Source organism: Lonchura striata, chromosome 3 (assembly GCF_050655825.1).
Source record: "Lonchura striata isolate lonStrDom1 chromosome 3, ASM5065582v1, whole genome shotgun sequence".
In the NCBI taxonomy this organism is placed as follows: Eukaryota; Metazoa; Chordata; class Aves; order Passeriformes; family Estrildidae; genus Lonchura; species Lonchura striata.
The window spans coordinates 71,118,484-71,189,847 of record NC_140705.1 but is presented as its reverse complement, the minus strand read 5'-3'; the positions used below and the strand labels follow the sequence as shown (position 1 = coordinate 71,189,847).

Genomic DNA, 71,364 nt, shown 5'->3' with positions numbered 1-71,364 from the left:
ACTGAGACAGGGCCAGCCCCAGTGAAACATCTGCCTGAATACACTGAGAACACTGTCCCTGCCAAAGGGCTGCAGGTACAAATCTGCCCCTGAGAAGTGGGATCTAGGCTCAGGTCCTGCTCCTGAAACCACCACAACAGTGCCACCCCTCAGCAGGAGCTTCCTGGCTGCTGCTGTGGGAGATGCTGCCTCAGACCTCAGCACATCTGTGTAGTGGGCTGGACCACAGACTGGCTTTGCCCCAGGAGGATTCCTGCTAATTACCCACAGTGAAGAACAAAACCTTGGGTGCTTTTATCTTTGAAGACAGAGAGATGCATGGCAGAACCCTGTTTCCAGCACTTCTTTTTGGGTCACTTGATCCCCTGATTCTGTCCCACACCACCAGCCTGTGGTGCCATCCCACGCCTTCTGTCATGGCAATGGAGGGGAAATCAGCACAGGGGATTGGTATGGGCTTAAGAAATCATCTGCTCTTCATCCCATCATCTGTCATTCTTTTAATGCAGCACTTCCATGCCTACTTGAGGTTTAGGCTTGTCATCATCAGCCAGTCTTGTCCCCACAGGTGGAAGCCTTTCTTCTGGCATGCACAATATGGCAAGAGGTACAGCAGAGGTGCCAATTTCCACAGCAGGAAGGAGAGACAGCCCTCACTCATGCCTCAGTTTCTGAAGAACCATTGGTCAAAAAAGAGAGGAAGGAAAACCTTCTTCATTGCTACTGTCAGAGTGAGAGTAAATCAGAATTTGGTGGTGCATATTCTATGAAGTTGGTATTAACCCTGGCAGGAGCATCAAGACAATTAATCCTGGCAGGAGCAACGAGAGACAACGCTCAGGGCCCTGAGCATTTCGTAACTTGTTTCCATTCTTAGGGGGAGTTCTTAGGTGTCAGTCTTCTGTGTCTTTGATGGATCCCTGATTACTGAGTAAAGCCTCAGAAGAGGTTGATTTTCATGGATGCTGTAAGCCTCAGAAAACAGGAGATTGTTCTCTGCCCAGAGCCTCGACTTGACTCAAGAATTCCCCCCTCTCTGGAATTTCTTTCAGTGCCTGACTCCCAACACCTTTTCAAGTGGTGCTGGAGACTTTGTCTGCTGCTTCCATTCCCAGTTTCTGTGGCCTTCTTGTTCTCCTCTCCCAAGTGTGCAAATTCCCCATGGTCACACTATTCCCTTAGAATGGCCCCAGTTTTGGGCACTGAATGGCCACGGTTATTCCTGTTCTTTGCCTGTGAAGAGGCCTTACTCTCTCTTAAGAGTTCTTGGAAGAAACATTTTATGTTCCTTAATGCCAGAAGAAAGTGTGAAATATTACCTATATTGTCTTAATGCCTCAGAGGCTCATTTACAGACCCACTACAACAGCACAGCATTAATCTAAACGTACATGGCATCATGAGTGTCATCATGGGCTATAATGTGCTGAACTTAGTGAACACAACAGTTTTCCTGCTCTCCTTGGTGTATAACCAGCAGCTTCTGTGCAGAGCAAACTCAGAGGTGTGGCTGTACCTGAGAGCAGTGCCTCCATTCTCCTTCAGGTCACGGGAGAGCAGACATGCAATAAAGGGATTTTCCCATTCAGATTCATCTGGCCAGTGCGCCACGTCCTCAGAAATATCCTCCCTCCAGGCTGTAGCAGCCATGTCCCACCTGGTTCCACATCACTTGCATTCAGGATGAATCACCACGCCCTTTGCAGGCATGTTTCCACCCTGCCAGCCAGCCTGGCTCAGGCCCTCCTTAGTGCAGAACATTCCCAGATTCACAAACAACTCTCAGCATGTGACACCACTTCCTCTCTTGGGGAACAAATAACTCAATGCGTGTGTTCAAAGTGGGGCTCTCGTCAGTGTCTCTGCACAGAGCAGGACTGAACCACACACAGGTGGGATGGTGCAGTGGGATTTGTGCTCAGACAATTGCCTTGCTCCACTCTGGAATGTTCCTCTCCCCACTGCAGCTATCTCAAGTGCCCCTGAGGTATGTTCTAGACCCACACCAAAACGTGTATCAGAGTGCAAATGGAACAGGAGCCTCCTTGGAGACGACTGTGGGGGATGCTAAAAGAATAAAATGCATGTCTGGAGGACACTATCCTCACTCACAGATAAGAGAGCTCCTTGAGAACAGAACCAAAGTGAGAGCAAAGTTCCTGTGAAACACTCATGACAACATTTCTAAAATCTATGCTATGCTCTCCAGTTCAGTTTCTTACAATCCCATTTAGAGGCATGAATTGTAAAGTGCCAGTGGATGGCTGTTGGAAAATGGGATTTTTGAATTTCAATGAACTTTCAAAGCAGACTTACTGTTCAAGATAAATGCACACCTTTCCTCCTCTTGAAGTTGTAGGAGAATGAAATCCAGGTGTCAGACAGGCAAGTTGATCTGAAAATGCCCTAAAACCTAGCTTCAAAACTACCCACAAAACTAGCTTTATTTTTCTTTTCATTATTGTTTATCTCACCTATTAAAATTCTGCTGATACCTTCAGCAGCATATGAACTGGCCAAGTCTCTTCGTTTAAATTTCTCTGCAGAAACAGAAGAAATACTCTTGCTCTTGTTAAATGCAGCAGTGCAGGTGCTTCCTGCAGATAAGGTAAAAAAGCAACTTCAAATATTAGTAACAATTTATGAGGGACATAGCTGAATTTTTAGTAGCTGAGTACCAGAAACAAGTTCTGGGATATGAGTACATATTTAATATTTGTCTTTATTTGACCACAAAAATATGTGTTCAGAGACAGGTTAAATGATGGGATTTCTCCATTGTAAGAAAAAAAGTCACCAAGGTTATGTTCAAGTCTATCCGATGTGAGCATCCAGTTTGTTTTGTGTTACAAGATCAAACAATATTAAAAATGTCAATTTTGGAGATAGCAGTTGAATTCCAGCAATGACAAGAAGCCACTAGGGAAACAGACTCATTTCTTAAAAGATTTAAAAATGGTTGCTCTGAATCACTCAGCACCTCACCTGAGGCAATGAGCTACAGCAGGGCACAGTCAAATCAGGCATGGAGGAGCAGCACCAAAACCACCCTGCTCCTCCACCCCACCTCCTCTCCACCAGATAAGACAAACCACAGTATCCTCAACCTCACCATCAGCACTACATCCCATGCTGACAAGGTTTATTCCCCTTCTGATGGAGGGTACTGCCCCCAGCCCCTGATGCCACAGACCCAGCCCTGTGGGTCTCCAGGTACAAAATTGTGCTGTGTCCAAGCACAGAAGATCACACTGGTGGGTCTTATTCCCCCAGTTTGGGACCCAGACAGAGGTAAGGTTTGCAGAAATGATATTGCTGTGGAAACCTGGCCTTCAAACCCCAGGACCCTGTTTTCCAGGTCTGGCAGAGGATAAGGGGCAAATAAGATCACTGGGTGATTTGGGGAGATATGAAAATTCTGTGCAAAGGTGTCTGCTTCAAAATGCAAACCCCAGGGCAAACAGGAAAGTTGTCCCATGAATTACTACAACACTGATTCCTGGTCTCTAAAGGTGACACAGAATTTTTAAAACTAATTAGCTATGACCGAGTGTTTTATATTTTTATCAGCCCCACACATTGAATTATAGTTTCTCAGATCTTTTATGAGTTGCAGTTGAATTTCTTTTTCAGTATCAAAGCCTACATTCTTTTCCTCTGTAATATATTTTTAAGAGTGACAAGAGATCAATAAAAACATGTAATTTAAGGATCCATAAGCCCCACATAATTTAGCTTCATATACCATGCTCTAATAAAACAAGACACACCAGTCAGGTGGTTTGCATGCAGCTATATACATCTATGTCTCTTTGGTTTATGTTAGGCTTTATGCTTACAAGCTCTGACAGGTATTTAACACTTTATTAGGAAAACAAAAATGCATTAAATATTGTAATGCGAGTCTCCCTTCCTTGGGTTCAATTAAAAACAATGGCCTACCCCCACTTTTTGCATGAGGAAGGAAGGGAGGGAGGAAGGGAGAAAGAAAGAGAGAAAGAAAGAAAGAGAGAAAGAAGGAGAGAGACAAAGGAAGAAAGAGAGAAAGAAGGAGAGAGAGAAAAAAAGAGAGAAAGAAAGAAGAAAGAAAGAAAGAAAGGACGGTGTTAATCACCTCCTATCCTTTGCAATTTTTGTGGACATGTGTTGCAGTTAAACAAAAAAAGCAGCATTTTTATGTAGAATTTCCTCCCTAGACCTGGATGACTGTGACAGATAGTCAGGAGACAGCCTCAAGCCTCAATTATAAATAACTTTTGGATATTTAACATGATCCTGGCTGGAAAAGGGAAAGCTGTGAGGCAGAGAGTCCTGATGCTCTGCATAGGGACCTTCCTCCCTGCAGAAGGGACAGAGCTATGAGCTAGACAGAGAGCTCAGATCTGCCCACCTGCTCAGCAGCAAGTCGGTGTGAAGAGTCAACCAGCCACACTAATGTGTCCCTCGACTGCAGCCAATGTCACACCAGGCCAATGGAAGGAGCCAGGAGAAAACTTTCCTTCTGTAAAAGTGAGTGGCAAGCTGCTGAATCACTCTGGCAGGCAGGAGTCAGCATGTCTAGAGGAAGTGAAAGTCAATGTCTCCTGGAGGGAATATTAATAATAAAAACCGAAGCAAGGACATTCAGAACTCGAAAAGATCTTTACATTTAGTAAAAAAAAACATTCCTAGAGTGACTCCATGCACCAATTAATATTTCAGGAACAGTAAACCAATATTCATTTTATATTTATGATACAACATTATTCATCTACTAGAGTTTCAAAGTATTTTACAGCTGCACGCTAATAAAGCATCTCATTTGCTGTGAAATGCAGCCATCCTGTCACTGGAGCACAGCAGCTGACAGGACTGTCTAGGGCACAGGGGAGAAAAAGCTGTCCTCAGGGGAATTTGAGAGAGCTCAGCACTGCTGATCTTCCTTTTAAAGTCCAGTATTTACAGGAGCTGGGCTTAGGAAGACAAGTGGAAAAAATAACATGGTTGAATAGAGAAGATTTAGACAAGTCCTTGTTAAAATCATGCATAATCAATCATGCAAAGCAGATTTTATTGTCCTTCCTCTCATTCGTGTCATAGCAGAAACAAGCAACTGTCAGGAGCACACCACCTGGGGTCCCCTCCTTGCTGGGTCTATTCTCTTCCTCAAAAGTGGAGAAGGACTCTCCATTTCTCCTTCTTTCCACCCCTGGCAACTTCTCCCCAGCAGAGTAAAAGAGATGCAAAGTTAGCCCCTTTTTTTACTGGGGACTGTCATTATTCACCAGTCCATACATATATCCACCCATTCCATAGAATGGAATTGATGTGAATAGTCAATTCAAACAGTAAACACTAGTAATATTCTTTAGAAAAAAAGTGCAGAATGCAACACCTTTGCCACCAAACTAAATAATCCTGTATGCATAAATATTCTTGAAATGCAGAATTTGTATCAGAGACAGCAGAAGCTGTGATATGCGATGTGCTTTGCTACAGTCTGATGTAGATTAAAAGTCAAATAATGCACCCTCAGAGATATATGGGCCCAAATCCAATTTTCCTCTCAAACAGAAGTACAATAAATAAAATAAGCATCCAAAACTGTCCACATAACTCCAAGCAATGCCATGCACTTGTTTTTTTTTTGTGTTTAGGAATATATATGTACATAGGGATGTACATACATATGAATATGAATTTGTTTATTCAGAGATGGAGTTTGCTTTTGGTCTCTCTATGAAGATTGAGTATTTCTAAAGTAGCCATTATAAATCAAGTGAGAAGGGAAAGGGGGAAAAAAACTCTTTAATTTTCATTATGAAAAAGTTCCTCCTTATTGATGGGGCTTCTGTTTGCTAGAAAACTTCCTAGGAGAAAAATTGGAAGAAAACATTAGCTGCAGCTTACTAATGCAAATGCAAGCATGATTTGGTGGAAACATTTAAGTTAACACGTGTCAAGGACTGTTGATTCAGAGCATGACAACAGCAAGCATGGGCCACTTGAGGGTTTTCAGCTGAGATAGTTTACACAAGTCTTTCCAGCTGTGTGTGGTATCTCAGACAGCCTTTCTGTCTTCTTGAGAAAGTCCCCAGAGGTCCCTAGGACAGCAGCTCAGGCACCGTGTTAATACTGTTTCACAAGACGGGCAAAGCAGACACTTGTTTGGTCACTGCAATACTAATAAGATTAAAATATACTAAGCCATTAGAGAGTGTCCAAAAAAGGGAGTGAAGATGGTGAAGGGCCTTGAGGGGAAGCTGTGTGAGGAGCAGCTGAGGTCACTTGGTCTGTTCAGCCTGGAGGAGGCTGAGGGGAGACCTCAGTGCAGCTACAGCTCCCTTGTGAGGGGAAGAGGAGGGGCAGGCACTGATCTCTTCTCTGTGGTGACAGTGACAGAACATGAGGGAATGGCCTGAAGTTGTGTCAGGGGAGGTTTAGGTTGGATATTAGGAAGAGGTTCCTAAAGCTTCCACCCCAAAGGGTGGTTGGGTAGTGGCTCACCAGGGAAGTGGTCATAGCACCAAACCTGTCAGAGTTCCAGAGGAATGTGGGCAACATGTGGTGTGATTCTTGGGGTGTCCTGTGCTGGATCAGGAGTTAAACCTGATGATCTTTGGGGGTCCCTTCCAACAGGATATTCTGTGATTCTGCCTTGCCTTGAGAAAATCCCTCAGTTGGACCCTGTAAATGCTAGGGTCAGCAGCCTGCTCTTCCAAAACCCTCCTCCTCCAGTCTAAGCATTGCCATGGGCTTGCTGCCTCTCAAATCTGAAACCACTCCTAATTTTAATTTTATGGTATTTCTTCCATCTATAAACATATACACGCTTTCAAAAACCTGTCCCCCTATGGCTCTGTGTACACTGGAGCATCAGCCATGCAAGTGCTGTGCAAATGCTTGCTGAGTACAGTGGAGTATTTGGTGTAAAAATATTTGAGTCCAAAGGTGAGTTAGAAATATAGCAGATGAGCAATCCAGGGGAAGACACTAATTCAACAGAGCTTATCTGGGACTGTGCAAGCAGCAGAGAGGAATTCCTACATCTGAGCTTCCAGCAAGGTTATCTGTGACATATTGCTTTAGCAAATTTCCATTGGCTACTCAGGCCTCAAAACTTCACATAGCTTCCAATGCATTCAGGGGAAATAGTAACTTTGGTCACAATTAACATGTACAGTAAAACTTGTACAGATGAGGAAAAGCAGTGACTAGTCTATCCCATATTTTAGTCCCAGTTCCAAAACCTATGGTAAATACCAGGAGGTTATTTATTTACCGAGCGTTTTCCACCTCAGTGCTCAGAAGCTGGTAACCTCTGTGCTTGTATTTGTCATGACACACACACAGTCAGGTTTTTCTTTAAGGTGAATCTTTCAATTCAAACATGAAAATCTTTTAAAAGCAACCCACTGCCAATCTATTATAAAAATGGTCTCTGCTAGTGAATCTAAGCCAAGGACTCTGGGGACAGTGAGCACCTTAATGTTCTAGGAAAGTCATTTAACATCTGTGTCTTTCAATTTAAACCATGCTGATCACCCCATGGGCCTAATTTTCCCAGACATAAAATAAGCCAACAATATCTACTTACCTGGTTTGTGCATAGAGATGTCTGCAGTACTTGGGCAGGGTTTGAAGTACTTGCAGGGCTTGAAGAGTGAAGTAATTAATGAGGAAGACCTTTTTGCCTGACACAGACTTTGCCATCTGTGTGAGGACCTAGTGTGAAGATCAAGCTGAGCAGCTGAGGTACCTGATAGAGTGATTTATACAGAAAACTGAGTCAGAAGTCTGCTGAGAGAAGGCTGCTGTTGGAAGGCACCGTGGGTCAGGGGGACATCTGCTGCACTGTATGGGACAAAAATGGTGGTGGAAACAAACCTTCTCTCTGCAGCACCAGCACTGGGGTTTGGGAGAAGATCTGATGCAGGGTAGGGCATGCAACGGGGAGGCAGAAGTTTGTGTTGAAGGATGTCACTCTACTGTTTCAATACTATTAAAGCATAGATCAACATTAAAATGTCTCCATGACAGACTCCCTGGCAAAGCTGCAATACATGCACCACAATCCAACCCCTAAAGATCTCTCTATCTGTGGCTACTCTCTGCTGATCCCTTTGCAGGACAGAGGAGCCTCTCTCCTGTGTCTCCCAGGGTGAGGGTGGGGAGTGGATTAGTGCAGAGACAATTAAGGACTGTTTTTCACAGTTTTTCACAACTTGGAAAAAATTAAGAGGCCACAATTCACTGTTTAATTGCCTTTTTTATCCATGGTGCTTTACCATCAAGAAATACAGGAATACAACACTAGAAAGGACAGCTCTAACATATCCAAATAGTACACTGTGGCAATCCAGAGCTTCCCTCTGGCTGCCCTGGAAGGCCTTGGACGCTGGCAGGGGGTCAGGAACCCCCCTGGACAGAGCCCCAAGAGACACTGTCCTGATCTCTGTCCATGGAAAAGAGTTTTCAATCTTACAGGATAAATTACCAGCTCTGAGTGTTTGATATAAGTAATAATTAAGTGTGGCACAGGTGCAAAAGTAACACTTTAGGATTCTAGATTAGGGGTCCAAAGGGGACAAGATGGAGGAAACTGGGTGTGTCTTGTCTTTTTTCTCCTTCTTCATGCCCTCCATGTTTCACTGTAGTGTTGGCATTTTTCTATTGGTTTAGGCTGGGGACACACTGTTCAACGTAGGTGACAGATATTGGCACATTATTGTAAATATAGCACAGGTAGTTTCTGGTATATAATGTTTGTAACATCCCACTGAGGGCAGAGCTCCACACGCTGCCCTGCAGGACAGACCTGCGGCAGGGCAGCAGAACATGTTAGAGATAAGCAAGAATAAACAACCTTGGAAAGAGCACAGACGAATTATGACTTCTTCTTTGGCAATGGGGCAGTAAGACAGAGACTTCCTACAATCTCGGAATCATCAATACCTCAGATTCCGACAGTACACCAATCCCTTTGTTTTACCCTCCCCTACTTCAAGGTGTCACCTCTATTTTAGAGCACAGAACCTTACTCACCCCCATCCTCCACTGGCTAGAGCTGCTCCTGGTCTGAGCCTGGTCTGCACAGCCACTGACACCAGTGACAGCCCACATCTCTGCTGGGCTTACTGAAATCTACCCACTGAGTGCACAGTGAGGCAGCTCAGCCAACTCATGCCCCTTCAGAGGCACCTGGTGCCATCCACCGAGCTTTTATAACCCTTGGAGGAGGAAGAAGGCTCTATAGGATGGGCTGGGATCACCGGTGGGTTTGGCATGGGACTGGTCACAGGCAGGGTTAGATGGCACCGCAGGGCTCCTCGCAAACACATCCCTGCACAGACCTTCTGGTTATCCAACGAATAATTACCGTGTCCCTTTAGGATGTGCATAGCATGTGCCAGCCCAATTACAACATATGGAGTAGGAGGGGATGGTGCCATAAAACAGCAGCTAATAATGAAAATTAGCCCTGAGGGAGGCAGGAAGGGGAAGACAACTTAATTTTCTTTATTTTCCTTTCCATATGTTTAGCTTCTTTCACTTTTTCTCCCTCAACTTCTTTTCTTGTTTTTGCAGTCACTGTGCAATTTTTTCCAGTTTTTTTTTTTGTTCTTGATGAAAGCAGGCTTCCCTTTCTGCCAGGCAGGGGCAGAAATTCTTGAGGGCAGAAGCACTGCCCCTTTCAAGCCAGTCACCCATGAAGGCAGCTCCAGATGACCCACAAGCAGTGACACAGCCACATCTTGGAGCATAATGCTCTTGTAAGGCTGCTTATGGTAATAGAAACTTAGCATTCGCTATGAATAATCACGGATTTTATTTATAGTGACAAAATGAGAGGGCCTTTTATGCAATATTGACTCAGGTTACCCAGGTCAATAGCAGCCAAGTCATAGTGACTCATACTGTGGAATTAAATATTTTAAACATAGCACAGTTATAGTCTGAGCTTGACTTGCCTTCAGTAACTGCCTTGATCTCATTTTCCTCCTTCCTCCCCCAAAATAGGCTAGAGAATTCAAAGTATCCCATGCAATACAGCACCTGATGATCAAAGACAGGGAAAGGAGTGCTCACACTGTCTTTTGGAAGCCTTACCTGGTGATCTATAGCAATCAGGGAACACATGTAGAATGCAGCTGTGATGCCAGGACACAATTTTTGCAGGGTCATGTTATTGCTGCTTTTACAGTAAGGTTACTTGAGGACACAGGTAGCTGAATGATTCATGCAAGGTTGTTGAGAAAGCCAAACAGAAGTGTCAGGGATGGAGTTTTAAAGCTCTGAGTTCAAGGCCCCACCAGGGACTTGCCTGCAAGTTTTACAGTTCAGATGACTGACGGGAAAGTAATGCTTGCTGAAGCCTTTTGACCTCTCTTTACAAGGTAATAATGGACTCGTGCACTTGGTCCTGGCACAGGTCCTGCTGTCCCAGTGTAGCTTTAGCAATGATGTGATAAAGAATCCCCCACTGGAGGTGCAAGTTGGTACCAGCACTACCCTAAAGCAAAGGCTGGAATAAAAGTATCTGAGAAACAGAACCGCTTGGCTGGAGGACTTTTCACACCTGGGACCTGAGAGTTATGCTGTGAAAAATTCAGACCAGTCATCAGAAAGGATCTGAGTTCTGTATGGTCAAAACCTGTGTACCAGTGTGTCCCCAGTCCCAGGAGGATCCATCTCGCCTTGCCCATTGCTAGGAACAGAGGAGAGCCACTGCATGAATCTACCAGAAATAAGGAATTTAATGGGGACACAGGTTTTTTGTGATTATAACTTATCTCCTCTACAAGCATTCATGCAATGACAGACTCCTGCATTTTTTACCTTATAGGGTTAACTTAGGCTGTCCCTGAATATATGGACCCAAACTCCAGGCCTGAAACAACTTACAAGTCAGGGAAAATTAGGAATGACCCCGCTGGATGCCGCAGTGCCTGGACTGCTGGGAGGCAGTTCAGACTTCGCTCGCCTCACATGGCTTTGGGGTACTGATCGATCCCCGCGCTGCCAGCGCACCAAGCGTGCTCTGGCACAGCAGGCACTGGTGCAGAAAGTTCAGCGACTGTGTCAGCCCCGGGAGGCGACGTGTGCTCTGAAAATGGTGTTTAAATATGCCATGCAACATGGCTGCCCGAGACCGTGGAGCTTGCAAGCTGCAGCCATTTTTCACACTAATGTGTTTTCAGTGTGCCTTTTATTTTTCCTTCCAGTAAAACTGACCAGAAGAGAAACTACACTGAGACAAGGACTAAATTGCTCTGATTCAAGTCTTTCCCATTTGGAAGGGGCATTATTGGAGCAATGGATGTAATAAAGTGATTCTTGTTTACATGACTTTTCCATTAGCAGAGGAGGATTTGTGGGAGATGTAAGCTTCTCCAGACATTCAATTAGAGCTGTTTAATGAAACATTATAAGCAAAGCATCAGGGTATAAGAGGGTGATTTACCACAGCTTATTGCTTAGTTAGAGGAGAACACTTTAAGTGAGTGTGAGTAGGAGATGAAGCCCACAGTCTCTCCCTACACATCACAGCACTCAACAGCACATGCAATCTTCTCTGACCAGAGAAGACCAGAGCCATTATTTCCCAGGCCATAGTCATTATTTCCATGAGGTCCATGGCATCCCCACTAAGTCTGCTCAAAGAAGGAAAGGCTTCACTTAGCAGTCTCTAGTTACATGGCTAGGTCCTTCAAGGGCAGCAGTGTCTGTGTTGGTGAAGGCATCATTGCTATGTGTCACGTAGCGTCTTTGGCCTGAGCAGTGGAACCTCTCTTACTAAAAGAAATAACAAATGTTCAGCTAAAACCTGAAGTAATTTCTTCCCTCTCCAACAGAGCCACTTCAGCAGCAGGGAGGTGCAAAAGCACTATCCATTTACTCTGCCACCAAAACATTGCTTACCTCTAAAGGAGCAATAACTCCCTACAGCTGTCCTAAGACAGTCAAAGTGGTGTGAAAACAAAACTCTGTCATAGGGCTTGAACAGCAACATGACACCCACCACTTGGGATCTCATTGAAGGGATTTATTGTGCTCTGTTCTGTGCAGCCAAGCCTGTTTGGCTGCTGCGTAAAGACAGCCCTTAGCATTTTTTGGGTCAGTGCAATACCAGGAAAAAACTCTCCTACAGCAACAGCAGTCAACTTACAGGGTGTGTCAGTGCTCATTGTAGGGAAGGATACCTAAAGCAGGAGGAATTTGTAGTTCACCATATTGATAAACCTATTGACAAGGCAGCATGATGTGGAAGAGCTCAGTGCAAATGGAAATGGAGTCAGAGTGGGTCAGGATGCTTCTCTAATGGTCTGAGTACCAGAAAACATAGATAGCCACCATGCTACCACAAAGAAGCATCATTTGCTTCAAGTCAGTTATTGATCCTTCATATAGCTTCTTCTTGTTTAATTAAGTCTCTGGAGATGATAAGGGAGAAAAATAACTTCAGAAATGAAAAGTATCTATAGCTGCATCTGAGATTCTGAAGAGTCTTATGAATTCAGGGTGATGGAATAATAAACACCATGAGCTTCCCTTGCAGAAAAATTATGTTCATACATAAAAAGTCACCTGGAAGTCAGATTAGGGCAACTGCTACTGCAAATGGAGTTATAAAAGGGAGAAATTTTATCTTTGGGAGAAATTTAGTTTTGCCTTTGGACATATCTTTATACAAGTTCTGCTGGGAATATACTAGATACAGCAGCCCATGGTTAGTTCTGCTCTCCCTGGAGGGGCAAAGGTATTCTGCCCTAGCACTAATATATGTTTCAGACCCTCCAAGCAAAACTTCTGGGGCCTCTCTTTCAAACAGTTTCCCACTAGAGTAACTCAATTCTAATAACAAACTTGCACTACCACATCACCAGACTGAAAAAGTGTGCATTACTATTCTAAAAGCCCTGGCTTTTCCACACCACTAAGCCAGCAGCACTAATAGCTGCCATTACCTAATAGCACTTGGAGCATCTTTATGAGTCAGCTGTGAGTTTGTGCATGACATCCATACGTGACATGAGGAAAGAAGTTCCCTGTACATGAAATCAAGAGAAAAAAAAAATTAAGAAGAAAATATTGCAAGGAGAACACAACAGGAAATATAAGTGATTAGGTGGCATCAACATAGCCAATGTAGTTCTCGCTAATTTTGGAGGACTTGGTGACCCCATAGTTCTTACATTTGGCATTAGAAAACTGGAAAACTCTGCCACAGGAAAAAATGTTAAATGCACTAAGATGCTCTCAGAGTAAATGTATGAATAGCTTGATTTGTCTTGATGGATGGATAGACATTGTCACAGTTCACTTCATCTGACAGAACTAAGACTCATATATGGTACAAATTGATTCAGAAAAGAGAAGACTGTCACATGCTATTACTGCTACATTTGATCTTAATAACTATGTACTATAAACAGATTTTGGTGCACGGCTTCTTCCAAGGGAAAAAATGAGGAGTAGCCCAGAAAGAATCAAAAGCTCTCCTGAGTATGTTCCCCTTTGCACACCCTGAGCACTCTGAAGAGTGGAAAGAATACAGTTAAATCTTATTCTGCTTTCCCCCTTTCATCCACCTCATCATCACCGTGCATTTGGTACTCCTAAAGGATTTGCTAAGGCCAGGGAAAGAAGGAACTTGATCTGTGCTGCATGTGTCTTCCTGATGTTAAAACCAAACACTCTCACAGCTCTTAGTTCTTCTTCTCATGTACTATTTAGAGAAGAAATTCTGGAGTTTGTTTATCTCCTCATGCAAGACAAGAAGGATTTTAGGGCTTTTCCTATATACTCCAGCCACTTGTCACAGTTTCATATCCTGGACATACAGAATGGCTGCACCTTTAATGAAGAGGAATTTAAATAAGGAGTATCATTGAAGAGTAAATGTAAAGTTCTCAAACAAAAAATCTAACAAAAAGAAAGGAAAATAGATGGTGGTAACACAGAAGCTCAGGTAACAACCTCCACCCCCACACCCACTGCATGTCACAGCAAAGGCTGGACAAAGGAGCAAATTCTGCAGCTGGTGACACAGCTCACTGCTGGGAGGTTTTCCAGCAGCTCAGGAAAGTGTCCAGCCTGGCACAGAAAGCCCTCCCCTGTATTCAGAAAGATGACACTCTGTCCTTGGCCCTGCCCAGCACTTGCAAGGTGATTCTGGATGCATCATTGCCTGTCTCTTTGCCAGCAGCAGAGCAGCCTCCCATGAGAAATGGGGGGAAAAAAAGACATATTTGTTTTTATGCGATCAGTCACTGAATATATTTGCTTTTTTTTCTTTTTCTTTTTTCCTCATAAATAGCTCTTATTTTTTCTTGGCTACTTCCTGCCTACAAGAGCAGAGGAGGAGAGAAACAAGGTATAATCTGGGTGCTAGCAAACGTCACTTTTCGTAATCAGAAAAGCCTTAAACATCTTCCTTTTCCTTTTTTCTTCCTTTTCTCTTCTGAAGCAAACAATTAAATGCTATCCACTGGGGAGTGAGATTCATAATAAAATCTCTCTGTCTAATCAGCATGCCCAAAAAGACTTTTGTCTTCTTATAATTACATGGAGCACAGAGGTTTTAGCAGTGCTCCTTCCCAGTGTACATGAAATGAGTGAGACAACCCTTGAAGTCTCACAGCCCCTTATCTGATGGGCAGCCTCATTTCCTGGTCACAAAGCAGAAGTTTAAATTGGTTTCATTACTGTCAAGGGCAAGTGGTCAGATGCCAGAATATCACACTTCTTCCCACTTCCTACTCCTCTCCTCATCCCAACAGTTGTGGGCATAGGCACAGGTCCACTTGGACACACTTAGTCCCCTTTCCTTATCTATGTAGTGTATCACCAGTGGATCTTGACACTTACAGAGGCAGAAGCAGTGAGCTGGGCATCTTTACCAAGAAAAACACTTAGCTGCAGCATGGCAAGCTAGAAGGCAAGGGAGTTGGAAGGCCATAATGAAGAAAGCATCGGCAAATGAAAAGATGGAGTGGATAAGTGAAGAAGAAAGAGCCTTTAACAAAAATGCACAGCAAATAGAGGAATGCAGAAGATTGTTTCTATGGCAATGCAAGACCACGAAACTGCCGCCTGCAAGCAAACGTATTTAAAACGAAACATGAGGTAACTGAAGTACCAGAGTCTGTGTCATTAATGGCAAAGCAATTTAGCATCACCAAGTCTTCAGCAACCCCCACGCTTTTGCCACAAGGTGCAATGTGACTGCCCAGATTTTAGCACTGGGGATATTGTCCAGGCAGCCATGGCCAGGGAGCAGCACTAGGGTCACACATATGCAAGGGCAGGCAAGAGAAATGAGTCTACTCCCACATGGATCAGGCTTGTGTCTTGATCCAGCCATGCTGACTTGAATAATCCCTTCCTGCCATTTTTGGCAATCTTAAAAATAGAGCATTTTAGACTCCTGTTGAATCCCTGGTTGAATGAACCCTTAAAGGGATTTACTCCTCTCTCTCTCTTTCTCTCCCTCTGGCTGCTGCATTCTCGGTCAAACCCCTGCTTGTACCTGTACTCGGGGGCCAGGAAGACTTTCTGGAAAGAGGTGGCAGGACAGGGAAGATGGGCAGGTAGCCCCATAGAAACAGGAGGTGCCTCCCCTCTCGTGACCCCAGTACTATCAGCTCACCAGCACCCTGTTGAGCCCTCCCCTTAGCTTGCCTTTGACAGGTGACAAGAGATTGTTAAGATCTTGAAGCTGTGTGCACATAACATACTCTACAATAAAACATGTTACTCTGTATGTGGTAGATTAGGATAATTTTTAGGTCAAATAGATTGAAGTAAAAGCTTAAAAGAGGGGAAATAAACCCCAGTACAACTACATGGCTGTATGAGCCTCTTCCTTACCTGCTGCAAGGAAGGCAAGGTTATTAAAAAACAAAATCAGCATTTCTTCCACATGACCTTTCTTTGAGACCCTTGCCGTTCTCTCCTGGGGACACACAAGACCTTCCTTTCCAGCCCAGGACTCAAATAAGAAGCCATGCATGCTCTGGGAGGCAGGTAGCCAGCTGCCAGCAGCCCCAGCTCTCCCAGACTCTCCCACTCACCCCCAGCAAGCTGTCTGTGCTGTACCAGCATCAGAAGCAACAGGCCAAAGATGACAGGTGCACTTGTCTAAATTAAATGTTGCCGAGTGGTTCTCAAGGAAAGGGCTCGCAGCAAAGTGTAAGATGTAAATTGAAGTGCAGAGAGAGTGCTTCAACAGACGTTCTTATCAGTTGTGCTGCTAGACGCCCTTTTTCAGCTACATGACATTTCGGTTCCCTAAACTCTATTATGCCCTATTTATTTCCATTTTCTGAATAGTAAAAGCTGTGACATAGCACCTCAGGCACTGGTCTGAGGCTTTGGAGAGTTGAGTCTGGTTTGTTGCTGTGCATGCAGCATGGCAATGTCTTTATTGAAAGAACAAGGATAATACGTTCATGGTGCAACCGAATCCAGGTTATAGCAGCTTCATATGAGGGTCTGTTGAGTGCTGAGGGTTTATGGTGCTACATGTATTGGCTTTGAATGAAACTCAACCTTTTTTCTTCTTTTTTTTTTTTAATGTAAGACAGCTTATTTACTCTTAGTGCTCTTATTTGTGCTATGCCAATGCCACTTGTCAAAATGCAGTTTGTCAGCTATATTTTGCTGCTGTTGACCTGAGCAAAACAGCAGTGAATGAGGCCCTTTCCTACTAATTATCTGCCTTTTTTTCCCCAAAAGGAATCTGTATCTAGATATAGTTCCCACATTATTAATCAAGGGGTACAGAGCCTTCCCACTCTTTCCAAGATGTTGTACAGACACCACTTAGCTCCTCTGTCCATTTTCCGCTTACTATGGGAGAGTGCCCATGACTATAAATCAATTATGTATGCAAGGAAGGAAGCCACGCTGATGCCTAAAACGTTCTCAGGTGAGGTGATACCTGCTTTCACCTCTCAGTGGTCCATACTTCAACCATACTCTTCCCTCCCACCTTAAAAGGCAAAGCTTCCCTCAGCCTGCTGGTAGTTTGGGCTGAAAGACACCTCTCCTATTAACATCAGATATCCTCAGGTCTCTCTTTTCTTCTCCCCTTCAAGTTCAGGGTTTGTTTTGGTGGCTGGGGTTTACTGTTTAAAAACAGTCCTCACAGAAGCAGCCTTCTTGACAGCCCTGCTGGCTAAAATTTGCTGTTTATCCACAGAATGGAATATTGTGTGCCACGGAAGCTTTCTTATTCTCATCACCTACATGCCGCAGGTCTACACTGCCGAAGCACCTCTAGGGGTGAACGCACACTTCTGTCTCTAAGCTAAATTCAATCCCTGATCTCTTTGCAGAAACGAACAAGGGAGAGAGTTGGCATGACTGATGGGAACCAAATGAATAATTCATGACAGATAATTTATTTTGACGGATTTTATCCTCTTTTTCTGTTTGCAAATTGTCTGCAAGTAGCTTATGAACATCTCAAATGTATATGGGATTTGAAATTAACTGCTGGATACTTTCCACAAATAACTCCTAGCTTGTAGATTGCTCATGAACCATTCTACAGAAACATCTGAAATTTCAAATTCTAGCCACATTGATTAGCTTTGATTGCTTCCATGAGCCAGAAGCTCATCTACAGTGATGGTGTAACTGCAAAGGAATTCCGTGGACTGCACTGAGGCATGACTCCAGGTTGACATTGGTGTTCCTAGCCCCAGGGTCTGTCCAGAAAACATTTCTGTTCTCTGAGCAGGAAGACAGCATTTGAAATCAAGTGTCCTTAGTGACTGGCACAGGAGAAGGTAAAACAAAGTAATTTAATATTTGCATTTATTTGACATGAAACATAAAATGCTTTGTTCTAATAACAATCCCTGCCAAGTAAATATCCACATCTTTAACATGCCTGGCTATCAGTCATGAAACCTGTAATTTCTTACCTGTTTACCTGATGCATTTCCTACTAGTTACTATGACATTTCCACTTCTAGAAATCCATTCAATTAATTTGCTAAAGCAAATGCAGGACTAGATTCCTCATCAAAATGTCACAGCTCCATGCCAGTGGTACTGCACTGAAGTCAGGGGTGTAAAACTGGCAGGTTACAACAGAAGATTCCACTGAGGGAAATAACTTTTATTTTAATATTTATCAATAGTCTTGTAGCAAATCAGAACAAGAGAGCTTTGGTTGAAGGGATGCTATTTTGGGAATATTCAAACCTCTCATTCAACTGGATAAATCTTGATCTATGCCCATTTAGTGAATGCTTATGTGATATACATCTGAGCCTGGTGGTAGTTGTGCCAAATTCCTGCCGGCTTTCTAGGGAGCACCGTGTCTATTTTACACAATGTCATAAACGCCCAAGCAGCTGGTAGAGCCTGTCAATCCCTGTCACGCTATTTGTGTAGAGTGCATCTGAACAAACACCCCAGCAGTGAAAGGCCAAGTCACCAGCTCCCAGACTCACGGTTGTCAGCCCAGCGAATAGATATGAGCCTGTCTGAACTTACAGCTGAAAATCTGACTGCAAATCCTCTCTGATCAGGTTCTCTCTCTTCAGCAAGACCCCGGCTACTCAAAAGTCAAGACACGCTATCACACACATCAAGACACAACCCATCCGACCTCTGAGCGACAGCTGGATATTGGTTTTCTCCAAATTACTCTGGCTGCAAGTGATATGCAGCACATTGAGGGGAACAGGGAACTCTTCATCAATGGGAATTAGCAGCTGATGCTGTTCTCTCTTTACCTTTCTACATGTCTGTGCCCCTGAAATTCCTGATATCAGACCTGCTGCCAGCCCCCGAGTACTTTTTCCTTTTGCCACAGATGTGTTTTTGCCAGGCCTGCTGCATCATACTTGTTTTCTCACTCTGGTCTTATTGCATCAGAAACCCTGGGATGGAGGAGGAGGCAGGATGACAAACACAAGTACCCTTTGCTGCAACACCAACAGAGGCGGAGGAAAGTGCTGTGCCAGGGTGGGGGGTGGCATTTCCTCAGGGCAGAGTATAAATTGTATGGTACTCCCAGCCCACCCCACATTTGTGTCAGCCTTTTGCTGAAATGCTTGTAAGCTTGTCATTGCTGAAGTCTTTTTGGCAGCTAAATCTTAAATATAGTCTCTAATCACAACTGCACATGTTGTACAATCAGCCTAAAAACTGATTAACTTTTGTATAAGCTTATGTTCAAGGGACAATTCGAGATATGGAAGCTAGCACCAGCTCAGGGTCTGAGACAGTGTCTCCTTGCCATGCATACCATAAAAACAATGTATGGCAGACCTAAAAGAGAACCAAATAATATATAATGGGAAATTAAGAGGGAGAACCATGAAACAGCCTTCATAAATTAGATGGACCTTTGGGCCATATTACATATATGTAATATATAATCTGATGGAATGAACTGCTGTGAAAATGCTTATTTCACCTAGGAGTCTTCACATGTTTTATTATTCAGTAGGTTTTTTTCATTAATAGGAAGGGTTTTATTTAATTTTGAGAAAAAGGCAGGAGGGAAAAAAAAAGCACTCTGGCTCATAGCATTTCTGTAGAAGGAAAAGTATGATGTGGGAGAAGGAGGCATTTGTACCTATCCAAGCCCATCACCAAGGCACCCTGTGAGTTCAATTCAGACACATCAGGGGAGATGTCAGTAACACAACTATTTAGGACAGCAGTCATACCTCATGACATAAGCTGATCTACAGCAAGGTCTACAGCTAAGGCCCAGAAAAATAATTCCCCTCTGGAACTGGACTCCAGAGAAATCTTCACTTTTGCTTGAAAGAGTTAGCACTCACCATGCTGGGAGGCACAGAGTTTGACTTGATGGCCCTTTGATCTCCCCTGGGTCTTAATTTGTACATTATGTGTTTCTGAGCAACTGGAAATTATTTTCCATGCAATCCTCCCTATGAAAATAACCCCTGTATTGGTCCATAGTTCCCACTGGTCATATTTCATATCCCAAGTTCCGCAGTGCTTCTCACTGCCCCTTGGTGCACTGAAAGTGAACTGTAAAGCAGCTAGTGTTTGAACAGCTGCCAGGAAGAGCTCCTACTCAAAGGGCTTGCTTTCCCAGGCAGTGGGTGCTTCATCTTTAAAGTCAATCTGATGCATTGGCACAAGCCCAGGGAGTGTTAGTCCATCTGCTGCCTAACTCTCCTGGTTTGTTTGCAGAGGCTTGCTGTCAGCTGTTCAGATCCCTCTTTTTTCCCTCCAAGGAATTTCCTTTTTTTCCCCCCAAGCCTCCACCAGGATCCCATTAATCCCCACTTTACTTTCACTCTTTTAATCAGCTTCCTGAAAGCCATGGAAAGAAGCTTAGGAGCACAGAGAGCAATTAACACCACGTCTTATTCAGCTGGCATGGTGAGTGCTGTACAATGGGGTGGGTGAGGCAGGAGAAGCTCAAGTTTCTAAGTCAGAGTTTTACATGGTCAATCCCCAAGCCAAACACCATTTCCCTGTGGAGCTAGAGAACAAGATCCTACATCCCACACTTTCCTCCCACCTACTGCAGAACACAGTAGACTTCAAATCACTCCTGGTAAGAAACCAGAAGCCTCTCACCTGCTGCCTGGTGGTGGTCTCAGACAAACTCCCACCACTTGGGTACTTGTATCAGCCAAGTATCAGCTCCTGCAATGAGTAAGGACTTCTGAGCTGTGGGGAAGAGAACACTGCTGATGGATACAGCAACATGTTCCATGGCTGCTAGCCACCCGTCTGAGGGCATATACTTTCCACAATGCATGGCTGCCTGGAGTCCCTGGGGAGGAACTTTCCAAGCTGTGTGACAGGTTAACTGCCTGCTAAAGCAAAGCCAAGCCTGCCCCAACAAAGTCTGGGGCAGCATCCACCACTTAACACCTGGCTGAACTCAGGTGTCTGCTAAAGGAACAAGTCTCTGCACCACACCTGACATTCTTTCTCCACCCCTACCATCCTTCACCACCTTCTGAAGGCTTCATCTAGGGAGGAGACCATCTCCCAGGCAGGTTAGGTTTAGGTTATTCGATCCCTTGAGTGGAGCCCAAGTAGCTGCAGGAGCAGAATGCAGCTTGTGCATGCCCTGGCTTACTCCTGAAAGACCCCCTGGCCATAGTCCTCTGGCAAGAGCTGTAGCCAACCCCTTCTCTTGTCAGTGAACACCAGCACGGACAGGCACTGACCTCAACCCCACAGGGCAGCCACTGGAGGATGGTGTTGCTTTCCCTTTAGGACATCCCAAGGCTGATGAACCCCTCTCCTGGACAGGAGAGAAGGGGTAGGCTTTACCAGCACCCAGTTTCTCTGTCTCCACACCTCCCTTCTGTGGCCATGCTCTGTGACACAGAGCTTCAGTCCAGGCTGCAGCGCTCCTGCAGCCCCAACCCAGAACAAAGGCAGCCTTTCAGCCCTGGTCATGCAGGGCTTTAATGCAACACATGAATATCTACCACTGTCACCAGCACTGCAGCCCAGAGAAATTAAATGCAAATTGTCTTTGTTCCCGAGCACAGATTGCCATTTCTTCAGCCCTAGGAGCCAAACAAACACCCTCTGTACTCCCCATTTTTTCCCTGCACATCACCTATTTTTCAGCTAATATGGGATTTAGCCTTGGGCACAGCCCGTTCACAGGCAACAGCATACAGATAATCATCCAGGGCTGTAGCTGCACATGTATCTGATACACTGGGATGTGTCACAAAATAAAACCATCAAAGATCGGTCAGGAGGTCAACAAACGACACATCTAAAAGGCAGCAGATTTTGTGCTTGTAAGGGAAAGGCATCACTGCTTCAAAGACTGTCCACCCACAGCACCTCCACAGTAGGGGCAACGGTGATACCATGCCTCCAAACCTTGATGGAAGAAATACTACTTCTCCAGCCATTGTTATCCAGAAATAAGAGGATAAAATTGAACCAATGAACTCAGCTTGAGATCAAACAAAATTTGCCATGACAATACTCTTAAAGATAGGAAATAACTTCCTGAGGATACTGAGAAAGCCCTGGTTTTGGAGTAGTTAATCCTGTGACAGAAAACTAACAGCATGCAACAACTCCCAACTTCTGACAGAACAAGTAACACACCATGCAATTTAAAGAGCTTGGTCTGCCAAGACACTTCTGACGTAACGGAGACATCCATCTGTGAGACCCCTGATACACAAATGCCTGGATTCCCATTCAACTGGACTTATATCAAATATTCTGAACCTCTACCTACTGCAGCTCTGTGTCCTTGTGATTGGATGTCAATTACCACACAGACTGTTCAGTCCCACAGTAACAACGATGTCCACTCACAGTTCAGACACTTGATTAGCTGCTACAGCTCAGGAAGACACTGCTTATCAGCCAAGCTGCAACGGCAGACTGCATGCACACTTAGCCTATCACAAAAGTGAGATACAAATGTATTTGCCTACATACATTTGCATTGTGGCTTATGCAAACATGCTTCACCTCAGGTTTGGTCACAGTGCACTCACCTGTCTGAGCCTCCAGCTCATAGCAGGTTGTGCTTTTAGATACACAAATCCCAAATTCAAGCCTAGATGATGATGATGCCTAAGGCCATGATGTACTAACAGAGGGCACAAGATCTACACAGAACTGACAGCAAGACTAAGGTTTGGATTTTATATCAGGCTTATCTCCACAGTATCTGATCAACTCTATCCATTCCCTGCTATCACTTAACTCTGTAAAGCAACAACATTCAGCTTTACAGTTTGAGAGCAATGAGGGAGACAAATCTCTAGTTTAGAATAGCTGAATCTCCAAATGGCTGATGCATAGAACAAGAAGCTTAATTTAAAAGAGCCAAATATGGGGTTTCCCCTCACATTTAGAAATCTGTATCACCTGCACATTAGCTCACTAGCTTCTTCAAATACACATAGAAATTCACTCTCACAATGCATCAAGGGAAAACTCCATTTCCATGAGTCAGTTCCTGGTAGAGAGCACAGAGAGCTGGATAGTCCTCTGCCAAGAGGAAATTATTAAAGCCAGAAATCAGACAAAACCATATGGTTACAAAATGTTGGGGTTCCCCACCCTCCCCATAAGGGCAGGGAAGAGTTCTTGCAGATGTTGAGAATCTTTCCTTGGCTCACAAAATGCAGATGAGTGCATCTGATCAACTCTTAGCTGTTAAAATACCCAACCCAAGACAGGAGGAGCTAAAGGATGAACACAGTAGCATCTGGCTTGATGCAATGGCCCATCATCAGACTGGCAAGTGGTAGGGCTTATAATTTTCATACCACTGCAGAAGACCCCCAGAAGTTGTTGTCAGCAGAATCAGGGAAAGAGATGGCATTTTGGAAGGTGCACACTGAAAATGAGTTTAAAAAGCTTGAAACATTTAGAGCAGATGAAGCTGCTCAGAAATTTGGTATAGAGGCTGGCTTCACCTCAAATTGTCTTACACACCACATTCATTTCTCAGACCAATTTAAGCTCTCAGAAGACTTAGAGTTATGGACATACTTACCACATCTGGCTGGGGGAATATTTCACCTCCAGTACTGAGCTCCAGCTTCCCTTTTATTTAACAATCACAGTAACAGCCCACATTTCTGCAACCTAAGGAATGCTGTAGTGCAGATCAAAATTATTTCTGTAACCACTGTGCAAACAGAGGAAGTGCACAAAGGGGTGAAACACTGCAGATGCTGGGACGTGGCACTTGGGAAGGACAAGCTGCCTGACAGGGGTGACCATGCCCAGGGCTGAAGATTAGCACCTGGGCAGGATGAAGGTTCAGGAGCAGAGCTATCCACAAGAGCTGAGCACAGAGCCACCTCAACCTTTTCTGGGTCAGAGAGCAGTGGAAGGCATTACCTGTAATAAAGGCTAGAGCACCAGGGGTGCACACCACGTCCCAGCTTGTGCAGCCACAGTTGGGTAGGGCTCCCCTCGAGTGCTCAACACCTTGAGAGGGAAAAGTGCCACATCCTGTGGGAATCCAAGGCAAGGAGAATGAACCACCCATACTGTAACATATGCCACACAGTCTTCAAGAGCTGTTTTTCAAAGCTCTGGAAGTCCACCGCTCCAGCTATAATCTGTCAGCTGCAAGAACTCAGTCTCACTGTGGCCTTGCTCACCTGCAGCCTACATTGGCTCCAAAAGAAAGGGAAGACAAGGCTACCATGGCAGGGCTTTTTTGTTTTAGCTTTTTAGCCTTAGCCTTTCCCATTCCATACTGAACTTTCCATCCCAGCTGTCTTTGAAAACACAAAATAAACACATTCTTGAAGTACTATGAATAGAAACAGCAGGGCAGACCTTGATTTGAACTGAGTTGCAATGCTGTTTTCTTCCAGGGAGCTTTTGACTTTTAACATTTCCTACTAACTTTTAAACAAAATCCTGAAGCAGACCTGTATCTGGACTTGTGGATGTTTCCTTTTAAAGTTGTCCCAAAAGGAAGGACTCCCAAGCTGTCTTGTTCCTAAACAACAGGGGTATCACTGAACCTTGAAGTAATAAAGCCTTAGTGGCTTATCTCATTCACTGAACAAGGCTTAAAGCTCAGCTCTAGCTACAGAGGGGAAACTGCACTACAAGCCCTGCAACCATAAACTTTATTTTGCTGCAGAACAACTCCCATGTCATTCTAAGAAAGAGAATCCATTCTTGTGTGAAGTCCAAGGCAAGGCTTTAAAGCCAAGGCGTATCTGTTTTGCCACCAAAGGTGTAAATAACTGCAGTACATCTGGTTATCCTTTGGCCAGCTTTAAACAAAGTGTTTGTGATGGCAACCCCTGAGGTGCCAGGGTAATGAGAGCTAAAGGGAAGACAGCACCCCTGTAACCTCCAAGGCAATTAGTGGCCAGGATTGAAGCTTCACTTTTGAGCTTTGGCATCTGTGGGAAAACAGCCAAGGGCTGGTTTGCCTGCTGGTGCTGTGAGTGCCTCCATCTGCAGTACACACACAGTGTGGGGCAGAGTGGGATGTGTGACAGGGCTGAGCTCCACCCGGAGCATGCAGGACCAGCAGCGCCCTGGGATTTCAGAAGCAACTCCTGTTGCTTGCATTGACCTAGCTGGATCTGCTTAGGTACTACCTTGAGTTTCACCAGCTGTTTGATCTGCCTGTGTGCCAAAGACTACTGTCCCACTGTCCCACAGCAGGGACAGAGAGAGCAGAAGTGTGTCACCTTCTCTGCAACTCGGCATTTTATTTTTAACCATCCTCTCTAGGGTTCTGGGGCAATAGATCAGGCTTGGAGCTGCTATAGGGAAAGTAACCTCCAACTGGGTGCAGAGAGATTGATACAGACCTGCACTGCTTTGGTTAAACCGGCTGAAGCTTCTCCATCCCAGGGCTGTAGAAAATGATTGCCAGTGGTGGAGGGGGGCAGCATTCCTGTCACAACAAATAAACTCCGGTCACTTCTCAGTGCACATGTTTATCTCACCCAGTCTCTTTGCAGCCTGCCTGCAGTTCATGGCAAATTCTAGACAGCCAAAGGCAGCAAGGGGAAGAATTGAGCTCCTCTGACAGCCAGGCAGGTGGTTAGGAAGGATTCTTCCATTCCCATCACCCTGTCCTGTCACAAACACTTCTATTTTAAGTCAAGGTTTTATTCCTTCAAGATTTCAGACTAGGTTAGCTGCCCCAGTAAAAGAGGATGCTGACAAACATCTCCCTGGTCTGACAGAGTTTGAGCAAAGCTGTGGGTGTGTCAAATCCACATTAGCTGAAAGAATTCTTACAAAAAAACCCAACTTGCTGCACTTGGCCAGCCACTTTCCATCAAAACAGCACAAGCACACTACTCAATCGTTAAATTGGGAATTAAGAGATAGAAGAATGGGACTGATTCTCCGTGTTTATTAAAATCTAAACTTGAGACTCAGAGCATTCATCCTGCATGCCATCAGCAGTAACATTTTACTCCCTTACTGCTGTATGGAGGTCAACTTAAAATCTGCATTGCTGGAGAGCAGCTCCTGGCTATGCTGATTTTGGGGTTTTTTTTACAACCCCCTCCATTGCATTTAAGAGCCCTTCCAATACCTAGTCTACTGCTCTGCAGAAGTATTTGCATACCAAAATTGAAAAGCCACCTCTTAGTCTCCTTTCTGAAAGCTACAGTTCATATACAATGGCTGAATTCACAATTAAAAAGAAAATTCAAAACAACACAATCAACCTAACAAGCTTAACCAATAAAATATTAATAGATTTTATTATAATTAACATTATTGGTATCATCTTTGGTGTTATTTTTCTTGGTGTTGATACTGGTTTAATAGCTCTGCTGAGAATCTCTAATTAAAGCACGCATAGAACACAACTCCTGCCCTGAAGAGCTTAATGTCAAAAATTTGGCTTCATGGAAGATATGTTGCAACCACCCACAGGTTATTGGGTTCACTACAGCAGTAACTATATCAAGCTCAATCGACTGTGATGTGATACACAAGAGGTCTGGCAAGATGATCTAGTAGTCCCTCCTGGTCTTAAGCTTGTGAATCTAAATAAACAAGACAGGAAGAAGACAGAGGTGAAATCACTTGGCAAATGGCAGAGCTCTGCAAAAAAATTACTAAATCCACAGTGAAGTATCCCAGCCACTAAATCACTGAGTCCTCTGAACTTTTTCAGGAGCATGTAGTTTTTCAGAGAAAACCTTTTACATCCGTCTACCAACATTTACTGTGAGAGTATGAGCAAAACTGCATGTGTATGATAGCAACCACACATCATGCATTTGTGTGTGCTTTAAGGGCATCAGCAACAATGCTTGAAGGATAAAGATGGAGAAGGACTTACGGAGATGGAGAAGCAAATGCTTTAGATGACAGCTTTCAACACTTTAAACTCCCTGACACAGTCTTCATGACCTTCCTCCACCCCTGCAGCTCACTTGCTGTGAAACATTGCTAGATTATACCAGTTCTCATAAAAAACACGTAAGATACAAGCATATGTAAAAGTCAAACGTTCACATAGCCTTTCTTCACCTTTCAATTGCAAGCTTTTTTTCATGTTCTCCTTTTCTGCAGATCCCAGACATCCATTACCTCCTCTTTTTTTTGCATTTGTGGGTGCTAGCATAATGTGGCCTGGGGTCCCAGGGGTCTGTCCGACCCTGGCTGCTGTAGTGTCCCAGATAGCACTGGGCTGATGGGCACAGCCTGTCCAGGTCCCTCAGGCTACCTCCCAGCCGTGGGCAATCTTAGCAAGCAGCTCTTAAGTGAGATCAGCTCCTTGGTGAATCCAGCTCTTCAGTGATTTCAGCTCTTTGCTTGCTAAGTGCCTCACAGACGCACAGGGAGAGAGGAGAAGGCTGCATGAGGTTCCACAGTGGTGTCTTTAGTGACAGCTCTTCTGCCAAACTGGGCAGAAATGGGTTTATATAGGGTACAGGGGTGTTGGAAATTGTCCAATGGCCAGGGTCAAGGGAATAACAGAGAGAGATAACGAGGGTCTGAAGGCAGAAGAGGGACTTCTTTGGTCCAGTCATCATGACTGGGCATTTCTTATCTTAGGCAAGTGACCACCAGGGAGGCCTTGCAGGGCCTCTGGCTGCTACAACAGCATAAATGTTTCATAGATGTGCAATTCCATGTAGGTTAGGAAAGAAAGAAGCAAAAAAGCCTGCACAGCTGTCAGCTGGGAATTGCAGGGGTAGTAGGTGAAGTTACACCTAGAATCAAATTGTTCCTCGCCTTTCACAGCACAACTTAATTTGCAGTGGTCTCCTGTTCTCATCATCCCTGTTCCTTTTCACGTCTTTGCTCTTAAAGTTATTAGGAAAATTATTCATTCAATTGCTGGTAGAAGCTGCCCAAAGATAAATACATTCAGCTTAATAAACCTAGTTAGCAGGACAGAAGGGGAGAATGCCTAATTACTGTATTAACGATTATAATGCCCTTTGAAGATGAAAAGTGCTGGGAGCTCTAAGGGCAAATTTCTGCCCTCTAAAGTCCCTAGGAATCATGTGCAGAAGCTAATTCTAAACACTACCACTACTACAGTGCGGCAGTGAAAAAGATGTGTGTACCAGAACTCTTCAACATCCAGGACCTGAATGCAGAGGTGAGCCCACCTTCCAGATACTGCCTGCATTAAGACAACAGCTACATAATCTCCTCCAAAAACTGGATCAGAGGAGCGGTGCTATTGCAGGGAAAGGGCATATGGGTCAAAGGAAGTTTCCAGCTGGTGAAGCTTCCATGGCTCAGAAACAAAACTATTTCTACTCCACGGGTTTCTCTTCATCCAGACAATATGGCACCGGCTGAGATCTGAAGAACAGACTTCCCTCTTGCCGCAGTAAGAAATCATCCTTTACAGCAAGGGAAAATAAGTTGCTTAGAAAGTCCCTTAGATGTCACTGCACAAACAAAATACAAGCTGCTAATAACAGGTTTCTTAGTCACACTTCCTTTGCATGCGGTACCAGGAGGCACATACCCTAGGCTCTCAGTGTTATGGGCTTAGGTTATGAAAACTTTCACAAGCGTATTTTAAATTTCAGTCCACAGGAATCAGGTACTAGCAGCTGACATTTGCATAGCTGTCTCCCAAAAACAGTGAATAATCTCAACAAAGCCTAAAAAAGAGAGTAAAATGCACACTAAAACAGTAAGATTCACTTACATCTTGTGAGAAGTCAAAAGGGGCAGAAATTATGCAGTCAGTCAACATATTTTCTGGTCATCACTAGGGATACTGTGGATCAGCTAAATAATGCTGTATCACTCATCTCTGTAGTAGTTTAAAAAAACATTTCAGCTCCCTTAGATACCCATAGAGCATTAAAAACTGCAAACTTCACAAATCTCTTATGGGGAAGACTCCTGTCTGTGTCAAAGACCAAAGATGGCAAGGCCTCAGCAAGCAAAGCACACAGGTGACCTGCAGCAGGTACAAGACCAAAGCCACCACAATGCCCTGAGCTTTCCTCCCAGCCATGGATGCTCAAAATCAGGTGCACTCCTGAGCCTCGGGAACAGGAACAAGCAGCAGCCACGTGCATTTGGGCAGACCAGCTGTGCTCAAGTGGCAGTGGCTTTTTGCCAGGCTAAAATCAGCATCTGTTTGTTCTAGTCTCTCTCCTCAACTGATAAGCATGGATGGCTACTTTCCCTTCAGGGCATTATGGGCTGATAATTACTGGATGAAGAGTGATAAATCAGTCTTCCCTCCATGAGTTAATACACCCTCTGATAAAGCTGAAGCTTTGTTTGCACAGACCACATAATTTACTGATAGCAGTATTGATCAAATTGTCTTTTATGGATTTTTCTCCTATGCTCCAACATGAAATTTTGATATGTTTTTGGGTTTTTTTTTGGTAACACAGTCCTTTACTCTTCCTTTCTTTTCCCAGAATATTAACAATCCCCAAACACAAGAATACTCTTCTCTGGGGTTACTGGAGGGAACTCCCACGTGCTGCTCTAAAACTGGCATAAGAAACTAAACACAAATCAATCACTTCTTCCCACAATGTTGTTTCTTCTTCTACCCACCGTCTCTCGCACCTGGCAGTGTGTTGGGACAGCGAGTGCCCGCTCACAGTTCACACTACCGCACATGTGGTGGCCTGTTGCCCAGAAAGGTTTCTAGGTGCTTGGAGCAGACCAAATAAAGAAATGGATGCTTAAGATATACTGAAAATCAGGAATAGCCTGGTTTTCAAAGCTGCTTTGCTTTCAGCTACCAGAAACCTCTTTCTGCCTTGTAAGCTGCTGATTCCTAATAAAGTCATTTCAGCAGAGTCTTGATAATAGACTGGATGCATCCTAGATGTCCATTCTTGCTCTTTTCCTTCTCTCCATTCCTACAGCAGAAGCAGCCCATAGTTGTCATCCTTAGGACAACAATGTGTCAGCTTTGTGCACATTCCTGAGCAGCCCCAGCACAGCTCTGTGAAAGCCTGGAGAACCAATCCCTCAAGCAGAGGCTGTAAAAATAAAGGCAGGAACACCTGAACCTTACAGAAAACTTGAACGGATTAATTAACAGGGGACCTGTCCCCAGTTTTCCTCTCCTTTTGTTCTTTCTTTGCTTTCCAAATCCTCTCTGCCAGCTATCAGCAAAAACACCCTGTCTTCTGGTTGTGGGGAAGAACTGAAAAGGCATTACAGTGACTTCCCAGATGGAAAGAGCGCCCAGGCTCTGCAGCAGCCTCCACAAGAAAACTTCTAATTCAGAGCAGATCATCTGTGGAGCTTCTTTCAAGAAGCAAATCTGAATCCAACTTTTAAAAAATTCAATTAAAATAATGACAACTGCTTTGGGGCAGACATTGGTCTCCACCAATCTTAAAAGAGAAGCCTCAGAAGCACATGTCAGAATGAAGCTGTCCTGAAATAAACAAGTCTACACCTAGAAAGGACCAAGCAGTCACCACTTAAAAGTCATGGCAGGTCTGTACCTCTTGCTAGTCTATGCTTGCATTAGAAGATTCTTACAAAAGACAAAACTGATTTGGTAATTTTTGTTTGCTACTATCTTCAGAAGTAGCTACAAAAATCAGTATCCTCCTTTGGAAGTAAAGGGATGGCAATACAGCTTAGTCACTTGGAGAGCGTTTACTTATTCTTCCCAGATTCTCTTGAAGAACTGCCAATGAGTTTGCTAGAGGGCTCTCCTAGATGAAAACTTCTGAGAAGGTCATAGGGACACTCTTTCACAAATTTTCCTGACTTTAAAGTCAATTAAAAAAAAAAAATCAAAAAACCTTCATATTTTTTTTAAAAAGATATGTGAATACACATCAGTACTGCTCAATAGCAAGTCAAGTTTCACTTCCCCTTGTCTGTGACATAAATATCACTGGGTAGCTACAATAACAGGAGCCTTCCTTTCTGGAAATTTTGACTGTTTGCAGAATACATCACTGATCACTCAGCACCAAATGCCACTACTACCTACAATGGCACTTTCACATGTTTCTCATTGAAAAAAAATCAAGCAGTCATTTAGCTGGAAAAAAAAAAAATGTTCTATGTTGAGGAATCCACCACTTCCCCAGGGAGATTACTCCAATGGCCAATTGTTCTCTCTGTGAAAAATTTTCCTCTTGTGTCCAACTGGAATGTCCCCATTTTCACCTTTAGCCTTTGTGTTTTCCATGTGATTCCTTGCAAAAAGGGAGTCTTCATCTTCTTTGTAGCCACCATTTAAATACAGGAACACAGTGATAAGGTCTCCCTCTAAACCTTATTTTCTCAAGGCTAAACAAACCCAGTTGTCTCAGCCTTTCCCCCCATGGAAAGCTTCCCTGCCTTTGATCATCATTGTAGTCCTTCCCTGGACCTTCTCCAGCCTGTCCACCTCTTTTGCATAGTGGGGAATAAAATTGATTGCATTATACCTGGTGTGGCCCAACAAGCACTGAATAGAGTGAGATAATGTCTTCTTTCCTCTGCTGGTGATGCCCTTTTGATGGGACTGAGTATCCCAATGGATTTCTTTGCTGCAGAAGCCCACGTTCACTCATACTGAGCTTGTTGGTCACCAGGACCCCCAGTCCCTTTCCATAAATCTGTTCCCCACAGGGGCAGATCCCAGGCTGTGCTGGACTCTTGGATTATGTTTTCCCAGGTGCAAGACCCTATGTTTGTCTTTGTTGAATTTCACAAGGTTTTGTTAGCCCAGCCTTCCAGCCTACGCAGGTCTTCTTGCAGCCCGGTTCTCCTGTCCCAAGTGTTCACTTCCCCACTCAGTTCAGTATCATCAGCAAACTGTGTCACTGGAGGCATGTCCTGGTTCAGCAATAATGGTACAGAAATGTCTCAATATATTCCTTTATTAATATTATTATGTTTTAACTCATCCGGGTAGCTTTGGAAGGAGCCTTCTGTTATCCAGAAGCTCTGGAACTGCATCAAGCAAACAAACAGGAAGCTACTGATTCATTTCAAGCTTAAAGGAAAGTACTCAGTACATAGTCTCTTCCCAAAAGGTATGATCAGGAAAAATAATTTTTGAATAAGTAACACAATTTCTAACATCTTAAACAATCATCTTTTTTGACATTTCTATCCACAATTGCAAGGTAAATCAAGTATTAAGCCCCACTGTCAGCTAAGTAGAAAAATCAGCTGATTTTCACAGCAGCTAGACAAAAATAAGGAGTAAATAAACCCAGCATGATTTTTGTTGGTCTTGACTGTTCTTCTTGCCTTTCCTGTTTCTTGCTATTTGAGCCAGTTTTGGCACAGCAGACTTGGGCACTGCCCATGCACCAGTAAAAAACACTGCACGCAGAGTCACAGGCCGAGCCAGTGGCACAGCCAGCAGGACCCTGAGATCCCAGCCCCCGAGTTCTGCCTGCAGGGGTAATTTCTGTCCATGCTGCAGCAGAAGCCCTCGGAAGAGATGTGCTGCAACAACAATTGGAAATCTGGCCAAGAATATCTGTAAGGTCTGGAGATTCACGCACACAGAACGACGCTCCGGTGAAACAAAGGTCATAATTCCTGGCCTTTACCCGAGATGGTATTTCTTTCACACCCTTTACCTTCCTGATGCTCAGAGCTCATAAACTGACCCAGCCTAGGAGGAAGGGCTCCAAAAGTGATCTCCGGCGGTGCTGTGTACCCTTGCAGGATGGCCCCATCGTGTGACAACAGAGGAAACTGCACCCGCGTGGGAATGCACTCGGAGTACAAAGCCTGCTTTCTCAGCAGGTGGTCCTCTGCCAGTGATTTAATTTATTCTAGCTGAAAAAAAATCCGGAGCAGTTCTTGGACAAAGACCTGGGATTAGCAAGTGAAAGACAGCCTTCAGTTTTAACCCCTTTGTCACTTCTACACAGAAACGCTGCTTTGTGCTTCAGAATTCCACTGCTTTGCATGGAGGAGAGGGGCTGTGGGATAAGTGGCAGTTGCATGGCGTGTTTGAAATAAAGGTTTAATTGTGGCAAGATTTCAGATTTTCATTCATTCAAGCACTGTACCCTTTTGATAGCAGGGGTTAGTTAATTCCATCACCCCTGTACATCTAAGCCAGTTACACATTTTCATTTCCAAGCCAAGAGGTTAAAATTGGTAACAATTTAAAAGTTAGTATTAATGAAATAAAACTGAGGTCAACTGAAGTAGTTTACCTCCTCTGGCTAGTGTTATTTACTGTGGTCTGCACTCAGAAGCTTTTGAGCTGTGTGTGTGGCTTGCACCATATGGCTGCATCAGGGGAGCCTTGACACTTACACGCCAGAGATGCTACCTCACTTCCTTCCTCCCTCACTTCCTTCCTCCCCCGCTCCAAACCCAGCTCTCTTTTTTTCTGCTGTTCTTTCCACACCCTCTCCCGGTGCTCAAAACCTTCCTTTGTTTTCCATTGTATTAACTATCTCCACCCCGAAGACCTCCCCTCTTTGGTGCCCCTTTGTATGCCCCCAGCTCCTACATGTTTCCCTTCTGGGATCTATGTCACTGTCCCAGTTCGTGGTGGGGCAGAAGTAACAACCCTTCCCATCGCTGGCCCACACAAAATAAAATACAGAAGTGGCCCAGTGGTGCACAGGATCCAGCTTGGATAGAATTAACTTGCTTCATGGCAGCTTGTGGTTTGCATTTGTGACTAGAAAAAGCATTAACAACACTTTTACTTCTAAACAGCACTTCCACAGTATCGAAACCCTCCAAGATGTTTTTTCAGGATGAGAGTAGGGTTGTCTCCAGTCCAAAGGATGAAGTTTAGAGAGCCCTGGTCACCTCCCTTATCTGAGACACATGGAGCCCTTTGTCCCAAACCAACTTCATCCTTTGGACCTTGCTATGAGACAGATGGATCGAGAAAAGCAGCAAGCCACATTTCAGTCTCCCTCTGCCCACCTCGTTTATAGCTTAAAGCAAATAATCATATGAGAGTATTGAGTTCTTTCTACTACCTACATGCACATGTGAAGACTGTTTTACCACTTACATAAAAATTAGATCTTTAGTATGTATCATTAAAAAAAAAAACAACTTTGTCATTTAGCTAATAAAGAGAGCTATTTGAAAAAACTTGATAAAGCTTCCTGTCAGAAACTGAGCTGAGCTGCAAGAAGTTGAGGGCTCACTCTTAACCTAGAGTGAATGCAAAGCAACAAGACTCAGCTTAGACCAAGAAGGGTCTCAGACAGTAACAGTGGTAATTAACATTTGTCAAAAGCTAACAGAGAGTGAACTGAGAGTGACCACAGCTCAGATGACTAAGTGTAATTGCTTAATGACAGTAAATCGACCACAGCTCCAGGTAGTCAGTCTTTCTGATTATCATGAGATCAGAGGATAATACAGTTGGGAAAGAAATTCAATAGGTCAGACCAGGTTGCCCAGGGCTGGACTGGACAGCAAAACCAATCAAGCAAAAAGATACAATCTTTCAAATTTTTTACTGTTACTTCTGCAGGTTTGCACCATAACCTACTGTATGACTGAGTAACATTGACAATTTCTACAGTTACAGAATGTAAAATAACAAGGTACAAAAATAAGTACTTTAACTGCTTTAATTCTGCTTACCATGTAAGCAAAAGCAGGGGTTTTATTCCTCACTGGCTTTTAGAGAGGACTATTGCTTCCACAGGAAAGCACCATGATGTGCCAAAGCCTGAAGCCTGACATCTGCTGCCAAATTGCAGTGAGCTTCCCAGGGCTCCCAGAGATCACCAGGGGCCAGCAGAGGCACAGCAGTTCTGCCATTTGTGGCGCAACGCAGGACCAGAACCAACAGCACAGCACATCCTCCCTCCCCAGTTCCCTTTGTCCCAGTTATGAAGGCTGGCTGTATAGGGATAAATGCAACCCATGTTTAGGACCCTCCTCAAGTTCAATCTTACTCGTTATCCCAAACCAAACAGCAACTGAGTATCTTCTGAGCACTGCAAGATCAATTAATAACTGATCACACAGCACCAGGCAGGATTCATCATGCAGTGTACTTTTCCTCCCCCTGCTTTTTTGCTTTGTGGTAGTGGTTGTAATCATTGTACAGATCCTTGAAGACCTGCCTCACACCTGCTGGGAGTGATGCACTTAAGAACTTGATGTCCCGCTCAATGCAAAGGTCAAGGATGTGATATATTCCTTCTGTGAGATGTGCTTTCACAGCTGGGTGCAAAGTCACCTGCAACAAGAACAAAATTGCCTTAAACTTGAAGACAGAAAGGCAAGATAACACCATTTCCACAGTCAGTATACATTAAATGCTGACAACATTATCCTTTGTATCAGACCATCTGGAACAGCCCATTAGATAAAAGCCAAGATTTTGACTTGTGCAGTATTTTCCTGAATTTTGCAAACATGTTTTGCAAAACAAGCACAGCCCTTGCAGTAAAATGCACAGGAGTACTATACACACTGCTGTGGTGGCAAAGACACTAATCATCCTGGAATTACATGGACACTCTAATTTAAAAAACCCTAAAATACTTAGCTTGGATTACACGTTTCAGTAGATTCTGCATGTCTTCTATAGGCTGTATGCTATTATGTCAGTTTCAAATGAGCACTTCATTTACATTGGGTAGAAACAATTTCAACTTATCACTTAACAATTTCATATTTATCTAACTGTTTTTTTCTGAGTACTTCAATGTGCACACCTTAATAAAAGAAGCCTTCAAAAATCTCAGAAACGTGTATTTCCTTAATCTGTTTTAACACCAAGAATCTGGTACCTTGCCTGAAGTCATGCAGAAAGCTGGAGGAATACAAGAAATGACTCAGGACTGAGCACCCTGCTCCCAACATTACCTCTGCTCAACCCCATAACCAGTAGAACTGCCACTAACAACCAGGAACATCAGCGCTGGCTCTGGAGCCCTCTGCTGCTCTAGGCTAATTGAAATTTGTCCTGTGCCCACAAATCACTTGCTAAATACTTCACTGCCCAAGACAGAGCTGGCCTCTGGCATCATCACATTATCTTTGCTGCAGAACCATGTCTTATCTTTGCTGAATCCCAAAATTAGCTTTATGCCTCCAGATGTGAGCTTCTGCACTCCAGGCCTAATGAAAATTATATAAAAAGCTGTCATTAAAATTCAGGCTTCTTTCTTCCTTAGGCAACTAATAAACTTTCTGCTAATGAAGTGCACTCCTCATGACTGTGACAGGCTCCCGCTCTCTTTCTGCCCTAAATGTGGAACAGATAATATGTTTTGTCAGATCCACTAATATAGCAGGGAAAAACATATAGCAGGCATTGCGGCACCTAAGACTTCCTTTAGATCTGTGATCCTGAAGAGTTTGCATGTGTTTGCATGTGTTGTAATTTTTCCCTTCTCTCTCAGTCAATCAATTGGTTTGTTTACAACATATGTTTTTTCTCCCTACACTGTGCAATACAGTCGGAAAACAGCTGAGCATCACATCTCCCAGTGAATGCACTGGGCTGGGTCCTCCCTTCCTAGAGCAGAAAAATGACTGCAGAGAACAAGGACAGGAAAACCCACAGCTATTGACAATATGGACCAGATGGCCCACTTGGGATAAGCAGCTATCTCAGAGCTGCAGTTAATGGAACTGCATCCCTCACATCACAAATTCATCTTGTCCTGAGCCTCATTTGGGCCATTTTTGCTTTGCAGTTTCCCATAAACACCACTAACACCATGGGAAGCAGAACCAAAGATTTAAACAGCTGCCACTACTGGCTGGCAGTTAATTATACTTCTAAGTGGTTTATGGTCTATACAGTTAGCACAACCAATTTGTCAAGCATTACAGAATTCTTGATGTGAGACATTAAATGTGTGAAGAGGTATTCCACTATTGCTGAATTAAGCAACAGCTCATAGGCAACAAGCAGAAAGCACTGTCAACAGTATGAAAGAGATGCCACCCACTGCAGTAAGGAATCTTTCTAGATTAATACAAAATAATTTGTGGTATAAAGAGGAAGCACTGAAGGAGCTGTTACACAACCACTTTAGAGGTAAGTGACTGCTTAGATCAGTAGCTTTCATCACTTCTAGTTTGCAGACCCTTAAAGGGGTTTCAGTAAGTGTGCAGATGCCTACATAGACTTAAATCTACTAACATGTTTTCTCAGTTATCTTTGCTAGACCCACAGGGTCTTCATATCACAGAGAGAAAGCCACTGATCCTGACTCAGAAGAGATGAATAGTTAAAAGAGGTTTTCTCTCCCTCTGCAGAACAACATGAAAGGTGTGTACATGCCCCATTTAAGATAGGCATCTGAGGGCCCCCTTTCCTCTGATATCCACCAATCTCAGCACTCTAATGAGCAAATAAATCATCACCTAGTTGTGATGTATCTATTCTGTCAGACAGAAAACACTTCCTTTGCCACAGTGTCTGGTGGCTCACTACACCAATTTCCCCTTCCACACCCTAATATTCCATGCATAGATTACTGATATGTGGTTTCAGCTATCATCCATCACTTTCCATTTCCCAGTGAACATCTTGCACAAAACTTTCCTAGACATCTCATGAGAGTGAGTACTCCTGCTAATACTGAAACAAGTGTCCTTTTGACTTAAAAAGGTCGTTTGACAATTCAAGTCAGGCTTTCAGACTTACATTCAGTGATGACCAGATTACAGGATTCACAGATGGTTAAAGGGAAGAGAAGCTGTTTTAACAATAATTTTCCCTTTGCTGAACTACTACATTCACTATGTAAACAATAACCAACTAACCAGGAACAGTAAATAATATGGCTAAAATCTGACATCTCCCATTGTTTTGCTCCCCCATTCCACCCCCCACCAAAACAAAAAAGAAAAAAGACAGGCAACAGAGAAGGCAGCAAAGTTTAACCTCTGTAATAACCTTCATGGTTAGTTACACTGGTTACACCACAATCCTTCAGAAACACAGCACCTGTTAGGAAATTTAGTCTTTGTTTTTAAACCCACTTACAATAAGAAAATCCTTTCTGTATTTCAGCCCACACCCAGGCCAGAACCACAAATAATCAGTTTGCAGGTACTTGCACCACAAGCAGCATTTCACCAAATCTTGGTGAAACCTACATCTATTGGGCTGAAGAAAATGACAAGCTGGTTACCTCTGGATGAGAGAAAACACTGATCTGGCTCTGGCATCCGTAAGAATAGAAGTATTTGCTTTCAGTAAGGATCAGAATGACAGCTTTGGTACAGAAGGAGAATTACTGAAAAGCTAAGAATACTTGCCTTGGCAACATTTTTTTTTCATTCATTTAATCATTTAAACCATATTAAAAGATTTTTTCCAGGATAATTTTCCACCATTACTTACTTTGCTAGATGAGGACTTAACTGCTATCAGTCCTGGACAACTGAGACTATTTGGGAGATAAGCTTATCTACCAGATGTATAAGAAAGACACTTTTAACAATGATAGTGGCAAAACTCCAGAACAGGTTGTCCAGAGAGGTGGTGGATATCTCATCCCTGGAAACATTGGATGGCCAGGTTGGATGTGGCTATGAGCAACCTGATCTATCTCATTGCAGAGAAGTTGGACAAGATGACCTTTAAAGGTTATCTTTCAACCTTTTAACCCAAACCATTCTATGATTCTATGAAGAAAAGAAACACCCAACATGGCACTAAAGCAAAACTGCTTTGTACCTGGGCACTGCATTGTTTTACCTTTAAAGATAAAAACCACAGCCTACACCCTTGGAAAATTTTCCAGGAGTTTGGTAAGAAAAATTTTCATGAACTTTTGCATAATACAAAAGCCTGGACCAAACCTGCATCACCATGAGGTATAACAATTGTAACTTCACAAATTTTACAGAATTTAACAGAGCTGCCTTTGGAACAACAACTCCAAAGCTAGCACAATATTATGACACTTTCAAGATGGATGAGAACATACCTTCTGCAATTCAGTCACATAATGAGCCACAATGAAAGCAGAAAACACAGTGAAGTCCTCCATTTCTGCAGCAATATAAGTATACATCCGTTCCACCAAGTGTGCACATTTCAGTATCATTTCAAACTCATCCCTGTTGCCTAAAACACAAAGTGAGATGCAGCCTGGCATTTGAGGCTTAAAAACATTAGAGGAAAAAAAAAACCCAGAAGAAGCTTAAAAACATTAGGGAAAAAACCCCAAAAGAATCATTTGGCCTTCCATGACTCTTGAACAACATGAGGCCAAGGACAGCTTGCGTATTTAATCATCTTTTCTTATCAAGCCACATCTAGAGGCCCCCCACAAAACACAAAATGCATCTCTTAGAATGGCTTTGTAAGAGCACACTGATTCCAATTTCATGTGCACTGCAAGACAAAAATTACTTGTTAGAGATGTTGAAGTGCTCACAACAGCAGTTAAGGTCCCTTCCACAATTCAGTTCCAACTAGCACTGTGGAGGAGAGAATGAAGAGACAAGAAAATTATATTCCCTGCCTAGGAAAAATAAGACATTTCTTAGAAACAGCATAGTAAGAAAGTTCTTTGATGAGATCTATTATGTGGAATACAGCAGCAAAACCTGCATCACTGGAGGTATCTAAAGTGAGACTGGTGAGATCAGTTGAGAATTAACTCAGTAGGCAGAGAATGAAGAGAGCTAGTACAAACAAGGGAGAAGGGAAATCCAAAAATTACTTCCATGTTACTTGTTACAAAAACAGAACAATCCTGCAAAGATAAACAGCATCATTTTCAGCTTGAGGATGCCATGTACCTGTAAGCTTCCTGTGATGATTGCCTTATGTAAACATATTGCAGAAGCAAGAAATTTCTCCAAATCTGGCACTAGTTTAACATACCTTTTCCTCTATCACTGAGCCTCAGCTAATATATTCCTCTACAATGAATACATACACTTACATTTCCCCACAGCTGTGGGCAACACATCAGCTGAGATAAATCTGAACATGGCACAGGCTGTAGGGCATCAGCAGAAAGCTGGAATACAATCAGTTTCAGGCCATGAAGTCAACTTGTCTGAAAACCCTGCACTATTAATGACAGTGTATCTGTGTCCTGACCATCTTAATCATTGTGGACATCTCTGACTTGTCTACTTTTACTATGTAAACTCTTTAATAATTTCCAGCAATAAGCTTGTTTTTCCCTTTCCTGTTAGGATATTTAATTACCCTTATTCTAAATCTTTGACCATATAGATATATCATCTAATCCCAACTGATGCTTCAGATACACGTAGAGTTCTTATACTTAGCATAGAATGGTGACAGCTCAGCTCTGTAGTAAACATTGTTTCAATCTCAAAAAATTCCATTTGGGATTATAACTCACACACATTAGCATGAATCACTGGAGCTCACAGCCACCATGCTTGCAGACACAGGGGTTGATAGGAAAAGCAGAAACTGGGCATAGCAAGCCTTACTGCTTCCTGTCTACTTGCCAGCCAGTCAGTGAAGAATAACTTATTCACCAAAAGCAATGCTGTCTGCATGCAGCACCCCAGGAGCCCCAGTTATCTTCTTAAGCACATAATCACAAAGCTCATCCCCAATTTTTCATAAAGGACAGACAGGGCTGACAGTTTCAATGCCACATCTAGGTTTTGAGGACTTTGTCCTGCTCAGCATCTCCTCTTCTGGAGTACATATATAAAGCAAAGGTGGAAAAGATATGGTACCTCTGTCTCCTTTCTGACGTCCTTCATGAATGACAGAAACAACAAGACGATGGAAACTGTTCAGAAAGGATGGTGCTGCTTTGAACAGCACCTGAAAAATACAGAAAATAAAAATATGTGAGAATACATAGTAGAGGGAGTGAAGAGGGTAGAAACTATCTTCTCATTCTGCATCCTGAGCCATTTGTGCTTCTAGAATCAATCATAGAAAAACAAAACATTTTCTCCTAACCTAGCATCAGATGCTCACAAGCAATCCACTGCCAAAGAACAACAGTGCAGACACAAGCAAAGCAGGAAAGCAACTGAAATTATGTGATTTTGAGATTCCCAGCTTTTAAATTACAAGTACAATGGACTTTCATACTACCAAGACACAATATTTCAAAATCATAAAAAAATTCTATCACTAGTATGTTTTCTCTTTCAAACCTTTTCCCCTTCTCCCACCCCATCATACCTTTGGATGACACTGCACAATAGAGAAGAGCACTTCATGGACCCCCAGGAAGACACCATAATAGTCTTCTGTCTTCAGATGATCCAGAGGGACTATTAGAAGAATGCTGAATGCCAATGAAACATGATGTGGATTCACGAGAATCCCTTCTCCCTGTCTCAGCAGAGCTGCTACAGTCTCTAGAATAGGTATAACTATGATGGAAATCAGTGCCGGGTCCTGACAGGCCTCTTTGGTTTGCAGCTACAAGACAGGAAACAATGAGAAATGCATTAGCCACTTATCATAAGTGTTGGAACACCAGAGAACCCTAATACTCTGAATAAAGTCAATGGAACTAGACCTGTGCTAGCTGGACTGGCAGGGAGACTCCTGCACCCGAGCCATTTTCATCCACTTGTGCCTTGTATGAGGATGCATATGATGCATTCCAAACAAACAAATGCTGTGAGCATTTGAATGGTAACTGGAATGGCAATTATTCCCCAGCCTCCTGAAAATGAGCACATCTTCACATGAATCCAATGATGCAGTTCACTCCTTTATATGCATGCAAAACCTATCAAAACTGCAAGCTTATGATTCCCAGGCATTGCAGAACCAACTGCTGATAAATTCTTGCCTAGATATATCATCACAAAAGAAGAAAAACCTACATCACTAGGTTTATATGCTGTACAAATGAAGGGCAGGAAACTTGGGTTTGATTAGTTTCAGTTAAGTTTCCCTTTCATAATTCAGTGAATTTATATAATTACTTTTTTCCATAAGCATTTGTTTTGCTGCAACACATGGCTGATGGTCATCTTTTCCTTTGGACAGGAGGAGGGACAGGAGACAAACTGTACTCTGCAGTCTAACAAGTTTCTCCCAAGCTCCATATTACACAGTGTAGTTCCATAAAATTACTGTGTATAAGTAACAGATGATCTGCACACCGCACTCACAGGAGATTTCCTTGAGGAAGGAGGAGAAAAAGGGTCTAGACAAAAACATTCAGCTGAATATGGCATGGATTTGTTTAGTTTTTGTTCCCGTGTGCCTCTGTGCACCTTAGCTGTATTCACTAGAGAATCTAACAGATAGGAGGGGTAGGTAATGAGTTACAATAAAGAGATACTTACAACTAAAGCTGTGATAATCTGTGGGCTGGCAAACCAGAAAGCTTTTCCTTTGTCTCCACTTAATGGGCAGCTGAGCAACAATTTGGTTAGCGTAACAGCTGACAATACTTCCTGCAGAAAGCAGACAGATCATCAGTCAGGAGTACAAGGCACACTGGCTCCTTTCAAGTACAGAACAGCTCTTTCAAGGTCAGTGGCACTTTTGAGCATTACCAGAGCCTTGACACATGAAAGGCCTCCCACCAATACCTCTCTTTGGAAACTGTGAAGTAAGCAGCAGCTCAACAGAATTCAATGCACTGAGCAGCACTGACCCAAATGTACTTTACGCCACATTTGCTTCACAATCAACTTACTGTAAAAAAAAAGCTTACATGACTTTTAAGAAAGGAAAGCCTTCTCATACAACTGCCACTAGATAATAGAGGAAAGCAGAGGCAATACAAGGATACCAGTACACTATCAATTAAGAATGCTGCTTTTGGCAGCAGGGTTTTTTTAACTGCTAGTTGTTTATACAGCTAATAAAAGAAGCATATTGCAAGCTGCATTCAGGTGGCAGGAATTATCTGTGCAGTTCAGGAATTCCAGATACTCTTTCAAATAGATGCATCAAGAACTGATGCAGCACATCCACGTCTCTTTCTGACAAATAAAACAGGGCGGGATAATCCCAGAAATTTAACCCAAGTGTCATTATCAAGTCACTGGGCTTACTATGGAGCATACAGCAGACTTTTTATTGCCAAAAGTGTTCCATACATCATCACTGGTTCTTATGCTGCTCTGAAGAAGGACACATAATTTTAAAAAGATACTGAGTGCTATCTGGGTATTGCTGAGTAGTCTTTAGAGCAACAAGTACCAAAAGCACAGGGGCAGTTTTGGTTTTACTTAAAAATGTCACCACTTCTAAAAGTGCATTTAACCTTGAAAAAAAGAGCCACAGACAAACACTAACTGCTGGTATCTGTTGTGCAAGAGCAGCAAGTAGGAAAGAGCTTCCAGCATGGCATGTAACACCACAGCTGTGTGATTTCATTGACAATACATAGAACAGAGACTGCAGAGTCCTTAGGCTGGACAGAAAGTTTTTTGAGTAGGTTTCCATGATCTTTCCACTTCTCAATTTATATAAAGAACAGAGTACAGTCAGAAAGCCCTCATCCATGTAAGGATCACTGAACATAAAGCGGGAAGAAGAAAAAAATACTTAACAAAAATCATTCAGCCAACAACCTTTTTTCAAGATACAGCAGACTGCAGAAGGAAGTTAAAAACATATAAAGCTCATGCCTTACTTTAGCCTTCTGCTGCCAAATATTCTTCACTTCCAGTCCCTGCAGCACCAGCCTCATTATGGCATAAAACTCCTCGGCAGAGCAGTTTCCCAGCACCTGGACAAGCACGTCTGTCAGCTCCATCTCCATACTTCGGATCACCTGGGTTGTAATTGCAGGACCTGCATAGTCAAGAGACAACAGTAATCAATTCCCAAGACAAGGATTTCCACAGGTAAGAACAGGGCAAACTAAAAAGAAAACAGTTCTGGGGATACCTTCTTAACACTCAAATACATAGAGGGCTTGATACTTTACCTTTCTCCCCACTAGTACAATAACTTGATTTTCTCAAGTATATCCTACCCTCAGGTTCAGAGCAATCATCATACCAATAAAAAGTCTTCAGTAATACAGAAAGACTACACCAAAGCAACTCCACAAGCCAAAGGAGTAGGCTAAGCAAGTCACAAGTCTTTTCTACAGATGGTGGCTAGAGACTCATCACAAATCACAAAAGCATAAAGCTTTTTCTATGACTACTTAATGGCAATACAAACACTGAGATCACAACTGTAGATCACTTAACAGTAGTCTCCAAAGCAGGGTGTATACACCCAAGGGTGTGCACAAGACAATTCACTGGGATGTGGGAATAATAAATAAAATATTTTTAATACAAAAATATATTTTAAATAGTGTTTACTTCATCTTTATCTCATGCTTTTTAAGCATTTTCTGTATGTGTGCTTTATAATGTACATAGTGGAGTAGCACACGTATAATTTTTAAGTAAATTACATTCAGGCTGTGTGTTCAATTTCTTAGGTTTTTTTAATGATAGGTGTGTGCAATCAAAAATGTTTGGAGACCAGTGCACCAGAGCGTGCCAGTAATAAGTTTGACAAATTCCAGCAGTTTGAAGAAGTCAAAGAGAACAGTTACTCCTGCTCTGTGTTCATCTCTCTTTCTTAATGAGATAATATAAAGGAGCCATTAGGTTCCCATAGCTGGCAGCAGAGGTTTTTAATGTAATTTCCAGCCCTAGCTCTTTATTTAGTGAGGATAAAGGAACCAAACAGTCAATACCCCACAGAACTTATCAGAATTACCACATGGCGTTCATCATCCATAACAGGTAACTTCCACTGTTCTATAAACAGATACAAAAGCAGATGAGTATTTTACTCTAAGATCTGACCTGGTGCAGATCAGCTGCTTCAGTAGTGCCTACTATACACGATCAAGACACTGAACTTCAGTCCTACCTCCAGAAGTACTACTATGTTCCAATTACTTTCAAAATGTTCTACCAGGCATGAGTAAATAAGGACCTCAACTTTATTAAGATGCTAACATCTATCAAAAGATCATTACCAAACCAGATGGTGCCTGTGGTCCAGGTACCACAATATTTCCTCCTTGAAAATTTTTCCTGTTACACATTTAAAAAAGGATAGCCTGCTGTTTTAACACACATAAATGCAGACTTTAAAAGAAACTGTATGCTTTGCTAAATGGCTTTTAACTCACAAAATTAGCAAAGGATGTGGAGAAAGAGAGTTTTCATACCAGACAGAAGCTTTTTTATCGCAAAAACAACTATGACTGCAGTTTCTTTTTCAGGATACAGCTCTGGCACGGAGCAGAAGACAGACAGGAACTGCAACGCAAGCTGAAGGAACTGCAGATTATTCCCTGCACAGGGCAGCTCTTTCAGTATCTGAGAATAAAACTCTTGGTACAGTTTAACACGGGGCCGCTTCAAAAACTTGCTGGGCTCCTTCTGCCAGTCCTTCTTGACAGGATGGCTCAGATCTGCTCTGAGGAGAGTAGTGACAGATGGTATGTATGCCACAGGCAAAGGCTGGTTTGGAGTGTTACTCTGAATACCATGTTCAACAGTTCTGACCATCTGCAGAACCACTGGTTCCAACAGAGCACACAGCACATCCGCAGAATGCAGCTTCTTTTCTGGCAGCTGCTGGATGTGCAGTGTGACAACATGACAGAGTGTGGTGAATGCTGTGAGCAGCAACTGCTCAGCTGCGGGATTCCAGTTCTTCCAGTCTATGCTTTTGACTGCACCTGCGTCTGGCCTGCGACTCACCAGGAAAGACATGAACTTTTCCAAGTTGATCTTCACACTTTGTCTTCTTTCAATAATCATATGAAGAAAGTTTTCCAAAAACTCTTGGACTTCCTGGACATACTGTGTCCAAACAGGAACAGTTAAGACATCAGTGAAGAATTTGCAGGCTGTAAGCTGGGAGGTCATGACAGCCTCAAGAACATCACTGGCGTGTAACACCTTAAGAACAGAGCTGGAGTTCCTGCCAGCTTGCAGGCACCTCAGGAGGTGGAAGCAAGTACTTAAAACCTTCAGCAATAACAACCTGCTGCAGGAGACACTGGCCCTGGTATTCACTAGCAGGGATAGCAGCACCAGAAAACACCGAGTACAATCAGAGGGAAGAAAACTGTCTAATTTCAGGAGAGAAACAATTTCTAGCAAACCCAGGCATCTTTGTAGCTGACGTTCCTTCAGGATGACTGGGCAGCCATTTTTTGCCAACAATACTATACACTGAGCAACTTTCTCCAGTGTTTTCCAAGACAAGCTCAGCTCACCCTTCTGCACTTTGTTTTCTGATGATACTTCCAATGGGTCAACCGTTTTGCAAGAAGCCAGAATTTCCTCATGCCAAGGAATATTTGTCACAGACAGCTGCTGCAGTGGCAGATCTACTGAATCCCTGGTAGCAGTGGGCAGCACCATAGCAAACTGATGAATAAGATGGGTGAGAAAAGCACAGTGCAGAACCCTCATTTCTGGTAGAAGAGAGCTGTGGATCAAACTAAGGGATATCTTCGCAATGCTGATGGAAGACTCCTGGTCTGTGGCAGCTTCCTGGGCTTCAGCCAACATCAACATTTCTAGAAGTACATTTGCAATGTACTGTACGTCTTTTAAGGAAATATATGGCAACAGGATGGCCAGGTTGGACATGACGAGGTGCCAGTGTGCTGTGGGGTAGCTAAGTTCAGTTATCGCACTGATATCTCCATCCCACGGTTCAGATTCTCCTCTGCTCATAGCGGATCTTCCAGACTCCAGGATGAAAGCTGCAGCATGCTGCAAGGCCTGTAGGTCAGCTTCAGTCTGCATTAATATCATCTTCATTTTCTGAAGTGTGAGCAGTTCTAAGCAGTATTTACTAGTGGAGGCAAAACTACTTGCAAGTTCCATAACTCTCCTCCAACACTGGTCCTTCACACCAGGCAGAAAAGCTGAAATGCCCCAGTGCCTTGCAGCAGGTTCAGCAACAGCAGTTTCAGCTGTTGGAGACACATATTTACTGCAGCTAACACCAAACAGAGAGTCTACCTCAACCCAAGTGTAAAGAAGGAGGAGAGCAGCATCACTGGTCTTTCTTAGCCAAAGCTCTGACTTTTCTTCCTCACTCCTAGGAGCCTGCAGCAGCTCCATCAGTGGCTGAGTTATTCCCTTCTGTATGTTTGCCATCAAATGCTGGGTACGAAGCACCACAGGGGAAGGAGTGACATCATCTAGACTCCTCATGTTGAACAGAAAAGCATGCAGCACCGAGCACACTGACATCAGCTTCAGGGCCATGTCAATTGATCCTTCAATAGCTGGAATGATAAGGGTCTGGCATTTCTCCACAACGAGACACAGAATGTCCAAAATCTGGTTGGGTGGCAGTTCAAGAAGATACTCACGAAGCTTTGCTGTCAGGCCAGCAGAGAAGACAGACGGCCTCAGTTCATCAACAGCTGGCCGGCAAATGACTGTCAGCACCTCTTCAAAGAGCCGTGGGAACTGCCTCAACTTGGAGTAAATCTGGAATATTGTGTTGATGAGAGTCTCCTGCGGTTTCTTTGTACGTGGCTCAGAGGCCTCTGCATCAATCCAAGCTGACGACACCAAATCATCCAGGTCTGGCTCTACTATAAGGTGGTTTAATGACAGCAGGAGTTTGAGACACCTGAACCAAGCAGGGATGGAAGCTTGGGAGTGTGTAAGGAGCATCTGTGCTAGCTTCCGGTAAAACCCAAACTGCACCTCCTTGTGCCGGATACGGTCACTGGCGACGTTATAGATATCATTGCTGAGCACCAAGTTCAGGAGCTGCTCCAAAGCAAGCAGTTCCATGCTCCAGTTCACAGGGAAAAGCGTATCACTCCTCCCTCCCTCTTGAAGTTTAGAGAGCCTGAGACAGCCAAAAAGCCTGCTGAGCATGTGGAAACACACAAGGTGGTTTTCTGCCTTACAGTACGAGTCCAGAAAGAGCTTATATAGCAGGGACACCGAATCAGCCACAACCGCTCCATGGAGGGCAGGCTCACACAGGTCACTGCCCAGCTTGGTCTGCACTGTGTTGACTGGTAGCAAAAGAGTTTTCTTCTTCTCCTGTTCTGACAGCAGCTCTTCTTTGTAGGATGAGAAAAGCTCAGGCTGAAATAACCCAGCCTGCAGCAAAGTCTCTATTTGGCTTCGTATTTCTCTGCTCAGGTGCTGACACACATGGTTATCATCCGCTTGTGTCCACCTCCTCACAGTCAGTAAGTGCCTCAAGAGCAAACATGGCTGGAGCAAGTGACTTGTCACTTGCCCAAACACACGATTTGGGTTGGTTTGTTGCCTCTGGATCAGGAGGTACTGAGCAAAGGTAAGCTGGAGGACGCTGAACAACTGTGAGCCCACAGCATCATCAGAAGCCAGCTGCTGACATGCCAGCTTGGATAGCTTGCTGAGGAAATCAACCAAAAGCTCACACTTTGCTGTGTAAATGACAGACAGTGAAGGAGTAGAAAGGATGCCACTGGAGCAGCTCAGCACAGTGCCAATGTTCTGCTGTGTTTTTTCAGAATAGGCATCTGATAACCTTTTGTTTATGATCTGAAAAAAGAAACAAAAACAAACCCCAAAAACCAGTCAATTTAGCATACAAAGATGAAGCCCATTATAATGAACCAACAACACCTTCTGTGAGCTGTGGCTGCAAGCAAGGGGGATGTGCCAACAGCTGCTGCTGAGCCTCTCACATCATAGTTTTCAAACTAGAAGCTTCACTGTCCTTGCATTTGTTTGCAGCACTAGATGAGTAAGGAAGCCCTCATGCACGCCACTGGCAACAGCATAAGGCTATCCATACTTGATACTAATCTTTTTCATCCTGCAGAAATGGAATAGGGGTAAATTTCTTCCCTTCCTGAATGGTCCACAAAATTACGCTCCCAACACCAACAAATCTGTACAAAATACACATCTCTGGTCTGATACAGGGAGTTTATTTAGTAAGAATGTCCATGACTAAATATCATCTTTATATTTGAAAATGAGACAAATTCTGATCCTGGTATCTGGAACACGTAGGACAATTCTCTTTTCTCTTTGAAGGATACAATTTCTAGAGAAATTATGCTGCATTTGTCTTAATTGTCTCAAACTTTTAATGTATTTCCCTGCTGTTTTCTCCTTCAATCCACTTTTCACTCACTCCCTTTTCTCACCTTCAGATAATGTCTGCAAACAAACTCAGTAACAATTTAAAAATCTGCGTCTATTTTGTTAAAAATCTTACTTGTCTCCTTATACCTTATTGTGGATGGTTAATCTCCTCAAATGCAACAGTGATGGATGAAAACAGACCCTTAAATTCTTCCCACTGGACCCTTTACCACCTCTGTCCTTGGTGTTCGGGATACCCTGTCCTGTACCTCTAACCTGGTCTTCATCGAGACAGGTTTTCATACCTAGACCACACTTAAATTTGGCACACTTTGAAGCCCAGATTTCATCCAACCAATTCTCCATACCTCACAGTTCAATTTCTACATGTAAAGATAATCTTTTCTTGCTTCCCTTCAATCTGATCAAAATTAAAAGGATCATTTTCCCAGTCATTTTCACTGCCTTTGCGGCCACTCACTAATTGTGTAATTTTTAACCTTAGTGCTGCACAAATAAAAATGTATTGCAGGACAGAAATAGAGAAGCTTTCAGTACAGGTCCTGCAAACTATCAGATTAATGCTATTTCATGAAACATCTGACACTATGAAGAAGAGTCAAGTACTGTAAGAGATACGTGCTGCTATCCAGAATTTTACCAGATATCCACAGTCGTATTTACCTCTGCAACTGAAAAACTGAGACCAACTGTCTTCCCACTCTTTAAGAGATCCTGTAGTCTTTTACTACGGATAACATCGTCAAGATATGCCCAGAGTTTTTCAACAACTTCATCCTCCAGTTCATGTTTCTTCTTGTAGTTGGAAACCAGTGCTTGGGTTACCCAATCCAGTAAAACCTGTTAACAGAGGGGAAAACAAGAAATCTTTAACAACCCCCAAGTAAAAACAGGACAAAAGCAGTACCTCTTCACAGTTACAGCATTTGTGCCTTAGGAACTGTGCTACAGCCAAGCAGAACAGCTTCTGAGTGAGCAGAGGAGTCTGCTCCCAAAGGTTTCAGTTCCTAAGAGCTTATACTCTATACCAAATGTTGGACCTGTGCTTGCATGTACCATCCCAAAACAGCTATAAGGAGTGAACATCTTTACTCTGACAACATTCTAATTCTAACAGTTGATACTGGTTGCAAATGCAGTCTTTTAAATCAGTGCTCAGAGAATCAGCTGGGTTTCACTTTCTGACAGTTGCTATTGCACTCACATCCTTCTCCTCATATGTTTAAATTCACTACCTAAAAATTCAGGCCCAGGAATTTAGATGGGTGCAAACTGGAAAAGATTGAAATCTACTGATTACTGTTTTAAAACTGAAGTTGTGGTGTATGACTAAGTTTAATACTTTAAGTAACTGAAACAATAAGAACCCAAAACACAGATCTCAAATGTGCAAATCCTAGACCCGAAAGTACTGAAGAGGAATAGGACAAGACACCCCTAACCCAAGGAAACACTGCATAGACCTTCAGGAAACAGGGTCAAAACAAAAGACTTAGGATATAGTGTAAGTTCCATGAAGAGAAAAGCAAATCCGTTTCCAAGCAGCAGTCCATGAATGCACTATGTGCTCTTTGTTCATGCACAGCAAGTTCTGAGCACCAGAGAACGCACACATAGCCTCATTCAGTCCTCCCATCCTCAAGTTCTTGTTTTTACCTATGCCCAAAAGCATCGGACTTCGGAGCATCCTGTACTGGACATAATACCAATGGCAATGACAACTCTAAAGACTCGTGTCTCTGGCAGACAGAACACAGGCACTACCCCTTCATCAAGAACATTTCTTCCATCTTGCACGAATGCAGGGCTTTGTGCTGAAGCTACTTGCATGTTGTTATACCTATGTTATTATAAAAACATTTCATGTAACGACAAAGAAACCAAGAGCTGACCACAATCCCAAATCAGTGCTATATTTACAGTGCTATCAGCAAGCTAGAATCTAGATCTGGATTTTAAGACTTTTAAGAATTTTAAGATTTTCATCCACAGCAGCAATCCGCCATCGGTATCACTGCTCATCACGAAAAAGTACTCACTTGCTCCTTATTAGGCAGGATGCACTGGTGAGAAATCCACGCGAACCGGGCTAGCTTGAGTTTGTCCTCCCAAGAAGTCTTGGCGCTTTTCAGCTTCTGGTAAATCCCGGAGTAGATGGCTGCCATGGGGGCGGCACGTGGGAACAGCGAAGAGGCAGGCACACGTCTGGAAGGAGCGCCGAGCAAGAAGGAAGCGGTCGGACGGGCAGCGGCCCCGCGCCCGGCACTCACCCACTCACCCACGTGGCACCGCGCGGGGCCCAAGGGCCCCTCCGCCCGCCAGCCGCCCACGGCCCCGCTCCCCAGCGCCCACCTCTCCCCCGCCAGCCCCCGGTCCCGCTCGCCTTCCCCTCCGCTCGCCGGGCCGTCGCTGCCGCTCCCCGCTCGCGGTACGGCCGGGCGCTGCCGCCGGCCGCCGTCCCCGCCAAGCCGCGCCGGCCGAGCGCCGAGCCCGGGAGGCGGCGCGCTGGGCGAGCCCGCGCCCATTGGCGGCCAGAGGGCGCTTGCGCGGCCGCGGCCCCGCTCCCGCCCGCCCCGGCGTGTGTCAGCCGGGCCATGGAGCGGCCGCCGCCGCCCGCCGGGCCCCGGGCAGCACCGGCCGCGCCACCGGCACCGGCCCGCAGGGGAGGCGGCAGCGGCGGCGCGCCCGCCGGCAGCGCCCGGCTCCGCTGGGTGCGGTGACAGCCCCGTCCGGCCGCGCCGGCCCCCGCCTGCCTCCCGCCGCCTCCCGCCGCCTGCGATGCTCAGTGAGTGGGTCCGGCCCGGGGCCGCGGCCCGGGCCCCGCTCGGGGGGGCGCGGGGGGCGGGGCCGGCGGCGGGATGGGGCCCGGGCGTCCCGCGGGCCGCCTCGTGGCGGAGGCCCGCAGGCCCGGCGCGGCTCCCGCAGGCCGGCGGAGGCTCCTCGGCACGGGCGCGGCCCTGGGGCAGCCCCGGCTGCGGACGGGGCCGGGCGCGTGGGGGCCTCTGGTCGTGATATCCTTCTTTCCCCAGGAAAGTGCGTGGGTTTAATGAGCGTCTTCTTGTCGCGCCATCTCTCTTCCCCCTTTTTTTTTTTTCCTCCTTTTTCTTTTTATTTTTTTTTTTCAATATTGACAGGAGAAAGCTTTAACTTTGGCGTCCCTTCAGCGAGCGCCCTTCGGCCCGCGGAGCAGCCGCAGGACGGGCGCGGGGCCCCGCAGGGCTCCCGGCCCGGTGCCCCCGTCAGGGCCCACGGGCGAGCAGCGCCCGGTCCGCGGCTCCGCTCGGCCCAGGAGGGGCCCGGGGTGGCGTGAAGTGGGTTGGAGGAAAGCGCGTCCCGCAGAGGACATCGGTGAAGCGCTGCTTGGCACCGACTTGTGGCCGCAGGGGGGCTGGGGGCAAACAGTGTGGAATTGGCAAAGCGTCATTCGTGGATGGTGAGCCAGATCTCTGTCCAAATGCAAATGGATTCCTGCTCTTTTAAAAATCACAGCTGTTCCCTCTCTGCCTCTTCACATGAATGCCACTGTTCAGGCAAAAGCCTTCTTCGTAGTTCCTGCTATCCTATTTCTCTATTTTGCACCACCACCGTGCTCTCCAAGTCAACTTGTCATGTTTACTTGCCTATTTTTGAGAATTACAGCTGCTGCATGTGCGACATCCCTTGGCTCTTAGTTTATGGTTATCTCCATATCAGTTTATCCTTATTTCGTTTATTCTGAAATTTTGTAAATTTCAGATTATCCTAATGTCGCAAAATTTAAAATTGAGACCTATTATTGTTGGTAGGCCCCATATTTCACCTGTGGTGATAAAGGATAAAAGATTATTTTTTGCTATTCACAACTGAGGCCTGAGACAGAGTTCTTATTAGAGAATATTCAAAAGATGCTTTTGTTTTATGCTTTTATTGGTTTGGGAGTTGGGTGTTTAATTTAGCTCTCTGATGCTTACACGTCTTTCCTCAGTCTGTTGGAAGAAAGAGACTGTTGTCCCAGTGTCAGGACAGGAATACAGAGTCTTTAAAAGCAGTGTTTCCAGTGCTAGTTTTAAAACTCTTTTTAGTATGTCTGTACTGGAATTATTTCAAGGCCGTGGAATCTGCCTAAACCTGTACCTGAAATGTAGCATAGGCGGGAAAATAATTTCCTTGGCCCAGTGCTTAATTCACAACTAATTTCCAGCCTTTCCAGGAAGGAGGAATTTGCAATGTGTTTTGTGTTATTAGCCTCTGCTCTGTTTTTTTTTTTTTTTCCCCAGTGGTTTTGGTTCCTCAAAAAAAAAAAAAATTACCTTAACCTTTTTTCAGTTCTCCAGTTTGAAACACTGCAGAAAATGCTGCACTGTAGCTCTGCATTCTCACAATTTGATCTTCCCTTATGTATTTTGCTTATCAGTAAAATTAGTTAATGGCATCAATATTTATTATTCTCTTTGGCTGTCTGAGGAGAATGAGACAGCTGGATAGCTGGGACTTCTGAACAATTGTTTCAAGCTTTATGCATTTTGTGAACAAGGAACTCTATATGCTTTCATCTTGTTACATATTTTGGAGATTATCCTCACTTATGAGAGCAAGAGTCTTAAAATTGACACAAAGTTAAAAATGGCAGGCTTGTCCTTTTATGCTTTTAAATTCTGCTTCAGTGACCTGTTGTGAATTGGTATATCTTGAGTCAGGCTGATGGCATTTTGGGAGGCCATCCTTCTGTTTATTTTATGATACACTCTAATTTTGATAAATGTCTCAATAAACAATATTTGTAGCAGTGTTGATTTTGCTCTTGCACTTTTCATGAATGCTTTTCCTGCCTTGGTGACATTGTTCTTTGTATGCTGAGCAAAGTGAAGGAAGAAGCAGAGAGCTGAAATTAGAGTATGGGTGACACCTGTGTCTGATGATAATGGGTGTTTCTTGATGAAGATGCATTTCCTTAAGGGAGTTCCTGTTGTGTCACCTGGAAGTAGGGAAAAAATCTTGAAATACTGCTGCTAACATCCTCTACTGTGACTGCAGGAGGGAGTGCATAGGGGTGCAAGAAGCTCTGAAGATTGCATAAATGCCTTGGTGTGGACCTGGACAAATCACTTGCACATGAGTCCATGCTGTTGGCTGAAATGCAGAAGAATGGTAACAATACATTGTGAAGCTTAGTTAAGGCTGTTTCTTAGGAAGGTGCCAAGTTGCTGGTCCATCCTTGTGTCCCACTCTACTTGGTGGTCTTGATAAGAGTTCTGTCTTTTCTACAGTTTCCAGCAGAAGTGTTACACTTGAGGCAGTGTCTCAGATATGACTTCATTAATTGCAGGGAAGATGAAAAGGAAGTTTGCTTTTGGAGTGAAAGAAGGTGTTGAAAACTTTATTTTAATGGCTCTATCTGGAAATGTTTTGAAAACTCCCCACCTGTTGCCCCTTCCCCACCCTCAACAGTTACTTAACCTGTGGAAACAAATGGGAATCTTTTTAAGGTTTTCACCCAAGCATTTGGGTTTGCAATTCTTCGTATTTGTTGAAGGTGAACTATTGCTGAAATCTTATCCTCATCCACTTGTACCTAACTCCACAAAAGGGTTCTTTTTCTAACAAGTGGAATAAGCACTAAAGTGTGCATGGGTATTAGGAAAAACTCATTTGTGTTTTTAAAGCTGTCCTTTTGGTAGAAATAATGGTTCTTACAAAGGAAGGAAAGGCATCCTTGTCTCTTTCAGAGAAGCTGTTTTTCATCAGATTTAGCTATTTAAACCAGGAAGCAGTAGCACTCAGGAAACATTGATGTCATTGGTATTGAGGCTGTAAGGTGTTGAACTATCTCCAGACAGGCTTTACCTGGTGTTGTGATAGGGGAAAAAAAAAAAAACAAACAAACAAAAAAAAAAAAAAAAAAAAAACCCAAAAAAAAAACCCAAAAAAAAAACTGTGGCTTAGTTTTGCTTTATTTAAAGCCTTTTAGGATATCTAAACTTTTGTGTAAACTTAATAGCTGTTGTGAAGGATTGGTGTAGACAGCGACTACCCAAATAGCAAGGAAGCTATTGCATTCATCTTACTGAGGTTCCTTTATTACAAGCCAGGGGCTAAAAGGTAGCATAGGGCTCATCTTGATTATGAGGTACTTCCAAGTGGTGTTTGTGAGGATGGGTTCCTAAATAAATATTTTAAAAAGCCCTTCAAAAGATTCTTTTTGTTTCAAACTTTTGTAAGAGGGATGCCTGGATAGGTCAAGCCAAATGATAGATAAAGCTCTGCTTTTAATTTCCCTCTTTTTTTTTTCCTGGAACCTATCTCAGTGAAGTGCCAGAAGTCTGGCTCTAACCTTTAAATTCAGCCAATAAGCTTTTGCTTCTTGAACTCCCCAAATAGATTTGATGTATAAAGAATTATGTTTCCAAAATTTCCATATTTGTATGTTAATTTCTCATTCCACTGAACCTTCTGGAAGCTTTTTTTGTTGGTTGGTCAAGCAGAGCAACCAGAAAATGACTGAAGAGTACTCAGACTGCTGCTGTCAAAATTCAAGGAGGAGATATAACTCCCTTTTTATGAGCTGTTTTTAACAAAAATGTTTCAGTTCACCATTGCAGTTTTAGTCAAGAATCCCCAAAACTATTCTTGATTCCTCTGTGAATTAGTAGAATTAGGCAAAATATCTTCCGGTATCTACAAAATATCTGAGTCTGGCCATAGTACTGGGAGGCAAATCCTGGAAGGTTCTGTTTCATATCTCAGCAACAAAAATGCAAAGAGGTTTGTTTTCTATCAGTACCGATGCAGCTACAGTCTAAGCTGATCTCAGCCTACCCTGTAAGGATCTCATCACCTCTTTCTTTCCTTTTGAGGTCATGAAACGCGTACGCACAGAACAGATTCAGATGGCAGTGTCCTGCTACCTCAAGCGCCGTCAGTATGTGGACTCAGAAGGTCCCCTAAAACAAGGGCTGAGGCTGTGTCAGACTGCTGAAGAGATGGCAGCTAATCTCACAGGTAATCCTATCGTATTTTCCATGACTACTTCTTGGCAGAGTTGTGAGCACGTGTGCTGGCAGCTATATGAATTTGTCTGTGCATGTGGACATTTCTCCTTTTGAAATGAAGAAAATTCTCACTGTTAAGTTTGTGTGAATTATGAACTTCTGAAGAATGAAAATGTGGGTGAAGTGTAACAAGATGACATTTGTAATCAGTGAAACATCAGGCTGAAATACCAGGCTGAGGGTAGTGGAAAATACATCTGGTTTATCCCAAATACATGAAGTCTGGTGAGTAGTGGTGCTTTGGAATGGAAGGGAGAAGAACCTAGATGAGAAAGGAAGTAGAAGCAGGAAATTCTGTTGTACCTTTGTACTTCAGCAGAGTTATATCATATGAATTTAAAGTGATAATGCTGTGTCTTTTTCTGACATAGTCAGCCTTGTAGTTATGAGGAGTCTGCTCTTGTCATTTGGGGAAAAAACCCAAAACCTTGAGTAGATGAAAAAAAGCATGCAGGGAGATAAAACTTTCTTCTCTTTCTTAAAGACACTTGAATCCTGCCACACAGCTTGCTTTCCAAATTTTGTCTGTGACAGTTGTCATTGTAAGTATTATTTTTGTTTCAACAAACTCTGCTGCTGCTTGAACACATAGAAGTATTGGAAGGATGAAAGCTATGTGGACTATACAGAGATTAAATTTACTTGTAAAAGTAAGAGAAAATACTGGGCTGATATTTTGGGTAAAAAAGCAAGGAGAAACTTTTTTTTCTCAATGAAACAGCTTAGATTATGGCAGTGTCTCAGACAAAGGGGAGTGATGGAGTTGCTTGTAATATGACTTAATTTGACAAAATATTAATAGCTAAATAACTGTGTTTGTGGCTAGATAAGGCTGGATGCAGGAACAGGTAACATACTCTAAAGGAATACCTTTAGAGTATTTTACCATAGTTAACCATCGAAAGATGAGTGACTTGTAGGTCAATGTCCAGGAAGACTCCCTCAGTGATCTGGAGGAAACTGGGCAATATTTCATTATTAAAATCATAGTACTTTTCATTTCCTTGCTTTTTTCAGCCTAACTATCAGAAGTTTATTGAAATCCCTGAAAAAGTACTGGGGAAGATGGAGAAAGGATGAAACCAAAGTAAACTGCAGAATTGTTTTTCAATGGGAGATTTTTTTGTGAGAAGTGGGTAGAAACATCTGTGTTAAAACATGCTCAGAATGTGATGCCAGCCATATGAGGAAGACACAGAAGTGTCTGAAATAATGAAGATGAACTGGATTACAAGCCCTTGCATGAGCATGTGGCCTCATGCAGAAAAAAAAATACTTCTATAAAGAGTTTGAATGAATGTGTTACATTTTGTATTTTCTACTGAACTTCCATGAAATATTACTAAATTTCATGTTAGTCTCTATCCTCTTGCCAGTGCATGGGTTTTGTGGATGGTCATTGAGAATTTAGTCATCAGTTTTCATTAGAAGGGAAAATGGGCTGCTCACGTATTCAACTGCTTACTACTTCTTGTCAGATGCGCTTGCAGTGAGCTGTCAGTAAGCATGCTGCAGTTTCATCAGTGACTGTTAGAAAAGTAAGCCCGAGCTTGTTACTTAATCTGACAACTGATGCTGAAAATACTTTCTGCTGCAGTCATCTTGGTTTTGTGAACTGAGTAAAAACTGAGCAGATTGTAAAGCTTGCAGCGCTTTATGTTTGGGAAATTAATCAAATGTGTTTTTCTGAAGATGTTTTTGCTTCTTCCTTAGCAAAGCTCACCTTGTTTTTTATGTTCAGCTTTCTTGTTTGACTTTTAAATTAACTAGCCTGTGTGAATGGGGGACTTGGAGGGGACCTCAGGAGATGATCTGGTCCAGCCTTTTCTGTGGGAGAGGGAGCCCAGATGAGATTATCTAGAATTCTGTCCAATTATATCTGCAGTAAAATAGCACAGAGCTTCCTTGTGATTATCCCATATTTCTCTAAAAAACAAGGACAATGTGTGAGGACAGAGTGAGTGACCAAGGAAAGGTTCCTCTAATACTGCCCATAGCATTGTTAGCATATATGACTAGCTGAAATAATGTACCGTTATACATCATCACACTCATCTAAAATAGGAATCAGTTGCTGTTACACAACGTTTACAGTAGCCCCACATTTGTTAGCTGGAAGCAATTATGCTGGTAGCCAACACACGAGACCAGGAGGGTACTGTCCATATCCCTGAGTTAGGAGTGAGTTCCTTTGCATTTCCTATCAGGTTGCATAGCTGGCTGCACTTAATTGGCTGTGGAGGAGCAGATATTTCCAATTGATGTTCTTATGACCACTGGGGAATGTGGAAAAGAAACTGCTGGTAGGTTTATTAAAATATGAGAAAAATATAGCCAGTGTTTTATTTCTACCAGGTGGAAAATGTGCATGAAATTTTACTCTTGTTTTGGAATCAGTTGACTTCTTGATCCTTTTTGCAGTTCTCATTGGTTTAAAGTTTTCAGAAGGCAAAGAATTAGAATTTGTTAGAGCTGTCTGGTATGTAGAGTTCATTTACCATTTGCTGGATGGGAATGAGTTCTAGTATCATTACTGAAAAAATAGGCCATAATGGTTGCCCAGTCAGGCAACCTGTTTCAGGACAGGTAGACAAAGATGATACTCCACTTTCTGAATCATGATGTACACCTTAATTTTGGAACTAAGTTGCTTATGCAGAGGAAGTCGTGGCCTGGAGAAAATATCTCAAAGTTGATTGCATAGCATGAACAAGGTGGCAGGCCATTCCCATTCATGCAGACATGAGGCCACCAGATCTCTGTCAAGAGTTGACTCTTACATGTAATCCTGTGATAGCATAAGAGACAGGCCCTCATATTTCTGCATTTCTTGGCTTTTACAAAGAGTTGTATGGGTTGCGTTTGAAACGGTCACTAAGTATTGAGTTACTATGTGTACATACATGCAGTTTACTTTCTCATGCTGAAGATTGATTATATTCAATTTTACATCCAAATAGAAGAGCTTTTCACTTTAGATATTGAGTAGTACCAGTATGTGAATGTGAAGTTCTTACCATCTTTGAGTTTCCGAAGCAGCCAGGCTGTAGAAAGCTCCAGTGTAGCTGTGCAACTTTCAGCAAGTTATATTCATTTATATCTGAACTCATTTAAAAATGAGATGGTATCATATTGATGCTGGAATCTGGTTTTGTTTTGGTTTAGTTTTTTTTCCCCAAGAGAGGATGATGAGCTCAGCCCATCTCTCTATTTCAAGAGCTGAATTCACCTTGCCAAACATACCTCATGTATTTACCCAAGCTGAAGGAAGGTAAACCTGTGTCTTACCAGAGAGAAAGAGAGAGAGGAGCGGGGGAAGAATAGTGACAGGCTGCCTGTGTACCATGTGCTGATCTCTTGCTAACTAGAGGCATTGAGATGAGCTGGAGACTGGCCTATCTCTCTTCAGCGTGTGAACATTTGATAGTGTTGTTTATAGACTTCCAGGGCTGTCAGACTTGTGCCTCTGTGCATGAGCCAAATGCTGGAACAAAACACCTCCCAATCAATCAGGAGTAGAAAGGCAGAGGATGGAAAGTGGTGCAGGGCAAGGAAGACTGAAATGAATTGAAGTGAAAGTAATAAAAATAAAGGGTTTGGAGGGAACAAGAGTTATGATTTGAAGAAAAAAAAAATCAGAAAGGAAAATAGTGAAACTCTTTGCCTTCTTGTGCTCTATTTAGAGCAGCAGAACTTGGGTTTCTAATCACTGGTATTTGCATGTGCTTGGGGTTTCTTGGTGCATGTCTATAAACTTGCACAAAGTCCCCTGTGAATTCCAGGCCATTAGCAGAACAGCAGAGGTTTGGTGCCAGAGAAGGAGAAGCCAATTCCCTTTCTAAACAGTTCAGAACCACTTTTTCGAGAGTCTGGTTCTGCAAAACAGTTTAGCACGGTCTGAGGAGACTGTAACAGCTGTGTTTGTGGTCAGTTGTCAGCTCCCCCTTAACCTAAAATTCTCAGGGAGGAGGGCACATTTTGGTAAAACATTACCAAGTGTTTACTTAGAGATTCAGTTTTCTCCACCACCTCTGTGAGACTTAATAAATTATAATGCTTTTAATTTGTTGTAAATTATAATGACTGGGATGAGAAATTTGAGAATCTGAAGTATTGTCACTTTAGACCTATTTATGATGGTTGCTGGGACTCACTGAAAAAGAAACTATACTTTGGAGCAAAGTTGTATGCTGCTTTTCTCATCTTTATTGAATGTAAAGTTGCAAAACCACAGTTGTAAAACTTATGAGGAGTCTGTAATGGTTGTTACACTGAATTTCTTGGGAATTTATGGTTGTATTTGAAAACCTGAAAATGTGTTCTGGGTGGAAGAGGTGAGTTGCTGAGATTTTTAGGGTGGGTTTTGGCTTTCAGTGTATTTTCTCCTTCATGCTCTGTCTAGGTGGTTAATGCCATGTTTAGATGTTTTGGACTATGTCATACTTGAATGGTTTGAAAGATGAAATGTCATATGAGTGGCTGCATACATTGGATTTTATGAGAAGCTTTGTTTTCAGACACACGTGTAAAAATCCTTAAATCCTTATGTATGTTTTGCTTTTTTTATTTCACAGTCCAATCTGAGTCTGGTTGTGCCAACGTCGTGTCTGCAGCTCCCTGCCTGGCGGAGCCACAGCAATATGAAGTACAGTTTGGAAGATTACGCAATTTTCTGACAGGTAAATTGAGAAGCATGGAAGAAAACTGACTTTTTTTGTCATTTTATTGAGTAAAGGGCAATACAGTAAAATTCAAAATCATATCTCTAATAATGTTTTGATTTCTAGTTTTGAGATTTCAACTAAAATAGAAGTATGTTTTCTTTTTTTGGTTGTTTTCTATGTGCTGAATAGCTTTGAGTTTTGTAGATGGCTGGCTTTTGCCTTTTCTTCTTCAAGCATTTGCCCTTTGTAGGTCTTCTAGGCAACACCATATTTACATAGGACAGGAAGGAAAATCAGTGTTTTTTGTGAAAGGCAAGTAACTGAGAAAAGACTGTAGCTCTCTGTTGCATCCTAGTTTAAGGCTTTATTTTTATCCGTAATTGGCTTGTTCTCATGATGGTCTGGATTTCCAAGGGAGAACGTGTTCCCATAAATTTAGGTGTACTGGCTTTGAGACTGGAGCAATACAGCAAGGTAAAATAGTTTGTACTCTGTACTGATGCAGAATACAAATAATGATTTAATTTTTATATAATTATTTTATAATTTTTTTAACAAGTACTCTTGGGAGTGTCCTTATTTCTTTTATAAGTCACTCACATAGGAAGAAGAAAGGAGATAGAATTTTTAAAGAATAGTACCAAGGAAAGTGAAGTTGTCACACACAATATTTGTCCAGTGTATGGATTTGGTCCCAGTGTGAATAACATCAGGATTATTATTTCTGATAGTTTTGGAAGGGAAAGGAGCAGGAAAGCAAAGGCAGCAAATAGTGAATTCTTGGCACCTTGTCATCTACAGCAGTCCAATACCTTTGCACTTCAGTATTTTAAGTAAATCCTTATGGTTTAATAAATTTTTAGAAGTACGATAGCTCTGTTCAGTGCTTGGTGAAGTGCTTGCTTAATGCTTGATGAAGTGCTAGGTTTTGGTGTTTGGGTTGACAGCTTTCATCATTTGCCTTGCAGCAGCTTGCCTGTTGTCCTTCCACTGAGCACCTCTGAGAAGAGGCTGGCTCCTTTTCCTGTGTAATGTCCCACTGAGTACTGAAGGCAAGCAATTGAATACCCCCTTATTCTTCTAGACAGACCAAGCTCCTGTAACCTCTTCATATGTTCCTAGGGAACATTTTCTTTGTTCCTGTTTCTGCCAGCTTCCCATCTCTTCCCTTTTTCCCCTACTGCAAAGAGAGGTCCTTCCCTTTGTTTCTTTTTTGGACTAGTGCACCTGGAGGAAAAAAGAAACTCGCTGACTGCTTAGAGCTTGTATTACATGCAGACCACTGTTTTCACGGATTTTGGCCCAGTTTCAGTGGGACATGAAGAAGAGTGATGCTCAAGTATGCAAATATGTATGCACACTGCATATACACTGCACACCATGCATACTCTGTAGCTACTCCTGTAGAAATGAGAGGCACAGTATGGACTAGAGAAAGTCTGGAAGAGTGTTCAACACAAAGGAAAAAATAACCTAATGAGAAGGGAGAAAAGAGAACATGCATTGGTGAGTGGCAGGAGGGAAGAGCATGTTCAAAAGCAGCAATGCGTTTTGAGGATCAGCAAATGTTTGAGGATCAGCAGTGCCTGTTTGTTTTCCATTAATTTGGACCATTTGTTCCTGTGGTAGTAACTCATTGTGGCCCTGTTTGTTGCTATGGTGTTCGGCAGGCTCCACTCCTCCAGCTCCCTGCAGCTGGCAAGCAGCCCCAGAGAAGCTGGGGAAGGAGGGGTGGAGCTGTTGCGCAGATCAGCCTCTGCAAGGTACAGCACAGCCTAATCGGGGTTTGTTACACTGTGTACTAGGAATTACTGCTGCGATCTGCCTTGGCAGAGAGAGAAAAGCATGTACATGAGCAGGCACAAAAATAAAACAAGGGCACAGCATATTGCAGTACATTTTGGAAACTGTATCTTCCTGAAGACAAATCAGTTCCATCCAAAGCACCACACTTAGGTTTTACTGAAGCTGAGAAAAAAAAGCTCAGGCCAGACAAGCTAGGTAAATAATTTTGGCTTAAACACTTAAAGTACTCTTTTAAATACAATTAATACATTTTTAAAGTTTATTTGTCACAATAAACAAAGGGTACAAAGATCATATTTTTTATTTTGAAATAAATGGGGGAAATTCAACTATCATGTATTTTATGAGGTGGTATATTATTAGTTGTCCCACACCTGAAAAGGGTTTTGAAATACCTGCATTTTGTTCTGACAAGGTATCTCACTGATGTGGCAATCTCTACTGTACCTCCTTTAGGTGACAGAAGAAGTTTGCTTAGATGTGCCAACAAACGTCTCTTTTTGCTTGCTTTCTGATGGCACTGTCAAGGCTTTCTCAGTAGTCATCCTCTTTTATTCCCAGTGGGAAGTGGTTTGAAAAGTCATTCAAAGTTTGTTGTTGTGTTCTTTATATAGATTCAGATTCTCAGCACAGCCATGAAGTGATGCCTCTTCTGTATCCCCTCTTCGTCTACCTCCATCTGAACATGGTCCAGAATGGCCTAAAAAGCACAGTGGACAGTTTTTACAGCCGCTTCCATGGCATGTTCTTGCAGAATGCCAGCCAGAAGGATATCATTGAACAGTTGCAGACTACCATGACTATTCAAGATATCCTGTCCAACTTGAAGCTCCGGGCCTTTCTGGACAACAAATATGTCATCCGCCTTCAAGAGGACAGCTACAACTACCTTCTTCGCTACCTCCAAAGTGACAACAACAACGCCCTGTGCAAAGTCTTGACCTTGCACATTCACTTGGATGTGCAGCCTGCCAAGAGGACTGACTACCAGCTCTATGCTGGTGGGAGCTCCTCACGCAACGAGAGCAACGGCCTGGAACCCAGTGATGTGCCAGCTTCCATTCTGCAGAATGAGGCAGCGCTGGATTTACTGCAGGACAGCATTAAACGTGTCAAGGATGGGCCCCCTTCCTTAACCACCATCTGTTTCTATGCCTTCTATAACACAGAGCAGTTGCTGAACACTGCAGAGATTTCACCAAATAGCAAGCTGCTTGCTGCTGGGTTTGATAATTCATGTGTGAAGCTGTGGAGCCTGCGCTCCAGGAAGTTGAAATCTGAGCCCCACCTTGTTGATGTATCCCGCATCCGTTTGGCTTGTGACATCCTAGATGAGGAGGTTTGGATACCCTTTTTTCCTCCCTTCTTCCCCTTCTGCTGATTTGCTTTGAATACGGATTGTTGAGTATGTAGTAATGTCTTAGGGAACTCTGAGACTGTTGCACAACCTGTCTGCCTTGATGCAGAGATTTTATAACCTACTGTCATCCTTGTTCTTCTCTGCAGTGGTTGTAAATGCTAAATTCAGGTGTAATCAGTCTGTGCTTAGGTCATAGTTTGTTAGTCCTGAGTGCTGGTCCCTCTCCTGCAGCTGTCTTTGAACAAATGACAGTAGAGAGGAAACCCAGAAAGGACAGGTGACTAGAGTAGGCTCTCTTCCCTGAGGAGCATGGAGCCTTCTTTGGCATGGGAAGATGAAACAAGGCGATACAGGCAATGAAAACACTGTGCCAAATGAAAACTAGAAGGGAAGTAGCTCGGAACAACCAGGCAAAAGGGTGGAGAGAAGAGCAGCTAAACAGGAAGAAGAAAATATAGACAAAGTAAGGAAAGTGCTAAAGAAGTCTGATCAGATGCCTATGTGCAAAGCTGTATTTTGGGTATCACCTTAATTTGCCAGAGGTCAAGGGTTATGGAAGAATTATGCAAAATGCTAAGGAATCTGAAGTGTTGAAACTTTTTAGAGGCCTCCTATTCTTCCTCAGAGTGCTAAAGACAAGGACAGGATGTGTGTACCTTTACTTCACATGCAAAGCTAGCTGGCATTTTCTACTTGACTTTTTTCTGTTTCCCTTTCTAGTCACACTTTTCCTCTCCTCTCCACACAGCTGCCCAAGTAGCAACTTATATCTGGTTAGAGATCAAAATTTTGACTCTTCTGCTGTTTAATCACTCTTCTTCTAAAGAAAAAAAAGTAACTAATTTGTTCTTGTGTTGAGTGTTTATCAGGAGAGAGACAACCTTTTTTCCACTGTTTTTTCTTCTAAAAAATACTTAGTGGCAAAGTTCCATTTTATTTTGGAAGAGTGCTGAGAGCTTGGTGTATTTAGAGATCTCTGATTGGGGATTGGTTTGTTAAACAGCTTGAGAAAAGAGGCAGGCATCAAGGTGAGACAGCACAGCAGCATGTTCACTGCTTCCCAGGTTTGCCCTTTTTGCAGAGTGAGCAGGTAAGTGGGTCAGACTAGCCCAAAATAGAGCTATGACTTGTTTTCATTATAAACTGCAAGAGTTCATAGGGCATAGTGACTGTATATTGCCCATCATGGAAGCCAAATGTCAGCAACCTGCAACAGAGGAGGATTTGTCTGGTAAATCAGCAGGTCACCTTCTTTGGCTTGGACTGTGGAAAAATGAGATACTGCCAGGTTATCAGGAGTGTATTAGCTTTCTTTGGCATGTAGTCGTAGACTTGGCATTGTACACATTTTAGGAGTCTGCCATGGAATCCTGAATGCTCATGGTTTATGGTGGCTAGTTGATGTTTTGTGCACAGGTCTAAAGCCAAAAACTGGTCAAAAACCAGCACAGATCAAAGTCATCATTGCCCTGAATAATATCCACCACTGACAAAACAAACAGTGACCTGAGCAGGAGTTCAGAATTGAGGGAGGCTACCAATATCAGCCTGAGCACCTGATTACCAAATGCAAATGAAAGCCCCTAGACTACAAAGAGATGAATTCAGATATCTGGGAGCCCTAAGTGGACTGGCACAGGCACCCACAGCGTTGCAGGTGGGAACAGGCCAGCAATTGCCTTGATGCCATGCAAGAGGAAGCCAAATATACCGAGACCAAACCAGACTACCTTGACTGGGCTGCAGCTCAGTGTGAGCAGGGGCTGTATTTCAGATTGTCACTGCAGTGTGATCAGTGCAATTCACAGGGATGAAGCTGATACAGACTTTGACGAAGAACAAAAATTCTGAATCTGCTTTGACATTTTTTCTGTGAGTCCTATAAAATAACTTATGAGAATGTTAAAATTTGTTTTGGTTGATTTCTGTATTGCATAATTAGCTTTGGATAATGTATTTAAATAGTAATGCATTAAATAAGTAGTCTTCAGCCTGGTCTTTTATTTTCTGCAAGGAAACAGATCTTTCCTTTTATGCAGTCACAAAGGTCTAAAATCAAGCTAGTTTCAGTGAATGTTGTTCAGGGTGGCACTAAAGCTACTCTGTTGGGTTTAATTCTTCTTGTGAAGGGGTCTGTGTATATATGTATGTAAAAGAGGTTGAAATTTAGCAAATGTGTTAGAACAACAGTTTTTTCCTAGTCCATGTGAAGTCTTTGTGTCACTGAGGTCAAAATAATTTTCTAGGTATAGTTTTACTAAATTTTGCTCAGTGTGGTGCTGCAGTGTACTTCACTAGTGTAGTCTTTCTTCTTGCAAATAAGAGAGACTTACTATTTTGGATACAGTAATTCTGTTTCCTGTATAGTAGCATCTCACAAATGCCACTTTATTGTCCCTCTTACTTTGAGTCCAGTATAAAAATGGAGTTTTGTAGCTGTACAAATGGAAGTATTGTTTTTGTCTTTGCAATTTTACCATGTTCATTGCTGGTACTCCATAAATCAACATCAGAAAATAATGCTCTGTTCCAAACCACAATAGTGCCAGCCTTTAAATCCTGTGAAGACTAAGACTTGACCCCATTTAGCTCTGCTTCTAAAGTTCTGCTTTTAAGTGGCAGTAGTCCTTCAAGTGATAATGAGTGGGAATGATGCTGACACCTTGCTTGATGGCAGATGGGAGGGAATTCTGGAAGGAGCAGTAAAGAATATCTTGCAAAGAGAGCTGTCCTTCCTTATCATTCCATGCTAGGGTATCTCTGCTGTAGACAGATAAGAGGTCTTCCCTTTTGACAACTTAAGAGCAGTGCAGGATGAGAGAGATTATGACACCCAGGAAAACCTGTTACTTGTTAGGGAAAAAAAAAAAAAAAAAAGGGAGGAATGTGAGTTTATGATTTGTTTCTCTTTGAGGCTATCATTGTTGCTTTTTGAGGCTTGGTGGCTGCACTTGCAGCTGCCTTGCTAATCTGGTCAGCAGACTAACTTGGATAGGGAGGAAACTGAAAAATGTGGCGACTCAGAAGCATTATAGATGTACTGTTTTCAGTGAGCTATGACAGGAGTGTGCAGTTGTGCTAAGTGGGTGTCCAACAAAAAGATAAGATTTGCTACCTGTGACCATATAGGAGTGTGGGTTTCAACGCTGCAGAAGGTGTTGTCAAATCTCCTGGTACTGTAATACAAGGAGGGAAGAGGAGGTGCTTGCAGACAGCCATGTAGCCTTGTATTTAAATGCACAAAATTAAGTACTTGGACTTGCAAAATTTGCAGAAACTAGTACAATTACAGGCAGCTTGAATGGGCTTCCACTGGTTAACTTGTCAGGAATCTTATGGTCATAATTAAATAGTATAAAATGCTGCCGGTATCAGCCATTCTCCTTTAATGTGGCAACACAGCCTAGAGATGCTGTGGATTCCAGTAGGAAAGCAATTTGAATAAGAATGGTCCTTTTGCATGGCAGATCCTGCAGTTTCTGTTTGCCTCACCTCCATAGCAGAGAGGAAGTTGGCTTCCAGCCACATTATAAAGCTCCCATGGGTGCTGACTATGAAGAGAAGCAGCATTGCTAAAGATGGCTTGCTGCCTACTATGTAACATGCCGTTGAGATGGAGAAAGGCAAGGAGATGGCTAAGTCAGAGTTTGCTCACCTCCAGCGTGAAATTTGAAACCACTGGAGGAGAAGCACTTTCTGGGTTATTGTTAAGTCTGAAGCCAAACTGTCTGTGGGTCCTGAGGTTGGAGGTGGGGGCATGGGAGGTGGAGAGCTGCTTACAACACACTGACTCCTGCTGCTCTGACTTCTGCTGGTTGTCAACAGTCCAGCAGCCCTGGGGAGTTTGGTTTCCTCTCAGGGCAGGAAGTGCTCCTTCTGCAGGAAATGGGCCAGTTCAAATGATAAATGATAAAGGGGCTGCTTACAAACAAAAGGATGTCATGTTGAATTTGATGTGCAGAGATTGTCTGTGAATGAGTGTCACTGATTCAGTACTGAGGAAAAGTGTCTTCCTGACAGTCCCGAGGAAGGCTGGTCTCAAGCTGCTACACAGGTGTACCCCAAGCAAGAGTTAGTTATCTTGCACTGTCAGTGAGACCCCAGTTTGTCAAGCAAGGACACTTCTGAGATCTGTTGAAACCTGTGTAGTCTGTAGCCTTAGAGCGTCAAGAGGTGGTACCTGAGTAGGCTTTTAGAGACTCAGGAAATCTCCATCAAGAGATTCCTTTATCTCAGTTTACTGAATTAGTCTTTAAAAACAAAAGCCTTTACTTGTTGACTATCTGCCCTGGTACTTGAATTGGATAATTACAGGATGCAAAGGTTTTCCAGTGCCATCATTTTTGTGATTGTTCATTGTCTCCTACACCAAAATAGATACATTGGCCTAAATAAGCTGCATACATTTGCTATTCTTGAAGGCTGTTCAGGAAGGGTGAGGATGTGAAAGCATCCTGATGGAGCTTAGAGGGAGAAATTTATGTTAGCCTTGCTGCATTTCTGTTCACATGCGGAATTGAGAAAGAATGTTAAGCAGACAGCTTGTCAAATATCCTTTGTCTTTCCATCTCCTGCCTTTCGTTTAAGACATCTGTGCTTGTTTCCCTCTACTGTGAGATTCACTTCCAACAATGACCACACAAAAAGAGTAGATGCCAAGATCTGCATTCAACATCTTAGCCAAGTATTTTTAGTAGACTGGAGAGAGACTATGCATATATTTTTAGCAAAAGGAAAAATATCATCAAATATTTATTCCCCTCTGTGCCTGCAGTCTCTGGTTAAGATGCCTTCTGGACTGAGCATAAGGGTACCAAAATTAAAGAGAATGCCTTTATAGAAAGTCTTATCTCACCATCTCTTTCAGTATTCACTTGTAGCAAATGTACCAGCAATGTTTGTGTCTCAGAGTTGCACAAACTGTGCCACATCTAAAGTAAATAAAGTAAATTATCTTAATTCCTTCTGTATTAACACCCTCCTGGTTTCCTCATGGAGGATTTTATATTTGTTGAATGGATAAACATGCTTTCCTTCCTTGTTCCTTTTTCTTCTTCTTGACCAGGAGGAAGAGGATGACAACGCAGGCACGGAAATGAAGATCCTGAGAGGACACTGTGGACCTGTGTATAGCACAAGGTTCCTTTCAGACAGTTCAGGACTCTTATCTTGTTCTGAGGACATGTCCATCAGGTACTGGGACCTCGGAAGCTTTACAAACACTGTGTTGTACCAAGGACATGCCTATCCTGTCTGGGATTTGGATATTAGCCCCTGCAGCCTGTACTTTGCCAGCGGTTCCCACGATCGCACTGCAAGGCTCTGGTCGTTTGATCGGACGTACCCACTGCGAATATACGCGGGCCATTTGGCGGACGTGGACTGCATCAAGTTCCACCCCAATTCCAACTACTTAGCAACGGGCTCCACGGACAAAACCGTGCGCCTGTGGAGCACTCAGCAGGGCAACTCAGTGCGGCTTTTCACCGGGCACCGGGGCCCTGTGCTGGCACTCGCGTTTTCCCCCAACGGTAAGTACCTGGCATCAGCAGGTGAAGACCAGCGGCTGAAGTTGTGGGACTTGGCATCAGGAACTCTTTACAAAGAACTGAGGGGGCACACAGACAACATAACCAGCCTTACTTTTAGCCCTGACAGTAGTTTAATTGCTTCAGCATCGATGGACAATTCAGTTCGGGTCTGGGACATTCGGAACACTTACTGCAACGCTCCTGCAGATGGGTCTTCCAGTGAACTGGTTGGTGTATATACCGGACAGATGAATAATGTACTGAGTGTACAGTTTATGGCCTGTAATCTTCTTCTAGTGACTGGAATTGCACAAGAAAATCAGGAACATTAATTTTGCTTTTTGTCTTAGGGAAGCGGGTGGGTGTCTTGTATACCAGAGTCCATTGCAAACTGAGCTTACTGACTGTGAAACACTTCTCTTCCTCTGCCCCCTTGAAGGGCCTGTTCAGAGTGATGCAAATGCTTTAAGACGTCGCAAAAATGCCTGTGCTATTGAACAGAATAACGAAAAAAAGGAGGATTGATGAAAATACGCATTCTAATTTTGTACTTTTAGGAATGGGGAAAAGGGGAGTAAATCCAGTAACTTGGGGAAACTGAAAGCCTGGCCCAGACAGGTGAAACTGCCAACCAGATAAGCTGGTGACCTGCACTTAAATATCATTCATTGATTGATGGGCACATCTTATCTACTGTTAATTTGGCTTGAGTGTGTGGAGAACTACTGGCCCAGTGGTTTTTGTTCTGTTTTGCTTTCCTGGTATTGCAGAGGACCAGCATTTTTAAGACCCTTCTATTAAAAGAACATTACGTATTTTCTACAGTGATAGTGGTCCTAAGTATTTCAGCTCCCTATAGCACTTCAGGAATATTTTGGACTAAAGTAGAAAATACCCTTGTTCTTTTTCAGTAAGGGCAAGGAAATCTGACCTCAGTTGGGGCCCATCTCTGCATTGTTCTTTGGATTTGGTTCCTGGTACTAGCTGTGATTATGTGTATTTATGTTCCATTAATTAGGAAATTTTCTGACTCTGGTTGCTCTGTGTTTTGAGGAAGGGAGGGCAGTGGGGACAGAGTGGTGGATTTAAGGATAACAAACAACTTGCCTTGTCTGGAGGGAGGGCACCATAGAACGGAAACAGCCAAGTTTGGACTCCTAATGGAAACAGGGCATGGCAACCCACCACTGCACCTCACAGAAAGATTTCCATAAATGGAAGTGGGCAGCTGGGGAGAGGAGGATGGGGAGAAACACACGAAGTGACATGGGAAAAAATAGTATTACTAAATTATTGTGTGTACACAGAGGCAGCTCTGCCAGTGTTGGATTTTTCTCAAATGTTGCAATACCAGTTTCATGAACATTTTGTGAGATAAATCATCAGCATTTACAAGGATCTGCAGAAAAAGCACGTTCTAGTTTGTCATTTGGAGAGATTAAATATTTCTGCTTTCTGGAAAGAGTTATTTTGTATTTTGTTTTCTATTAAAAGCATTTAGTTTAAAAAGAAAAATAAAAATTGTTTGGTCCCTTTCTGGGAAGTTTGCTCTGACTTGTATGAGAAGAAGAGGGCAGCAGCTTCCCTTACACTGCATGAGACAGACCTACTTGAAGGCTGAGTCTGGTGGCCTTGGTCACTTGGTGCTGTTTTGATGTTACCCTACTTGCTTGCCACAGAGCTGATGGGACACATCATGGAGTGGGATATCAATACCGACCTACTATTGTAGGTCAGCTGATATGTATGGGGAGGATCTAGGTACCCCCTGAGGTTAACACTGTGCACCAGAAGGCCTCATTCTGTAGCACTACATAACCTTTACTTTGTAGTTTGATCTGTCAAAATGCCTCTTTCAAGCAGATGTGTTCTGGACAGGCTGTGGGTATTAAATGATAATTCCCATCAGATTCCCTCAGCCCTTCCAGATTTTAATGATAAACAACTCACAGTTGCCTTTTTATTTTATTGTGTATTTACAAACCAAATTTTTACCAGAAAAGTGTTTGACCTTTCTGACATTAACACCAGCATGTGCTGTGGCTCAGTGCTGGGAGTAG

General features: G+C 43.2%; 2 protein-coding genes across 6 annotated transcripts; one reads left to right on the top strand and one right to left on the bottom strand.

Annotated features, from left to right (window-relative positions):
• Positions 1–31,760: 31,760 nt before the first annotated feature.
• On the bottom strand, positions 31,761–51,415 carry URB2 (URB2 ribosome biogenesis homolog). Of its 3 annotated transcripts, none has more exons than XM_085575430.1 (10): positions 51,299–51,415; positions 50,955–51,120; positions 49,579–49,755; positions 44,991–48,342; positions 43,440–43,600; positions 42,139–42,249; positions 41,015–41,257; positions 40,555–40,645; positions 38,808–38,947; positions 31,761–35,089 (listed from the first exon to the last, which is right to left on the bottom strand). In XM_085575430.1, exons 2-10 carry the CDS (start codon positions 51,078–51,080, stop codon positions 34,892–34,894), a joined length of 4,599 nt encoding a protein of 1,532 aa, XP_085431556.1. In that variant the 5' UTR covers positions 51,081–51,120; positions 51,299–51,415; the 3' UTR covers positions 31,761–34,891. The 3 variants fall into 3 exon arrangements, with proteins under 3 accessions (XP_085431556.1, XP_021382817.3, XP_085431557.1); XM_021527142.4 differs by having other exon boundaries at positions 51,268–51,392; XM_085575431.1 differs by lacking the exons at positions 31,761–35,089; positions 38,808–38,947; positions 51,299–51,415 and adding an exon at positions 39,747–39,851 and having other exon boundaries at positions 50,955–51,220.
• Positions 51,416–51,542: 127 nt separating this feature from the next.
• On the top strand, positions 51,543–70,766 carry TAF5L (TATA-box binding protein associated factor 5 like). 3 transcript variants are annotated; one of them, XM_021527140.3, is made up of 5 exons: positions 51,543–51,700; positions 55,749–55,893; positions 60,518–60,622; positions 63,028–63,752; positions 68,839–70,766. In XM_021527140.3, exons 2-5 carry the CDS (start codon positions 55,752–55,754, stop codon positions 69,634–69,636), a joined length of 1,770 nt encoding a protein of 589 aa, XP_021382815.1. In that variant the 5' UTR covers positions 51,543–51,700; positions 55,749–55,751; the 3' UTR covers positions 69,637–70,766. The 3 variants fall into 3 exon arrangements, with proteins under 3 accessions (XP_021382815.1, XP_085431561.1, XP_021382814.1); XM_085575435.1 differs by lacking the exon at positions 51,543–51,700 and adding an exon at positions 51,813–51,948; XM_021527139.4 differs by lacking the exon at positions 51,543–51,700 and adding an exon at positions 52,209–52,348.
• Positions 70,767–71,364: the final 598 nt, after the last annotated feature.

Bases quoted from the DNA above. Each gene is read 5' to 3' on its own strand.
- URB2 (XM_085575430.1), bottom strand. From the start codon at position 51,080: ATGGCAGCCATCTACTCCGGGATTTACCAGAAGCTGAAAAGCGCCAAG. The intron at 41,258-42,138 runs GTAAGTATCTCT...CCTGTCTTGTAG, and splicing joins AGATTATCACAGCTTTAGTT to CTGCAAACCAAAGAGGCCTG. The intron at 40,646-41,014 runs GTATGATGGGGT...TGTATTTTTCAG, and splicing joins TTGTGCAGTGTCATCCAAAG to GTGCTGTTCAAAGCAGCACC.
- TAF5L (XM_021527139.4), top strand. The intron at 55,894-60,517 runs GTAATCCTATCG...TTTATTTCACAG, and splicing joins GATGGCAGCTAATCTCACAG to TCCAATCTGAGTCTGGTTGT. The intron at 63,753-68,838 runs GTTTGGATACCC...CTTCTTGACCAG, and splicing joins GTGACATCCTAGATGAGGAG to GAGGAAGAGGATGACAACGC.